Source organism: Cryptomeria japonica, chromosome 9 (genome assembly GCF_030272615.1).
Source record: "Cryptomeria japonica chromosome 9, Sugi_1.0, whole genome shotgun sequence".
Taxonomy (NCBI): Eukaryota; Viridiplantae; Streptophyta; class Pinopsida; order Cupressales; family Cupressaceae; genus Cryptomeria; species Cryptomeria japonica.
The window spans coordinates 504,181,515-504,253,603 of NC_081413.1; the positions used below are offsets into that span (position 1 = coordinate 504,181,515).

Below are 72,089 nucleotides of genomic sequence, written 5' to 3' on the forward strand. Positions count from 1 at the left end.
TGGTAGTTGCACTTAGGTGGTTTGGATGAAGCAAATATTGAAGGATATCAGAGTTATCTATGATGAGCCTACTGTCATATACTGTGATGATTCCCATGCTATTAATATGTCAAAGAATCTGGTGCAACATTCAAAGACTAAACACGTGTCAATCAAATATCATTACTTGAGAGAAAAAGTCAGTGAAGAGGAAGTAAAGTTAGAATATGTATCTACAAAGGAACAGATTGCTAACATTTTCACTGAGCCTTTGCCTGCAGATAAATTTGTCTACTTGAGAGACAAGTTAGGGGTATCCACCCCTCCTGATGAGAACTAGATGCATTGAGTTGCATCAATCCGGTGGACTTCACAGTCTTATTCCTTTTATCTGGATTGATGAGTTGGTGCTGCTCCTCTGGTGGAGTAGTTTGGTTGTGTATTTCATAGCAGGAGAGATTCATGTTTTATATTATAAGGGGGAGAGTGAGTTTGGTTTTCTATCTTTGGCATTGTTGTCAAAGGGGGAGAGAAGCATGTGAAATATGTTCTATCTTCTTGATCTTAGGGGGAGTTTGTTGGAGTTATTTTTTTTCTTTGCATTGATTGTTTTTCACATTCATATGTTGCCATCAATGCCAAAGGGGGAGATTGTTGGACAATGTTGCTGCTAGGATATGTTGTTGTCATTGATGTCAACATATTGTTGTGATTTATTGCTCTGGTGATTGTAGATTGGTTTATTGGGTATATGGTTTGGTGTATGGAGTATTTATAGTATCACTATATTCTTTTGTATTGGTTTTGGTGATCCAAGAAGCTTAATTGATCATAGCATATGATTCGGTTTTGCAGTTTTTTTTTTTTTTTTTTTTTTCTGATCAGTGTTTTGTAGAGTTCAGTATTTCTTCCGGTATATTTTGATGCGATCAGATCTTGAGCTGATTCTTTGGGAGATTGTTTGGGATGATCTTGTGTATCTTCATTTCAGATGGTTCGTGATTTGGTGCTCCATGATTTATCTTTCTTCGTGATAGTTGATGTTGTTTGAGTGTTCTTGAGGTTCAGATGTTGATCGATGAAGATTTGATAAGTGATGTTGGTGCAGCTGTTGCTGATGATTCTAACGTTCTTGTTGGTGTTTCCTAATTGTGTCCTATTTGTTTTGATGATCCACATTGATCGTTGTGCGAGTTTTTGGTGATTTTTTCTGAACCGATGATGTTCTTCATGTTATGCGGTTTTCTTGGTGGTGTAGCATGTTGCGGTTGATCTTGGTGTGATCTCTGGTGGTGTTGCGTGTTTGGAGATTTTAATTAGGTCCATGTTATTTCATGTATATCATTAAATTAGTCTGGTGGTTCATCTTTGTATCATGTGATGTAATTGTGAGTTGAGGGTTTAGCCGACCTTGTTGTCAAGGTTGATGAATTGTATAAAGAGGTGATATTATCATGTAATTTAGGTATTGAAGTTGTGTCTGCATTATCAAAGAGTAGTGTATGTGCGAACAAGGATTCATCTTTCGGTGTGGTGTATTGAGCAGAGATTGGTGTTGTTGAGCAGACAATTATGCTTAACCGAAACTGTCATCAGGCATTTGGAGATGTTATTGTTTCAGTTAATTCCTTCCAGATTGTAGTTTGAATCTTGTTGTAAGTTAGTGAGACTTCCCTGAGGGTTGCAGCCTTCTGGGTCATTATCTTTTGAGCAGTGAGCTCTAGGCAGTGTGCCTAAATGCATGTGCATTCCCCATTGTAATATTTTTACATACTACTATAGAGTATCATCTTATTGTGGGTAGGTTCCCACCATGGTTTTTCCCTCAACCGAGTTTCCACGTCAAAATCTTGGTTTTGTGTGTTGTGTTGTCAATTTGCTTATCTTTGTTATTGTTGTTGTTTATCAGATCTTTATTTGTGATTAAGTTTGAAGATCCTGTGAAAACTGATTCACCCCCCCCCTCTCAGTTTTCCTTCATTATTGTTGCCAACATCAAATACGTAAGTAAATAGTAGGAGATATACCTCAGATCTACAATTATTGATGGAAGGATTGATGATGCAATTCTCTTTGGATTTGTAATCACAAATATTGAATATAATGGCATGACAAACACATGAACATGAAAAACCTAATCAAACACACATGCTTGCATGAATCTTGGTGTAACTTTGCTCCATAATGCTTAAAGGATAAAATACAACTTTGAATCTCTGAAAATGCTTAAGGGTAAGTGCACCAAGATGGTGAACAAAAAAGTGGCCACATGAAAAAAAAAATTTGAAATTTTTCATAACCCGTGCATGTTCTATGAAATTAAAAAACATGCTAGGCTTGGTAGCCAAAAATAATAATAAATATGAATATTTTCCCATAACCCGTACGGGTTATGAAAACATAATGGGAACGTTCACAATTTCTCATAACCCTTATGGGTTATGCAAAACTAGAAGTTTTGGCCTTAGTTCTGCATAACCCGTACGAGTTATGTAGAACTAGGAACCAAAGAGGAAGTGGGGAGAGAGAGAGAGAGAGAGAGAGAGAGAGAGAGAGAGAGAGAGAGAGAGAGAGAGAGAGAGAGAGTAGGGGGTAGGAAGAGAGGGATATAATAGGGCAAGGAGTTGGGGAGGGAGAGAGAGTCAGAGACAGAGAGAGAAGGGGATAGGAAGAGATGGAGAGAGAGAGGGAGAGAGAGAGAGAGAGAGAGAGAGAGAGAGAGAGAGAGAGAGAGAGAGAGAGAGAGAGAGAATAGGGCATAGGAATAGAGGGAGAGAATAGGAGAGAGAGGGGGAGGGGGAGAGAGAGAATATGATAAGATAACGAGAGGGGGAGGGAGAGGGGAGAGAGAGAGGGAGGGGAGAGAAAGAGAGAGAAGGGGGAGAGGGTGAGAATATGATAGGATAATGAGAGAGAGAGAGAGAGAGAATGGGATAGGGAGAGAGAGTAGGAGGAGGAGAGGGTGAGAGACATGAGGTAGAGAGAGAATGAGAAGGAGAAGAGGGTGAGAGAATCGACAGAGAGAGAAGTGTGAGGGGGAGACAGACGAACACATATTATATATGTATATCTATACATATGTGTAGTAAATGCTAAGTTTATAAGCATACATTTTTATGTCTTCATAACCCGTATGGGTTTTGTGAAACTCAAAATGATGGTTTTAGTTCTACATAACCTGTACGGGTTATGTAGTACTATAAATGGTACTTTTTGTTTTTCAAAACTCGAGCGGGTTTTGGCTTGGTAAGAGGGTTGGAAAATGACCCTAAGGCCTGCAAGCCCATTTTCCCTCCATTTTTGTCCCTTTACACGTTTTTTCATCTTCCAACATGATTTCTCGACTTCGTCGTCATCAGGTTTACAAATGATCAAGTGGGTATCTCTAAAATTACCACCATAGTCTCACACATCTTTTCAACTTTTTGACCATATAAATTTTTCTATTTTTGGACAACATTAACATAGTAAACTCTAATTTTCTTTACTAGTGCCTTGACAGTCCTCACAGACATATGTCTACCATTTTTTTAATAAATTTTGATATAATTGACCAAATTCAAAATAAATTACATATTATTTTTCTACACTAGATTATATACACTTTTAAGAAAAGAAGTTTGCATTTTCAATTTTTTTGATGCAAGTTAAGCCCGGGGCACGAACAGGTACCAAATTTTCAGGATGCGGTCACTTCAAAAAATCATAAAAAAAAATTCTCAATGGAAAATTACAAAAAAATAAACAACTTCTAGATCTCAGTCTTACCTGTCATCCTACCAAAGGGTTTTGCAAAATATTAAATCTAACTATATATTTTGTGCAGCGCATGAAAATAGCTATGTTATGTTTTTTCTGGAAAAAATCAGGAATAGTTTTTTGTGCGCGAGAGGTTGACCCTCTTAATTTTATCCAATTTTAAAAAACTTTAGTAATTTAGAAACTAGATTCAGAGTACTACAATTCTTATTCTTAGCTCAACCCCTAGTGTTGAGTGCATGACCTTCAAATATCTCTTTGAAGTTCAGGTTTACTTGTTTTCAGGAAAAAAAAGTGGCCACTTATACCCCCTTTTTGTTCACCATCTTGGTGCACTTACCCTTAACGATGAATGCTTAAATGGATGAATGAAGATTATGTATAGGTAGTGGATGTCAAAATGAATTGATAGGATGTATTTATATAGGGTTCCCTAGGTAAATTACCGATTAGGTTGACCTCCAATGGTCAAGTGTAGCCATAAGGACCAAATTCTATTGAGGGAGAGAGCATGCTCGCTCATAAATTGGGACCTGTTTAAGGGGGACCAGGGCATTGGGGGGTGCCCTAGTATAGGAATAGGTTGTGGAGAACCCTAGTCCTCCAAAATTAGGACCAAAAACTCAAAGACCAAGGGAGGGAAGCTATAGAGCAATATAATAATAGGGAATGAAGATGCAGAGCAATTATACCCTAGTAAACAACAACTCGATAAAAAATTTGAAAATGCAAAAAGAATTATTACTCAATAATAAAATGAAGAAAGAAGTTATTTTTCATAATAAGAGGTTATTGCACTCAAATATCTTGATCTCATGGAACAAAAAAATAACCTTATGGAAAAATTGGACACTAGGATTGGAAGAATAAGCCACTACTGATAATACCACACATCAATCATTGGAATATTAAACACACAATGATTAAATTGGGGGCACATATCAACATGGTAATACATAAACTTGGGAGAATTTAGGATGACCAAAATTGACCAATACTCCATGCAACATAAGCTTGGCTAATGGTTCATCCATGCAAAACATGAGTACTTGGAAGAATGTAGAAGTGAACATTCAAGGTATCAAATTAACAATCAATTTTGAAGTAGTAGCATTGAAAGAACCTCTTGATACATTTCAATCCCTACTAGACTACAATGGTTTGTCAGTGCTAATGACATGGATGACTCAAGCAAAGAAGAAATATATTTTTCCAATGACAATAAATTGGTCCACGTTATTCTAGGAGAAAATGAAGATAAATATTATGTAGAAGAGATTTGCCTAGAAGAAGATGAGGAAGATAATACAAAGATGATTTATTTAATTTTCAAGCAACTTACAATAGATATAATTAAGGAACCTAATAGTGAAGGAGCAATTGATTTGAAAAGTGAAGATGACAACACAATTAGTGAAGATGTAACTATCTATTGTAGGAAAAACTATAGTAACACTTCCTAGAAGTTTGATAGGTTTAGAAAAGTGTTTATGATGCATAAATATTCTAAAAATCTGTCACAAAATACTACATATGCGATTAAGATACCTCAGAAGACAAAAGAAGAAAATAAATAAAGCCTAGCTATTACCCTCAAAAGGATGAAACAAGTGCACCATATCAAGAAGGAGATTTCATACATTAAGATACCTCAATTCTATTGGGACATAAAAATACCTGTAGTATTATGGGTGTATCAGACAACCTACAAATGATCCACTAAGTTTACTCCATTTGAAGTAGTTTTGGAATTGATGCTAGTATACCCTTAAAACTTATTGAACCCAATTTTTGTACCTCCCTCAATCTCAAGTTGATAGATAGTGTATCTTTGAAATAGAGAGTTGAAGAATTGGAGAAATTATATGAGAACATATTTTTGTAGTATATTATTGAAACTTCGAGGGCAAACGGCAAAAAGCTTGGCATGAGAGAAAAAGGATGACCTAGTGTTACATGATTGTCCATTAAATCCAAGAAACCATGAAAAATAAAGGTTTGGTGGCTCAACCCATACTAAATCAATGATATTTTATAGTTTGACGTAATACAACTCTGCATACTTGATGACACAAAAATCACAATGCTTTGTTAATGAAGGTAGATAAAACATTACCACCAACTTTCAACAAGATAAAAAATGTTTCTAATAAAGAGCTCTCAAGGACAAGACATATTTTTGCAAGGGGGGATGATGCTAGTAAGAAAAATGACCAAGCATAAAATGGATTAGGGAAGCGTACCACAAACCACCACAACAAAGTTGTAGAGAATCAGGTTGATAAGCTACCCCAAAGAAGAGTCATAAATTGTAAGGGACATGTCCCATTAGGAAAATATATGTATAGAATACATAAGAATGTAATTGAGAGCAGTACCATATAATATTGTATGAGATAGAAATAGGAGAAGAAATATAGGAAGAATAGGAATGAAGAGATGTATAACCACATAGATGTATGAAAAACAAGATGTATAATGAAATGATGGAAATATAATATATATGTATAACTTGACCAATGCTTGTATGGTATATCATGATTTTTATTTAATTCTTGTTTATAAGTTATTATATTACCTTGTTTGATTCTACACTATATATAAACTTTTGATCCCTCTTTTACTATTAAGCCTAGGTTATAAATACAACTTGTAGATAATACTTGGGGTACAAAAATCCATTCTATAATATATCCCACTTTTCTTGCTAAAATATGCCATCTAGAATTTAAAAATTGGCTCCTTAAGTCTATTATATCTTAATCCTAACATGTTAGACTGAAATTGGTAAGATATATAAGAAAACAAATAACATAATAAGGATCACACTAAATAGATTATCTTCCTACAATCTACTAGCATCTTATAAATCGAAGTATAATATAAAATAAAAGTTCAATGAGCACCATAGAAAGTTGCATTAAAAAAAATAATCTAAAAGAAATAAGATATTTTTTAAAGTAACAACCTATATATTAATAATTTAGATAGTATTCAATACTTACATACATTCAAATGTGAATCACTCTTGAAAGTTACAAAGAGGTTTGTTTATATTAACTATAAATGCAATAATAAAAAAATCATACCTAAGGCTCAGAATCACATTTATATAAGAAAATATATAAAGTTAAGAGATGCATACATGCCTCTATTTATAGAAAAAAATCTAGTCAATAATCAATATTTTCCTAAAATATTCGTATTTTAAAATCTAGAATCAGTTAGAGGAAGGACCTAGTTATAATCTACACAATAATATGATAGAGTTTAGTAAGGAGACATTGTTTAATCATCCTACTATTTGTTGAAGTACCTTTAAAATCAATTAAATGAACGTTCATATTGAATTCTATCTCACCATGTCATATTAGTCATCATTAGTTAGGAGTTCATCAAATTAAGAATGGTACAAGGAGAGTAATTTTTTGGCATGAATGTTGAATACTAACTACACAATGAATTTTAAATCTATGAGCTCAATTCCAACTAAATATATGCTTCTAAATGGAGATACCTTGAACTACTCTAAGGAAACCACAAAAAATAAATAATTGTTCATTAGGATCTATCATTACTAAGAATGACTAGGGTATATAATGTTCCTCATATACCTTTAGATGATATATATCAAGTAAAGATAAAATGGTTCACTCTACTTTGAGGAAAAACTATTTTACCTTTTCTTTTTAATTCTTCAAATAAAATCATGTGATACCTATCAAGGAATGCTATTGATAAAATAAAATAAGTAGAATTAGAGGTAGTTCTCATTACTAATAAAACATTTTCTTAATGGATAGAAAGATATTGGGGCCCAAAATATTCAAGGATGAATACTCAACTATCTGATCAATGTTGGAACACCCTCGAATAGTGCATATGATCTTCAATCAAAACCACACACAATGATTGAGATGCTACTCACAGTATCACCCACATACTCACACATCAATCACACCTTCTAGATGTATCCATTAAGAATCACACTAGGAACGAACCTAGATCAACTATATATATGAATTACAATCATAATTACATTCACATGTTGGCCTATAACATATTTGAAATATCCACAAGTCATCCACAAACAAATTTCTTAAGACAAAAATGTAATAGGATAAGTCCAAAATTACATATGTTACACCAGAAGAAGGGACATGTTGTGTGTTACTCAACACAAGTTCCATTGGCCTTAATGTACAAGAAAACACTACTTCTGACTAGCACACATTACAATCTTCTAGTGCATCAATTCAAAACATCAACCAAAAATTATAATGAATACTCTATCACTTCTAACATTCTATATATTGAATTTTAGCATTGAAACTATGAAATCTAACACATAATGAGTAACTTTATATTAGTTCCAAATTGCAGGCCATAACTTTCAACTATGATAAAATGTGAAGCCAAACACCATGAAAATGCAATTGACTACAAATCTTATTTCTATGCAACCAACCTCAAAAACATATGGTAGATACTTATAGACACTAGCGTGTGCAATAAAAAATTGGGAACAACTAACAGTAGACCAACAAGAGCACAATGATATACATATTTGATTCTATCTTTTTGAATACATGAATCTGTCTTTCCGAAACCCAAATGCTCTAATATGACAATCTTTTGGATACCTTGATATGACATCAATGAAAAAATTGACCAACACCTTTGACATCAATGACAACCTATGCTCAATAATCTATCCCTTTGTCATTAATAAAAAACCAACAAAATGCTCCCCCTAAGAATAACACTCTTCTTGAACAAGTTTTGTCATGCAATCATTTTGGTTTTCTCTCTCCCCCTTTGACATCAATGGAAAATGGAATCCTAAATGTTTCTCTTGAAACTCTCTCTCCCCCCGTTTGTAATAATACATGCAATAAATATTTTGCACTTCATCACGAGACCACCAAGCCTTCTTGCGGAAGGGAATCAACACTCCCCTGAACCTGTGCTCTCCTTAGAACATCAAATAGCAGAGATCTCTCTCTCTCATCTTCTATGTGAAGAACTCAAATGTATTATCATATTCTTCCCTTTTATACTAAGGCCAATTTTCATCTCTATTTCCCAAAAAAAAAAATTGTTTCCTTGGTCTCAATAAGTTTATCACCTTCTGTGATACAATAGTCCACAATAAACTAACCAAAACTTTCTTATGTGGTTTCACATTCTTTCATACCAAATGCAACAATGTAGCCTTTATCTTCAAATCCATAACTTCTCACAAATTGGTCATGAAATAGAGTATGAGGGATTATTGACCTTTTAGGATTCTATTCTTCTCTCTTCCTTTTCCACACCTTCTCAAATTTATTCCTTTGACCGACAAAGGTATTTCCCTTTTTATCCACTTTAGAATTCTTCACAAAATTGCTTCTATGATGTCTTGCAAAATGTCCAAAATTGTTGCAATTGTAACACATGATATTCAAATCAACCAAAGGAGTAAATGTATTTTTGCTCACAAAATTATTTTTCATTGTAGGAAACATTCTACAATCCATTTCCTTATATCCATGATGATGGTTGTAGACACCTAAAAATGTCTCATCAGTCTTACATTAATTATTCGTCTATTTAATTAAGCAATTCTTTAATTATTTAATTAAACTAACCTATTCTTATAATCAATTCAAATCATTATTAATTGTGCAAAATTCTGCATCATTCTAATTAATTAACCCTATCTCAATTATTAATTAAATATCAATTATTTAATTAATTGCGACCTTTTCCTTAGTTAAATAATCTTTATTATTTAATTTATTCAATTTCCTAAGTTTAAATAATTTCATTTAAATTATTTAAATTAACTAATTAAATTCATCCAATTCCCCAAATTATAATTCCATCTAATTTCATTTCATTTCTCCCAAATTCTAATTCTGATTAATTTCATTTCCTCCAAATTCACATTTCACCAAATCTGAATTTCAATTAATTTCATGTGCATTTCAACATTCGAAATTCCAAATTCAAATCCAAATTGAAAATGAGAATCAAATTCAATTTCAAAATCCTACAACACATGCTAAAATCTGAACTAATTGATCAAATCAGTTATCTAACCAATTAACTCATCAATCTTCCTTTTTAACTCTCAATCACCTTTTTCTGACTAATCCATGTAATCAGTCATCTCCCTAATCAATCAAGTCAACTAGCTAGTCAATTCAGTCTACTGATCAATCAATTGAGTTTACTAGCCAATCTATTTAGCTCACTCTCCAATCTATTGAGTTAATAAATCAATCAACTATGTTAACTGATCAATCTAAATCAGTTATATATCAATCAACACTCGAGTTCTATTTCTCACCCCCTTTGTATTGAAAATCTATAAATTCAACCTATTTTCTCAATTCAAGCTAGACTCACAGTCTTCAAAGCTATTGTCCATCTTATGTGGGAAATCAGTGCAATATTTGAGAGCCACCTACATCAACAATAATGGAGAAGAGCAATGGAAGCCTTGCTATGTCAATTGAGGGAGTTTTAGATAGATCTTTCTTTCATTTCAATTGATTTTGCATCATTTCATTGTAATTTAGGAGTAATATTAATTAGATTAGAGTTGTGATTCGTGCTTTGATATCTGATTATGCAATTTACACTTATTTCACCCCTAGATACATTTGGTGAACCCAACGTGAAAACATGCTAACTTCAATTGTCTGTTTAAATTGATTTTGTCGGTCCGTACTCAAAAGGAGATCCTGATACTGCAATTGCTTAAGGAGAAATTCACATTTGACAATATTACACCGCAATTGATAGCATATTACACCACAATTGATCAGTTCTTGCACCACAATTGCGAAATAGTTCACAATTGCCTTGAGAAATTACAAAATTAATTTGTCTTATGTCGTTTTGTCATTGTCTAGTCTTTCGCACCTAACCCAAAAATTTCATTAAATTCTAGAAATTTCAATTGCTGCATATAAAATGTATCTAATTCAATGACAAGAAAGGTGAGATTCTGAATTTCAGGTGCAAGGAAGGAAAAATAACATAGGAGACAACAAAGGACGTATCAAAGGCTCTTAAAGGCAGAAAGGGAGCTTCGTGAAATCAAAGAAAAAGAGGAGATTGCTCAATATCACAGAAATATCCATCATTTCTTAGCCAAGTACAAATTTTACGATGACATTGATGTGATGGCTTGAGTGGTGTGGGATAATATCATTGGAGAATAATCCTTCTATCTTCTCTCTTTTTCTGTTGTTTCTTAAAATTCATTTTTTCTTTTTTTTTACTGATGAGCAATTGATCAGTCATCACATTGCAATTGCTTAAACAGTAATTCGCAATTGATGGTATATCAATTTGTAATTTATTTGACATCAATTCGCATTTGCTCAATAGGTAAGTTGCAATTCTTAGATTAGATTTTTTCATTTCGTTTTAGTTCATTTTTTGTTTTTATCATAATTTCTTTCTATCTGTAAAATGACAGAGCTCTGTAATTGGAAAATTAGGCTGGATAGCCCACCATGTGCTTACTAACATCATTTTCTACAGGGGTAGCTTAGAAACACTTCAGTTTGGTGCTAATAAAATAAACCACAAACAAACTTTGTCTTCTTTTTCACAATTGCGATGAAAGTTAAAACTGAACTCAATTCTTTTTTGGAGCAACATCTCCAAATAGATTAGAAAATCATTGTGATAAAAGGTTAAAAAGGACCCTTGTTTTACGTGTTTTCGAAGGGATAGGTATTATGCTATCCCCTTCAATGGGTGATCCAAAATCCAAACTCTCTTCTTTTATGCTTTCATTTATTTCTTGCAATTACATCCTTTAGAAGGTTTTCCCTCTCGAGTTGCCCTTAGGGCACCATTAAGGCCGGTGAGAGGGTAACGACCTAAGTGGCAACGACTAAAGCCAAGTAATCCAAGCCACTATAAATAAATGCGTATGTGATGAAAATCATATGCGATGAGTGTTACATGCTATCACAACGACGTTATGCCTCCCTCAGTGCCTATACGGTACGTTAAAATATGTAGAGTGTAACTTCTACAGACTAGGAGACCTCCCTCAATGGAGTGTAAAATGCCATTGATTGTGACCACTCAAACGAAACCCTGTCTAAACACCATAGAAATTAGAAGCCCAGCTGAGTCAGTAACCAAACACTTGTTTTATCACAATGCAAGGGTGGGGAAGAATCCGCCCCCAAGACACTCACCATATATCTCCCAGGATAACAGGTCAATTGAGGAGCAATCTTATTTGGTCTAATTTCCAGAAAAAAGGCAAAAAAACGGGCGCACCCTAGGGTGTGACAAGGTTGTTTGAGCTTATGGAGTATCAAGATGTGGGTTGTGGTAATACTTTTGACCTTTTGACCTTAGGAGAGTGTGTTTGATGTGATATCGAATTGCCCCAAATATATCGAAAACAAAATGAGATCTTGAGAAAGATCTTAACATTCATGGGAATTTGAAAAAATTCCTTAATCTTTTGGTGTGACTAATGTGTCCTTTGCTACACTTCGTCAAATTCAAACATTGTAGGAAACAAATCAAAACCTCAACAGAGTCAAGTTTCAGTGTTCAAGAAGATCAATCAAAACCTTAACAAAGTTTCAATGTTTACCAAGATCAAACAAACCTCAATAAAGTTAAGTGTCAACATCAACATCAACGTCAAATTCAAACCTTTGCACAAATTCAAAGATGATATACATGTTACTTTCAAGTGATCTTAGGTCCTAGGCATTCAATTCATGCAGAAGTCCCATTAGAATCATCACACAAAGTCCTTGCAAAAGTCATTTCATCAAGTTTCCATTCACTCATTTAAAATTTAGAGTTGCATTAGAGTATAGGAACCATACCTAAGTCCATGGGTATTAGAGGAGATGACGAATTTCCATTCGAACAACCCAATCTTGGGCCAAACAATGACCAATTAGCAATAATTGATGGTTTGGATAAGCTCACTTGGGAAGTAAGAGTCAATTGTGCCCAGTATGACATAGTTGAGGCCATCATAGATGATGAAATCTGGAAGTTTGTTCGTCTTGATGAGAAACTAAGGAAAAAGATACAAAGAGCAGCTCATAAAGAATCCATTAGATAATTGGTAGAAAAGACCATAGCAACATTTTTGAATCCTTGTTAAAAATCAAAGTGTCAATCATTCCTAGGGTCTGCATAGTCTGCATTGTAGTCTTCAACGTATGGGTCTAAAAGGAAATGATAAATTCCCATTTGAGCAACCCGATCTTGGGCCAAACAATGTTCAATTAGAAATAATTGATGGTTTGCATATTGCCTTTCATTGATGAAATACAACATAGTTTGACAAAAGAAGAATTGGAAGTAGCCCAATAAGATCCAGCAATATTTGTGATTCTCAATGCTCTCATCAATAATGATAGAGACAAATATCTCACACTATTAGTCCAAAATGGGGCCAAATTACCTCCAGGGGTGGATATTTCAGCTATATTACCACAAGGTGTGACATTGAATCAAAATGTTCCTCAAGTACCTACTATTACACAGATTGAAGCAACACTTTCAACCCAGGGTGTATCTCTAAATACTCAAGCGATTACAACTCCAGCACCGTCAACAGTTTCATCAGCAAGTACCAATGTTACATCTCTGACAATGCCCAACGTGACAATGCAAGCTACAATGGAAAATATAACTCAACCCTCAGTTTCAGTTGGTTCCACCTACAATAGCCAGAATGTGAATCGGGGGACAACTAGCTCAACTCAGCCAAATGTCAGTCCACAATTTGCATACTTTACACTACCCAATGGGAGTCATGGTACACAATTACATGGGAAATCCACATTTCAACAAGCTCCAAGATACTCCAACACTATCCTTTTTGTGGGAAATACTTATCAAGTCAGTGCACCATTGACCCAAACAAAGATCTTGACTCAACAAATGGAGAATCTTCAAAAGAAAATGTCCAGTATGCAAGCAGTTAACGATAAAAAGAGCTACACAATAGAGGACCTTTGTTCATATCCTTTTGACAAAAAGTTATACATGCCACCATTTCCCCCGCATTTTAAAACTCCAAGGTTCGACAAGTATAGAGGGAAAGGTGATCCTCGAGATCATGTCAGAGAATTCTTCACGACATGTATTGAAGTAGCCCACGATGATACATACTTAATGAGGCTATTTTCCAGAAGTATTGGAGGGACAACATTGGAATGGTTTTCACACCTTACACCCAAAATTACTTCATGGGGAGAATTGGCCGAGTTATTCATATCCAAGTTTGCATTCAACATAGATAATCCGGTTACCTTAATGGATTTATGTGCAAGAAAGCAAAAAGAAGGTGAAACTTTTGCCACGTTCTTGCAAAGATGGAGGGGCCTATACCGCAGATGTGTTAGTCACATCCCTGAAGCTAAGCAAGTAGACATTTTCAATGAAAATCTTGTGCCTCCAATTAAGTATCCATTGCAAATGCAATGCCTAAACAATTTTAAATACATAACAAAAAAGGCATCAAGTGTGAGAGAGGCCTGTTAGAAGAAGGGATACTGAAATACCACAAGGATAGTGGACCGACCACCAGTACAAACAATGAAAGGCCAAAATTTTGGCCTAGGAACAAAAATGTCACAAATGATGGATTTGTTGATGCACGTATTGTAAACAGAGTTCAACCAAAAGTATCTCTACAAGGACTAGCTAATTTTGGCAGTAAGAACTAGTCTCAAACAAACAACACCAATGCACTACAGTCAAACAATCCAAGACCACCAAGGGCAAGCATACCCAGAAGAAGCTTTACACCCCTTAGTGAACCTATTGAATCAACACTCAAAAAAATGATATAGAGAAATGCCATAACTTTACCAGAAGCTAGACCATTTGAATCAGGTCCATTCAAGCCCGCTTGGTGGAATGACAATGATTTCTATGAGTATCACCACAATAATGGTCACAAGACAACAAGTTGCTACAAATTGAAAAACCTCATCCAAGATCTCATTGATCAAGGTGACATTACTGTGGATACCAATAAGTCACCAAAAACAGATCATACCATTTTTAAGGATCCTTTCGTCAAACATGACAAGGAAAGGATTCTAGTTCCAATGCACAAAACAATACTGCCAACTATACCAATGGCGCATTCGACTATGCCATAAACACACTAAGTGCAAGAGATGAAATGGTGGCTACAATCACAATAAATCCCACAAACAGAGACTATGATGTCATCACTAGAAGATCAAAGGTCACATTACAAGGGGTACCTTCAAATCCCTCTTCAACAACTAGCAACTACAATATGGTGGATCAATTGAAGCGAACTCCAGCCCAAATTTCATTATTTGAACTACTGCGCATCTCGCCGGCTCATAAGGCAGCCCTGGACAAAGCCTTACAAGATTCAGTTGTTGCTAGAGATATTGATGAGAACACATTCTAATCTATGGTTGGAAACTTGGCAGCTTCAAAGGTCGCATTCATTGAATAGGATGTACCTACAGACCGACCCATGCATAATGATCCCTTGCACTTAGAAGATTTGGTTCACCGAAAGAAGGTTCAAAGAGTGCTTATAGATGGTGGAGCTGGCCTTAACATATGCACACTACATTTTATCAAAGTTTTGGGATATTTTGAACATTATATTGATTCTCCCAAGAGAATCAATATCAAAGCCTATGATGACGAGGAACACCCTTCTAAGGGTGTGGTGACTTTACCAGTACCAGTGGGACCAGTTACAACAAACATCACCTTTCAAGTCCTAGACAGAGAATTGGGGTACAATATGCTATTAGGTTGCCCATGGATACATACCATGCAAGAAGTACCATCAAATTTTCACCGATGTGTGAAGTTCCCATACCCTCAAGGGACTCGTTATTATGTTCTATCTTGTCTGGATTATTTCCTGCACGTAGATCAGAGGGAGGAGGGGGGGTTGCATGATTATATACCTCTTGAGGGTCAGCATTGATGACGAAACCGCCAATATCATTGTTAAATTGAATATCCACTCTGTTAAACGTCTCTTTATGCTTATCTAGTTTTGGGACCTGAGGCTTTTGTATGCTAGGGTTAATCCTTTTGCAGAAGGATAAATTCTCAAAGATCGGACCATGATACCATACCGGAGATAAGATATAATTGTCATCTACTGTATCTAGGGTTATATTCTTTAAATTCTTCATGCCATTATCTACTTCTATTAAAATTTTGATATCGGATTTTTCCGACCAATTTGCTTCTACGGCTATGAATTTGCCTAATTTATCCCCAATTTCTATGAGGATTTTGGCATGCATTAATTCAATAGGAACATTGCAAATTTCAATCCATTTAGAGGCTGATTTGAATTCAAATTTGTTAGCATCGAATTTCGATTGCCAGTCGATGAAATTAAAATTTGCTCTATTGTAAAAAACATGCTCCTCATACAATAGCTTAGTTTTCAGCGTTTTCTTATGGCATTCGATATACAAAAAATTATTAGCTAGGGCAGTGATACTTACCTGTCCTTGGAATGTTTCTTTCCACCATTTAGCAATTTCTGCAAGGGGTTGGTCATTTCCTCCCCATTTTGCAAAAAGCCTATGCTCTTCGCAGTAATTCCTCAACTCCAGGGTGGCACTGGGAGTAGAGATTTTAATGCAATCCAGGTTGGGTGTTACCGGCTTTAGGGCACACTTACTCCTTCTTGCCTTGAGGGTGGCATTACTTACATGGTTAAGAGAATTCCTAATCACCGAAGCAGGCTCGATGTCTTTTAAATTGTGGCGTCGATGTGGCAGGGTTATTCCTCCAACACCGGTAGGTTTTTTGAAACCCTCTGCTTGATTGAAGCGTGGTTGTGAATTCTGCAGGGGCCTTTGAAGGGATTGACATGGGTCAGATGCAGCTGCCCTAGTTCCTAAGGGGATGTGATTTGCCTTTGTGGCACAGCCTGGGATTCGTGATGTAATGGGAACCGCCCAAACATTCGACAGGTCTATCGAAACCCTAGCTTCCCTTCTTCTTTCAGCTTTAGCAGCTCGCCTGCTTTTCACCATTTGCCATGGTTGATTCTGCAAAGGGGGAGCCCTACCGGTTGTTGAAGGAATCCCTACATTGTGATTATTGAAACCCCTGTTCTGGTGACTACTTTGTCCGAAGAATTGCAGAGCCATTTCTATTCGCTTTTAATTTCAATTCTTAGAGCCACTATTACTTGTAAATCAACTTTCTATTTTATTTTATATGCAAATCATTTTATATTAAAATTTTAAATGATTAGTAAATTAAATAAAAATAAAAATATCAAATACTAAATAAATATATATTAAATAAAGAATATTTTATTTTATTTAAAAAATCACTTTTAACAAGAAAACACCTTCACCGCTCAAATCCAAACTCTAGATTGTCCTAATCCTCATCATGATTTGTAAACTTTGTCTTAGGTACATAACCTGCTAACTTCATCTGTTTACCCAAAATGTCTAGCATGGCATAGATTTCCTTCATTTGTGGATGTGATGTGTCTCCTGCTGTGAATGTGTGAGTTCGGTTTTTAACCTCAACCCAGCTAGATCCTGGTTTCTTTTGGAGTCCCCTATCCCGCATTAGTATTCTAGTCTTTGCTACGTCATCCCATCGGCCTGCTGCAGCATAGATGTTTGATAATAGGACATAACTACCAATATTGTCAGGATCTACTTGAAAAAGATGTCCTGCAGCCCATTCTCCTAGCTCCGGATTGCAATGGGTTCTGCAAGCACTAAGCAAAGCACCCCATATACGAGAATCAGGCTGTATTGACATATTAATGATAATTCTATGAGCTTCATCCAAGCACCCAGCACGACCAAGAAGGTCAACCATGCAAGCATAGTGTTCCACTTGGGGTTGAATATTATAAACTTGATTCATGGAAAAAAAATGTTCCCAACCTTTCTGAACAAGTCCCGCATGGCTGCATGCAGAGAGAACACCAATGAAAGTGACGTGATCTGGCTTCATATTTTCCTTTTGCATTTGGTTAAAGAGTGTAAGAGCACATTCACTCTGCCCATGCATCGCATAGCCAGCAATCATTGTGTTCCATAATACCAAATCAGCTCGAGAGAATTTGTCAAATACGTTATGAGCTATCTCTACATTCCCACATTTGGCATACATATCCACAAGAGCACTCCCTGCAATGATGTCTGACATGAAACCACACCTGACCATATATGCATGAATCTCTTTTCCGTGATGCAAAGATGCAATGTCGGCACAGACAGGAAGAACACTTGCAACGGTAACCGAATTAGGTATTGCACCTGACAGTAGCATTTGATGTAATGATTTCAAGGCCTTATCCTTGTGTTCATTTTGGGCATACCCTGCAATTATAGAATTCCACGTAACCACATTTGGTTTTATGCCCAATGTCTGCATCTGATCAAACACTTTTAAGGCCTCATCACCACACCCACTCTGAGCATAACCTGCAATCATTGCATTCCATGTGATAACATCTGGCTTAATTCCTTCCAATTGCATTTGACAGAATAGTCGCTGGGCATCTTCAGGTTTCCCATTCTGAGCAAATCCTGCAATCATCACATTCCATGAGACAAGATTTCTTTCAGGAATTTGCTCAAACAAGTAGCATGCATCTTCTATATTTCTGCATTTAACGTACATGTTAACAAGAACAGTACCCACAGCAACGTCCAAATCATATCCAGCTTTAATAGCATAGCTATGTACCTCTTTGCCCTGTTGCAGGCTCCTTAAACTGGCGCACACCCTAAGAACAATAATCATGGTAATTAAATTAGGCTTGATTTCTTCTAATTGCATTTGATGAAAAAGATTGAAGGCTTCCTCTGGATACCCATTCTGTGCATAACCTGTAATTGCCACATTCCATGTTACCACATTTCTTTGGGGCATTTTGTTAAACATTTGGCATGCAAACTCGATTCTTTTGCATTTGGCATACATATCCACAAGTGCACCAGATAGAAACACGTTTGATTCATATCCGTTTGAAATAGTATAACAATGAATCTCCTTTCCCTTCTGTAAAGTTTTTAGGCCTGCACATGCCTTGATAACACTTGCCAAAATGAAAGGGCTTGCCTTGATTTCTGCAGCATGGATTTCATTAAACAATATAAGGGCCTCTGCATAGTAGCCCTGCTTGGTATAGGCCCTTATCATAGCGGTCCACAAGAACAAATTTGGATTAGGAATTTTGTTTAATACTTGAAATGCACCTCCCAAATTCCCAGACTCCAAATATGTGAGAACAAGCTTTGTTTGATTAAATGTGACATTTTCAATCCCAGTTTTTACCATATAAGCATGAGATTCTTTTCTTTGTGAATCCCAGTTGAGCTTCTCAGTGAATTCATTGCTGAATAAGTTTGATATGCAATCAGTATGATAATTCATGAGACTACCAGATATAAGTTTAATCTCATTATTTCGATGTTGAATCCTAGCTAAGAAATGCAGTTTGTAACTTTGTGTTTGCAGGATTGCCTCTTTGAGTTCTAGTATCAATGTCATTGCTGAGTTTAATGCTCTCATTGTTGACATCATCCTTGCCATCACGGATATTTACGGAAAAAAGTTTTAGTGATGTCATCAGGACACCAATATTTTAGTTTATACAGGAGATCCTTGAAATAAGTCTGCAATCAAACAATTATCTACAGTTAGTGATTCAATCGATTGCCATAGTAAGCCACACAGTTAAGTTACCAAAACTTGAAAAAAGATTTTAATAAATTACAAAAATTAGCATATTTAGATCATTTAAGTGACATGCTTATATAGAGACACAAAAAGAAATAAGTCTGCAATCAAACGTGATTCAATTGATTGCCATAGTAAGCCACACAGTTAAGTTACCAAAACTTGAAAAAAGATTTTAATAAATTACAAAATTAGCACATTTAGATCATTTAAGTGACATGCTTATATAGAGACACAAAAAGTAATTGTACACTTGACTGCAGCTTGTTTTAAGGAATATTTTGTTTTAAATGCATAACTTCATTCACCTAGCAGACCATAGACATTGTTGAAAAAAACCAAAAAAAAACTCAGAAACAATTTAAAACTAGCATTCACTAAGGTTGACAAGAGGTCCACCTAAAATGATAAACGAATAAAAAAATATAGAGAAGTGAGCAGGCTGCAGGCATCCAGAATCTGAATTCTTTTGAGATGGTTTATCCACCAACATAGAGCAATGTATGTGCCAAGGAGATGAGTGTGCAAGGTGATATTTCAGTAAAGCTTCAACTGCATAATTATCAGGTTATTGTGTACCAATGTTATGATGCATTAGGCAGAGGAAAACATTCACTCTTGGAGGTTGGACTCTTGTATGTCATAAATTCATGTTAAACAGGATGATTGATAATAGTGGAAACACAAACTGCCTTATTTTTTCATGTTCATCCTAGATAGGTTTTCCACCCAGATAAAATTCAGTGTCTTGGTCAACAATACCATTAAATACTAGATGCTGTTGTCAGGAAATCCATTTTAAGTACTAGATTGCCAATTTCACTTCTATTTGAAGTTTTGAAACTTGAGCATTTTATTTTATGAACACATGATAGTTTTCTTCATTTTATCTATCCACATAAATGCAAATTATTTATTAGATACATCTGCATACTCCTGCAAAAAAATGGCTCCTCACACTTTTGCATGCCTCCCTTTATGCACTCTAAAATTATGACTTGGGTTAAGCAAATTATAGAAACTGATTTTTTTGGATAAACATCCAGCATGATCAACTTCCACAATTAAAACAAGCAGCGCTGAAATGTTTCTGATAATTTTCAAGGCAACATTTACTTTCCTATAGACAACTTCTTGAGCATATCATACTATATTTTTTAAAACCAAAACAAAGGTCAATCTCTCTCACTATATACAAAAAATACATTTTTTAATTCATCATCATTCGGTATAAAAAGTTGCATAAGGTACATAATTAGTTACCTTCATCTGTAAATACAAGCTCTCCAGCATGCATAAGTCTTTGTATGTTTGTGGAAAATGTGTCTCCGACAGAGAACCCATTCACTCTGTTTTTTATCCAAATCCAGCTGATTCCAAGGGTCTTTCTTAAGCTCCTGCATTTCATCAACTTTCTGACGTCTGCTACATCATCCCACTTGCAAAATGCAGTATAGATGTTTGAAAGTAGTACATAAGATCCAGAATTTTCAGGTCCAACTCAACAAGATGTTTCTACTTCACTTTTTCCTAATTCTGAATTACAATTGATTTTACAGGCTTCAACTAAAGGCCCCTGCTCCCAAATATCACCTTCCAACAGCATTTCGAGTTTAGGCAGCAAGTCTTGTCCAGGAACTGCACTCAACTGAAAAAGGTCATGCATACAGGTGTAGTGCTCTTTTGTGGTTTTTTGAAAGAGTATGCATACAAGCTCCCCATCACCATGCATCGCATAGGCAGCAATCATTGTATTATAGAAAACAATATGTTTCCTAGAAATAGTAAATATTTTTAAAATCAATTCCAACATATTAAGGCATTAACATCAAATCCAACACTGCTTGTATAGTTGTAGATCCCTTTCTTTTATATAGAGCTGCTAAGTTGACACAAGCTCATTGCAGTAGTGACAGAATTTGCTTTTAAATCGATTATATTGAATTCGATAAAAGATGCTCATTTCCTCAACCCAGTGGCTAAGCTACAAGCAATTGATTGCATGAGATCACACCCAGGTTTGGGCTTGTGAGCTTCATTTGATGAAGTGTTTGAAGGCTGCATCACAATGGTCACTCTAAGCATAACATGTAATAATTGCAGTCCATGAGACAACATCTGGCATTATGCCTAACAGCTGCATGAGGTAAAGGAGTGTCAAGGCCTTGTGCAATTTTGTTGCAAGACAAAAAAATGGTTGAAGGGAGTCGAAGGTTGAATATTTTTGTATATTCAAATTCCTTTCAAAATTCTATGCAATTTAAAAAAATGAAGTGTCCTTGGATGTTTTCTGTCATTTGAAAAAGGGGGTATTTCGAGGACAAAATGTCCCCACCCCATACCCTTATTTTTCCAAAATTGGGGGATGGCCCAAGGACAACCCTCTCACTATGGGAGACATCTTGAAAAAGAACTATTTATTTGGGCTTCTAAGGACAGAAATAATAGTGTATTAAATATTTAAATGATTTCATTATTTTAAGTTTTTAACTATTCAAATAATTATTTTGAAATTTATGATTTAACAATGGGCACTGTTTGATTAATTATTAATTTATCATTGATCAATTATTGTATCGTGTTCTCAATTCTGCATTTACTTTTAAAATATGTCTATTTTAGCTTGTCACTGTCCCTCCGCCATCCCCTGCCATTCCTGAAATATTGAAAAAAAATTGCCACCCCAGAAACCCATCCCCAAACCCTAGAAACCCAGAAAAACAATTAATAAATGGCACTTCTCAAGACCATATGAGTAAGTTATGGCTCCAAGAGGATGTTGATGAGGTTTCTACTTAAGTGTTGTTGAAGCACATAGTTGCTGCTAAAGTCACATAGTTTATTGCCAAAGTCACACAGTCTGCTACTAAAAATTGCAGAAATTTCGTTCATTTTAGTGACTTTTACATGTAGCATAAACATTGTCTGTGGCAAAATCAGCATCATACATGCTGCCAAAACATAACTGTTGCCTATTTTTAACCTCGGGGCCAAAAATAGCTTTATGCCTAAATGAGGAGCTATTAAGGAAGGTATTTAGAGAGAAAGAGGACCAAGGTATTAATTAAAGCATCTTGAAGGTTATAAGGATGGCTTCCTAAAACATCTTTCTTTTTGTTTTTGAGCTAAATTTTCCAAAATTTTCCCTCTTACGTTGAAAGGTCAACAAATGTGGTTATTTAAAATGCAAAACTCAAAGTTCATGAAGAGTTTCACGGAGCTTTTTAGGGTTTCTCTGAAGTCTTGAGTGGAGTTCTCTGTTCTTTTGCTGTTTCACCGTGAATATGGAGATACCGATGAAAGAAACTACATGCAGACCCTCCTATATCTCTGTTTTTCCACTAAAAGTTCGACAAAGAACAGTGATCTGTAGCATGCCAAAAGATATGCGCGAGAGGATCAGTTTTAACGGCATTCATGGTGGTTTCTGAGCAGTCAACAGTACATTTCAAGTGTTTTGAGCGCAAAGCTGCATTATAACAGCAAGATATACATGAGTAGATCTTCCTTGCACCTGTAGAATTTGTCATGCAAAACCCATGCTCGCTCTCTAAAAAATATAGGTATTTTCTACCTCCTTGAAACCCTCCTGTTATAGTTTGGGAAAAGAGTTCATATCATATATATGAGGAAGGGGTTTATGTTTTTATTTTCTGCAAACAAATGAAAGAAAACTACCAAAACTGCAAGAGAAAGGTTTTTATTATAATCTTTGTGATATTTTCTCTTAAAAACCAAAATGGGGGTTAGTTTTTCTAAGTTCGACAGCATAAGAAAGGAAGACAAACTTGAAGGTTTTGGTGAATAGATCAACAACACAATGAGGTGCTTCTAAACACAAAACAGAGAAAAGAGCCATGACAGTCATTCAAAGCTCACTGTCCATACAACAAAAGCAAAGGTATCACAAAAAAGCAAAAAGGAAAGAGCAGAGAACGCTACCCTTTAAGATCATTCACACAATGATCATACACAAGTCTAATAAAAGAAGAACACATCATTATCACAGCTATCAAGATCTGAGACAACAAAAAAAACTCATACTAGCAACACTATGCAAAGTGGCTAGGTTTCTTTCATAGAGCATCAGGCATCACAAGCACAAAAGACAATGATCAAACTCAGCCAATAGAGTAGTATACCCAAAAGAATGTTTTGGTTGTCATCAAAGGATAGAGACATCAAATCAAAGCACAAAGATAGTGCCAACATCATACACAGATTGCAGCCCAAATAGTTCTCCAAGGAAACATTATAGAACAGATTTATGACAGCCCTTTGTCATTTGACTATGGATAGAAACAGTATTTGCTTGAGATATTTGCATCACAAAATGATTGAGCTAGAACAGTGCCAAAGATCAAAAAGGCAATGAAGAACGGTCATTGAAGACAGCGGCAGGTGAATAGCATTATGAGCATCCATCAGTAAGAACACATGCAGCCCTAGAGATCAGGCACATATGCAGCCCATTAACAAATCTGCAATCAGAATAGCTACAAAAAGAGCATTCATAAAGAAGTCTTTTGAAGGACATTTGGACAGTCACAAGGCAGTATGAGATAATGAATCAAAGACATCAAAAACAGTGAAGGCATCTTCAAAAGCATATGACAGAAAGAGCAGTCCTAGGTCACATCAGTACAGTCATAATGGTATATAAAAAGACATTTGTCACAGTTCAAGATCAGTGAGCGGGAGTATCATGGCAAGATGACAGTAAAGGTGAAGAAAAGCCACTAAACATGGTTTTATCTTATCGTAATAGCTTTCAAAGACAGTGTGATCATGAAGAGTCCTTGTGGACAGAGAATAAAGTCAAAGAAAAACAGTAGCATGAATATATCACAGTCCTAAGGGTAGATAAGAGAGCCTTTCACAGTCTAGAAGAGCATGAAAGCCCCAAAGAATCATGAGCAGCCATTAGAAGGCAGGTTCGAGAACAAATCCCAGAGCACAGTAGAAGAGGTGATCAGTCCTAACAATAAATAAGCTAGTCTTACAAGATACATACACATGGTGATGAACAGAGGACAAAGGAAAAACAGTCAAGAAGGTGAGGGGTTCAAAACAGTGGGTTCCTAATGCATCAACCAAAGGCTTTGACAAGACAGAGGTATACACATTCCATGACACCATAACAGAGGTATCATAGCCTCAGAAACACAGTCAATGATAAGCTTTGAAAGTATATTGTAGTATTGTCTTCATCATAGGCTCATAGGCTCATAGGCATGAAGGTCACAACCCCTTCAAAAAAGAAAAAAAAAAGAGAACAGAGATCATATAATGTCAGAGGGCCAAAGCAGTATTTGACAGTTCTATGAAGAGATACAGCACAGGATAAGCATCGTGAACAGTCCTTAAGAACAATGAAAACAGTGATCAAGAAGGCACCACATTTATGAAGAACGGTCTCAATTAAAGTGCATTCAAGATGTAAGTCAGTCATACATAATACTCTCAGCAATAAAGGAAAAGTACATGGTGTTTGTTCACTTTTAAAAAAGTAGACTCAAGAGCAGAAAAGCTAAATAAGATCTCAGTTTGGTAATAGTGACGAAGCATTAAGCAAAGAGTTCAAGGCTAGAAGTCATGGAGTCTATGACAGAGCCATAAAGATCACAGCCCTATCACAGGGGAACAAGCCATAAGACTGTCCTTAGCAGCATAAAGTAGCAATTACAAGCCCAACGTTGAAAGCATGGATGACATGAATGAAAAGCTTACAAAGAAAGCATGCCATAGCCTCACTTTTTGCAGGATATACAGTCAAACTCTAAAGTTTACAGTCATATAAAGGAGACAGTCATTGTTTGCTCGATTGAGAGTAAAGAATGGACGGTAACAATAGAAAGACTGTCAAAGATCAAATTGATTAAATGGTGTTCCAGTTCTGAGATTTGATCACAGCTTCAAAGAATCTTTTTAAGCCATTGAGTAGAAAGAACAATCTTTACCAGTATTGGAGCTGTATCAATAAAGATGCAAGATAATGCACTGAGGAAGAGGGGTATTGCAGCTTCATGGGACTGTCAAACAAAGCCACAGATGATAAAGCGTAGTCAACATAGAGCACTCACAACAGTGAGCTATTTGGCAAAATACCATGATGTAAGCAGTAAGGTTGTTAAGTACAGTGATGTCATAGACCAATACATAGTAGAGCAACCTTAGATCACAAGAAAGATGCGTCATTCTTGAACAAACCCTAGTACAGTCACAGAAAAGTAAAGCTACAGTAGCCACCAAAGCAATAGTTGCAGCTTAAAAGAATAACAGTGATCGTATATGCTACTGTGTAATCAAGGACAAGGACTAGTTAAAGAGGTAAAAACTGAAGTGAAATTTAAACATCAAGTTTTAGGCCTGAAAAGGGGGAATTTTGAAGGTGATTGCAGCAGTTTAAGTGCAGTTAGAAGCCCCTCTTGGGTTAGTCACCACTTAGGCCACCTTATCAAGCAGTTAGCCTTCAGTTCTGAGCAGTTTGAAGCACCTTCTTGCATGCTTTTCTCTCAAATTCCACCCCAAAGGCTTCATCATGCAAACTTGAAGAAGAAACCAAGGTAGAAGACCACCAGTTGAAGCAGATTCCAAGGAGATCTTTCAGTTCAGTGATAGAGTTCATCTCCAGCTCAAGCTATCAGTTAAAAAAGCTCCTCTTTTCCTATCAGTCTTCTTCTTTTCTGTCTTTCCTGGAGTTCTTTTCTTTCTCTGGCATGTATTGTAGCTTTTTCAAAGCTCTTTCAGGCTTAGAAATGCAATTGTAACTCAGCTTTTCCAGATTTGTAACAGCAGAGAACTCCTTTATTATCAATAAAAGCAGCATTTTCCTTAGTAATTTCTTGTTTTCAAATGGTGATTGATTGATTTGATCAAATTTCGGTGATTTATATGCAAACCCTTTGGTTTTGTCTCATCCAAAACTCCATTTTGGTGCAAAGAGATTTCATTTTGGTACAGGTCATAGGTTATGTATTTGGTATTTCAATAAATTGAAATTGTGAAAATCTCTTATTTTCCTTTAAACAAGCATTGAAACTAGAACTTTCATGTGAAATACTGATGTATTGAATGATTCAATTGAGTTGTGAATAAAATAAAGCTTTCATTTAAGAATCATTGTGAGTTAGGGCTGCAAGCAAGTCTTATCATTTGGTGCATCACCTCCTAGGATAGGTTTTCAATTCAAGTTCCCTTCTATCACTTTTCCCATCAGAGGTTAGTTTGCAGGAGGTTCATCAAGAAAACCAAATCACTCTGGAGATTGATCTTCAAGATAGGCAACTCACAGGCTTGAGGATCATTTCATGTTTCATGGGATTGCTGAACTCGCAGCTTAGCAACATGGCACAATCCTTCGTGACAACAATAACAGCAGTTGCATGATGGACAAATGAGTCATGTTATAATTAAAAACACCCATAACCTTTTTCACAGAGATCCATCTCTGGATTGGAGGACGACAGGATCAAGTGGAGCACGGTCATGGATCTGGGACGGGAAGCTCCCCATGGATGGGAGATCTAGGGACTGGAATATTACTCCAATAAGCTGCCTCTGGTGGGAGGAGTTTATTGCATTCATTATTTCTCTCCATCCTCCCCATGGTTGAACAATCACTCCAGGTGGGTGGAAGGCAATAGATGGGTGGGTCGGTGGTCTAACTATAATCCCTGGAACTAAGATCCCCACTAAGGCATCTACTGACTACCTATAGAATGGTAGGGGCCTGAGTCTCACAAATAATTGCAAGGGTAGCAATGGGAAATACAGGACTAGAACCATTCATTGACTTTTAAGGGTTCCAAAAGTATGTAACGCTTTGATCTCTATTCCTTTTGATCTTCCCTTTGTTTGGAGGAAGGTTTTAATTTTTTACACATTCCACACCTAGAAGTGGCTGGCAGGGGATTTTCATTCTATTGCTGGTTTTAGTTCAACATGGGACTGTTACATGTGTAAGGGTTTTCTTTCATGTAGAGTAGTTGCAGGTATCACGGAAGCTCCAAATGTGAAAAAGGTCTCCCTGGATGCCAAGAAGGCATGTTGTCTACCCATTTTTAACTTTGTGTTGACTTTCTCTCATTTGTAATGGAGGATGTGAGTCTTGAGAAATCTTTATTCAGAGTTGGGGTTTTAGTCCTCTTCCCTATCTTTATGGAGGTTATATTCCTTATTTTTGTTGCTGTAGCAAGAGTTGTAGCAGTGAGATGCCATCTTCAAGATAGTTGTGGGAGCTCACAACATGAGGTAGTGCTTTGTAAAGCCATGAGAGCTATGTAAATCATTTGAAATAATTGTGGATTAGTGCCATGGGGAGCAAGTGTTCACTCTTACCAGAGTTTTCTGCCTATTTGAGGGTTTCTCCTGCAATATTGTGTTGTGTTGCAATATTTTATTTATTTTATTCTGCATGTTTGTTGAGGTTCTCTATTTTTATTCCTTGACTGACCATGCCATGGAGATTGGCATCCATCATAGGTGGTTTGGTGTATGATTGAGGTAATCTGAGATCTTCACATTAAAATCCATCTATTGATGATTGGGGTGTGACATAGCTGCCCCAGTTTACGGATCAGAAGGCCTCTGCAGCATGCCCACTTTGGGCATAGCCTACAATCATAGCATTATATGACACCCATTTTTGGAGACATTTTAATATTTTATCAAACACATAGTATGAAGACTCAGTTTTTTCAAATTATACATCAATGTAAATAAGGGAACTTGCCAAGAGACATCTGACTGAGGGCTACTTTTTATTATGTGACTGTAAATCCCCCAACCCCATTACAGAGCCCACGCCCAAGCGCACACACACTTGAAGAAAAATAACAGGACCAACCAAACTAGGAATAATCCTTCCTATTGCATTTAACAAAACAGACTCAGCTCTTCACTTTGCTCTCCATTTTCAGCTTAGGCTACAATAATCAAATTCACGACAGTATACTTCTTTGGCACATGGCAAAGAAACTTGCCTTGTGCAAATCATTTATTTAGCATACATATGAATAAGAGTACTTCCAGTTTAGCAATAAAAATAGTCCAGGAGACCTCACTGGTTCAAGAATTCTGTCAAGCATTTCGCGTGGATTTCCTAGACTACTACACTTGACGTACACGATAACAAATTTGGTCGTAGTACACATTTTTCCCTATTCCAGTTTTAATCATGTGGACATGGACTTCCTGATCTTAGAATCAAAGGGTTGCTTTAGTTCAGACCGTACAGGTGCCAAAATTTCTGCTACTAATAATATTGTTAAAAATCAATCATGACACTTAAAAACAAAATACGTTTTCCTCTTATAAAACCTTATGAATCATGTTTACTATCATGATCAATCATTTTGAATGTTCACTAAACGCCATTAAACAGATAGGAAGTGTAATCATTACGAACAATGTTTCAACTGCAAAACGCATAAAATATATTTGTGTAATGATGAACTAACCTTGCAAAACGCATGTAATATATTTGTGTAAAGAAATTCTAACCTTGTAGTAAAGCCTGGAGATGATCTCCTGGTTCACAAGTTTCTCCTATGCTGTGTCATCGTCTGCAAATGGCATGTTTAAATGCGATGGCCTATAAATAAGAGAAGCGTTGGAAAAAAAAATTCAAATATTGAATGCGATTTTTAACAAGGACGTAAAGCGTCAAGTTCCTGTCATTAGTGTGATGAGTTTAGATTAGATAAAAAAGAAATAGATAATGACCATTACAATATAAATTATCAAAATTTGAATTGTTTTTAAGATAATATTTAATTATTTTATTTTTAAAATTTGATTTAAATTTAACATTTATCTTTTTAAAAAACAAGTATATGTATTGTATAATTAAAAGTGTTGTAATTACCTTCTATTGTGAATAGAGGAGGAAAAGAATATGTTAAGAAAGGCTTTTATTTTTTACCTTCAATTTGACAATCATTTAGATATCAAAATGTTAATATTTAATATAAATATAATAATTTCAAGATAAATAAAGAATTAAAAAAATTAAATTTATAACTTAAACTATAATTTTTAGATAAATGTATAAATATAATTTTTTAATTAAATAATTAATCAAAAATTTAAAATAAATAAAGATTAAATTTTAAAAATGAATATGTTATTTCATAATTAAAATTTGTCAACAAACCTCTAAAAAACATATTAATTGATCTTAAAAAAATCCTTTTTTACATAAAATATTTCTTTATATTTTATAAAATAATAATAAATTAAATTATTTGAAATAAAATAAAATAAATTTTAGTAAATAGAATAGCTCCAAATTGATATCTCTTTACATTTTGATATACATGTTTAAGATATTTATATCAATTTATGTAAAATATATTAACAATAATATAATTAGCAATATATTTTTCTATATGATATATAATCTTTTATAAATTAAATGAAGAAAATAAAATAATTTTAAATTAAACTAAAATAATATTATATTTTAGTCATATATTTAAACATTGTTAAAAAAAAAAATGATTAATTTTAATAACCTACCTTCTCTAGATTTTTAATGAAATTGTTTTAATCTAGCATTAAAAAAATAAATAGTATTAAATATATAATTATCTACATTAATACTTAAACTTAAAATAAATCTCACATTAAACAAAATATATAAAAATATAAATTAAAATCAATTCAAAAAATATTGACCATCCATGTGAACCCATGTATTAATTATTAATTTTTTTCACATTAATTATTAAATTAAATATAATACACGTTTAGTAATTATTAAAACATCCAATCATATAGTTTGAAAGTTAAAAGAATATAAATTGATGTGCATGTACCCTGTAGTATTTACCATATCGGATTGATCTAAATGCATTGCATGGTCTAGTGTTTTAATATATATGTGGAATTAAATCCGTATGAATGCCAACTAAATAGCAATAAGGAGAGATTGCATTAAATCTCCAACATTAACAACGGTTAGGTTTGAGTTTTCTTTTGGTATGAATGACTAGTTATTTAAATCGAATCAAATATATAGAGATGTAAAAAAATATATTATAATCAATTTCGTACAGTGGTCAGATTAGTATTATTAATGAAAGGATAAATATGTTATTTTTTGCAAAGAAAAATTATTTGTTTACCTACTATTTTTAAGATGAGCCAATAAGAATCAAGATAAATGATATTTAAATAATTCTGTAAAAATTTTGGTTAAGTTTTTTAATTCTAGATATTGATTGGTTCAATTAATTGAAAAAGTACATTTAGATGAATGCAATAGTATTCCTGTTGTGGCAGGAACTAACAATATTATGGGTATTATTATTTCTTACTGGTTATTATTCAATTGTTTTTTAATTAAATAGAATTATGAATTTTTATTTTTATTTTTTCAAATTTTAAAAAGTTAAAAATATATACTTACTGGTTATCATTCAATTGTTTTTTTAATTAAATAGAATTATGAATTTTTATTTTTATTTTTCAAATTTTAAAAAGTTAAAAATATATGATTTTTAACTTTTTAAATTATAAAAATTATTTTTCTTCAATCTAATTGGCTAAAAAATTTATATCTTATAACCAAATTTTTAGGCAAAGTTTAAGTACATTAACATAATCTTTAGTATTTTTTATTTTTTTTCAAATTTATTTTACACAAATAAACAAATAGTTAACAAATTATTTAGAATCTATATCTAGATTTTTTAAAGTTTAATATTATATAAATAAATAAACATATATATAATAAAAAAAAACAATTAATAATGTTATTTCAAGCTATCTCATGCAATTTAATAATATAAAAGTGTAATTTAATAATATAAAAGTTTGATAATAAAATAATGTTTTTGATATTAAAAGCAGCCAAAACTAGGGGGCTGACCCAGGTACAGTCAAGATAACAGCAGATAAACAACTGTTAGCAGAGAAACAACAAATCCACAGCCTCCTAAAATTTCCTCTATCAAAAATTTTAAACATACTACGCATCTTAACAGAGTATATAAAAGTCTTAGTTAAAATATGTCACGCAAGGCAAAAGATAGTTAAGTCCAGGATTAACTAGTAACCATAACTATACGCCGTAAGACCATTAGGGCCATTCAAAAAACCAAAAAAATAATCCATAGCAAACAAAGCTACTTCTTTTTGCCATGGCTCCTCTTGGGGAGGAGCTTCCTTGCCCATTCTTTGGTGAGAAATTGGAAGAGGTCTTTGTAGTCCTCATCCTCCTTTCCTTTTCCTTTGAGGGTGCTTCTCTGCAAGAGACAGAGAGTGGTCGCAGAGTTGTGCATGACATTCAACGCAAACCCGGAGACATCATGCAACTTATTCTCAATGGCATCCGTTTTGTTGGTAATTTCCTGCAAGTTCTTAATCATGTCGTCCACTTTCTTCTCCAAATCCGTCAGTTTGCCTTTCGCTTCCTCCTCGATACTGCTCACTTCCTCCACCGCCACCATCTTTTCAAACTTGAGAGTAGGGGACAGAGAGTTTGCCCGGGATTTGGGACCAGCATCCTGGCTCATGGAATTTTTAGGGCTCTCAGACACATGGGTGGAGCTCACAGAATGAGGGGCCGAGGTGGAATGAAACGGGGCAGCATTACCAGAGGGGATGAAATTCCCATTATCATGGGATGAGGAGGAGTCCTTTAAGGGTTTCTCTTGGGGTTTGGACGCCAATCTCATAGAGTGATGGGGAGTGTTAGCTTCATCAGTAATCTCCACATTGGAGTCAATTTCCTGGATTCTCACTTTCTTGGGGGGTTTTAAATCCTCTAAGTGGCAAGCACGCTTTTTATTTCTCTTACTGGAGGAGCCAAGTTCAGGCAACCGAGGAGGGCTTATGTCAAGGTTGGTAGTGGCCATGGCCGAAGAGTGGCTTTCAAGCACATTTTGGACCGAAATCATGCGGGGAGGACAGAGGGCCAAGTGGAAATTGTAAAGGCAGAGGATAAGGCCTTGGTGGAGAATAGTAAAGTTCTTGCCTTCCTTCTTGGCTTCAGCAATATCTCTCACATTAGAATCCATGGAATGCAATAGAAAAAAAAGGGATGGAAATAAGATCCTTATTCCTAAGATGGTTAAGGAAAGGGAGGTGTTGGTAGTAGAAAACCCCATACCGTCCTTCCAAAGTGAAATACTTCATGATGATGTAGCAGACCTCATCCCAAGGCGGCGAAAGCTCTTCGTAGTTGAAACCGTCGGCCTGCTTCACAGGATTCTCCCCATCGCAAAAAAAAATGGTTTAGGCTGGTGGTATCCGATATGTGGCTCTGTTTCTTCCATTTTCTACCCTCCATGGACAAGCCCATCAACTGAGCAATCACATATTCGTTAACTTTGAACGAGATACCACCCATAGTGACCCTTATGTCCTCCTAAGAAGCCACAAACTGCTTCGACAGTCTCTTGTCATTTCCTTTCATGCTCTCCATGAATTTATCGATGCCTCCTTCTGTGCATACAAACCAAACCATCATCCTAGTTTTGAATTCATCTGTTTTATCAAGTTCAAGTCTCAGTTTGTCACCCCCCATGATCATTTCCTCTAGCTTAGGAGTGAAAATGAAAACAGGGCAACAAGAATACAAATTCGTTCAAGAGCAGAAGCAGAGTTGAGAAGCAAGCTCATCAAATTTTGAAATAAAATCATGCAATAATCGTCGCGATTATTGCAAGTCATTTTTAAACAGATTTCCCCATCACGAAATCTATTATGCTCGTGTGAACCATCAATCCGCCCAATGTGATTTAGCCGAGACCAGTTATTGCCTTCATCACCGCCAATGACATTTGTCTGGATGAATAATAAAAATTTGCCTTTCCCGATATCGGTACTTCACCAATAAGTATCATCATTATTTAAACCCCCTTCAGACTGATGACAAGGCCATATGCAGCTACGTGGCATACCCAACCCATAATGGGCAGGTTCCCGCTCCAAATCTAAAATTTGAAAATTAATGCTCTTCATCAGATTACAAATAGAAAGACTCATCATTAAGACTTAGTTTTTTCTTTCTCCAAGATCTCCTTGGTGATCACTGGCAGCGGATTAGTTTTCCTCCAACACCGTAAGCCATCTTGCAGCCTACCAACAATAGCCATAGAGTCAACAACCGCATTCCCTTCTCTGAAAATGTGGCTGATAGTGAAACTATCAAGGTTAGCCAGAAACATTCTTGCATCCCTCAAAATAGATTCCACTTTCCAACCCGCTACAGATCTACCACTGACAGCTTCCATAATTACTTTAGAATCACCTTCAATTTCCAGTTGTCTAATACCTATAGCAGTGGCGAACTTCAGACCCCATAGGAGAGTCATTCCCTCAACTTGAGTGATAGTATGATTCTTCAGGCTACCCACATAGGTAACAATTATAGTCCTCTAATGATCACGAATAACTCCACCTCCCACTTGCCAAATATTTTGTGTTGACCCATCAAAATTTAGTTTATGCCAAGAGGGACTTGGAGCTAACCATTTGGTCCTTTCTCTGTTGATCTTTGAAGTGTTGTTGAAGAGCTTGAACTCTGAGGGGAGCTTCCAGTGTTCCGCAATTCTTCAATCGATCAGGTTAGGAGGATTGGAGGGGATTTTCCATCTAGTCACAGAGATATTGTCCATAGCATTTTGAAACAGCTAGTAAAAATATTATCAGGGGAGGTTTCAGCTTCTCTAAAGATTCCGTTATTTCTTTCTTTCCAAACACTCCAGCAAATATGAGGAGGGATCTATCTCCATATCTGAATAACCAGGGGGTGGTGGGTAGGAGGTGACCATCCGTTAACAATCTGATGAATGTTATCATGAAAAACTCATTGTATACCATATTTTTCAAGGGTAATGGCCCACAGTTGCCAAGAAAAAGGGTATTGGATAAAATGATGACTGATAGATTCCTCCTCAGATTTACATAAGACACATCTGTTGGGAAGTTGGAATCCCCTCCTTATCAAATTGTCCTGAGTCGAAAAAATTTCATACATAAGGGACCACTAGAAGAAATTAATTTTTGGAATAAGTTGCACATTCCATATCTTTTTCCAGCATTCAACATCATCAATGGGTCTCAAGAGTTGTCTGTAAGAAGACTTGACCGAGAACTCCCCTGACTGGGTCCCTTTCCAGATAAATTTTTCCTCATGGGGAGATAGAGGTACGTTGCATGCAAGCATGAGATCCTAGAGATCAAGGGTAGTAGGCAACAGGTTAGGTCAATCAGTAAAGACCAGGGAGATGTTCTTCCACCTTCCTCTTCCTGACTCAATGTAGTCAGCAATATAATCACCAAAGTGAACCTTTAGGGAGTTCATTAGTTGGCAGAATTGAGTTTCAGCTAGAGGTTTATCATCCAGCCAAGAGTCCTCCCAGAACCTAATCTTTCTACCATTTCCAATCTGTCACTTCAATCCCTCTTTGATAACAGGTCTAAGCTTCAAGATGTTCTTCCAAAATTTTGACCCAGGAGGTAAGCCATGAGAACTCAAATTAAAGCAAAATTGTTCCCTTTCCAAATACTTAGCCTTGATAATGTTACACCAGTCTGCCTCACCTTTAGCTAGGATCCAGCCACTTTAGTAATTAGTTCAAGGCATTTATCTTTCTAATACCAAGAGCCCCCATGGTCTTGGGTAAGCAAACGGTGTCCTAGTTAACCTGAGAGAGGTGTTTCTTTTCCTCCATACCCATCCAGAGGAAATTTCTTTGGATCTTCTCAAGCTTGTGTTGAAATGTGGCGACTGATCAGCAAAGTACTGTACACTCAGCACGTATTTTTTTTGCCATTTTTTGTTGATGAAAACCGACATTGTAATAAAACCCTAAAAAGGCCGACTTTGTTTGTTGCCCTAAAACTGCATGTTATAAGCGGCTGGGATGCTTAAGGCATTGTAAGGTTGATGTACTATTTTTGCTGGATAATAAGAAAGATTGGACAGTTGTGTATGGTGGACGTAACCCATTCTAGGTGAACCATGTTAAATCTCTGTGTTATCTGTGTCCTGTTTATTTCTTTATCTTTTGTATTTAAATCTGCATATAATTGTTAGTTCATATTTGCTTCGGATCTACTTGAAACCCTAACAATTGGTATCAGAGCGAGGTTTTCTGTAAATTGGCAGGACTTTCAGATTTGAGTGGGAGCAATGGAGGATTCCAAATTCAAGGTCGAAAATTTTAACGGCCAGAATTATCAATTATGGAAAATGCAGATGGAGGATTACCTGTATCAAAAGGATTTGTGGCGGCCATTGGAAGGAAAGGCAAAGAAATCGACCACAATATCAGATGAAGAGTGGGACATTTTAGATAGAAAGGCACTGGGATCCATTCGATTGTGCCTTGCGTCGTCTGTAGCATTCAATATAACAGAAGCAAAAACAACTGTAGATTTGATGGCAACATTGGCCAAGTTGTATGAGAAACCCTCGGCTTCGAATAAGGTATTTCTTATGAAGCATTTGTTTAATTTGAAAATGAGTGAGGGAGGATCTGTAGCGGAGCACTTAAATGAATTTCATACAATTACCAGTCAATTGTCTTTGGTAAAAATTATCTTTGCAGAAGAGGTTAGGGCTCTCTTGATTTTATGTTCTTTGCCAGAAAGCTGGAATAGCTTGGTTATGGCTGTAAGTAACTCTGTCTCTCGTAAAAATACTTTGATATTTGATGATATTGTTGGTGTTATCCTAAGCGAGGAAATGCGAAGGAAAAGTACAGGTGAGACTTAACATCATCGGGTAATGTTTTGAATGTGGAGAACAAAGGAAGATCAAAGGAAAGAGGAAAAGGCCCTGGGAATGAGAAGTCACGAGGGAAGTCAAAGAAAGGACGCTCTCAATCTAGAGGAAAGAAAGATTGTTGGTACTACAGAAAGCCTGGTCATCTAAAGAAAGACTGTTGGTCTTGGAAAAACAAAGAAGGAGACAAAAATGAAAATGATAGTAAGGAAGCTAATATTGCAAGTAATACTTTACAAGATGCTTTAATCTTATGTTTGGATAATGTTAATAATTCCTGGGTAATAGATTCTGGGGCTTCATTTCATGCTACACCCCATAGAAAATATTTTCTAGATTATGTTCAAGGTGATTTTGGACAGGTATATTTGGGTGATGATGAGCCCTGACAAATTGTTGGAAAAGGAAAGATAAAGATCAAGTTGCAGAATGGTAATGACTAGTTTCTGCAGGAGGTAAGACATGTTCTTAATTTAAGAAGAAATTTAATTTCTGCAGGGCAACTAGGTAGTGAAGGTTGCATAGTTACCTTCTCAGACAGTATGTGGAAGGTCACTAAAGGATCATTAGTAGTAGCTAAAGGTGCAAAGGTAGGCACATTATATCTATGTATTGGTAACACTTACTCTACTTTAGCTGCTACTAATAAAGTTACTGCAGGGACAACAACAATAAATATTGCAAGAATAGATTCGATAATGTGGCACCATAGGCTTGGGCACATGAGTGAGAAAGGGATGAAAATCCTTCACTCCAAAAATCTATTGCCAGGACTAAAGAAGATTGATTTAGAGTTATGTGAAAATTGTGTTTATGGTAAACAGAAAAGAGTCAGAATTCTCAGGGTTGGGAAAGAGAAGAAGAGTGAGAAGTTAGAGCTTGTACATTCAGATGTATGGGGACTGGCTTAGGTATCATCTCTTGGTGGCTCTTGTTATTATGTTATTTTTATTGATGACTCAACCAGAAAAACATGGGTATATTTCCTAAAACAAAAATCAAATGTTTTTGAAACTTTTAAGAAATGGAAAGCTTTGGTTGAGAATGAGACAGGAAAAAAGTTGAAGTGTCTCAGATCGGATAATGGAGGTGAGTATTGCAGCAAAGCATTTGAAGATTATCGTTCCTTAAATGGGATTCGAAAGAAGAAGATAGTTCCAGGAACTTCACAGGAAAATGGTGTGTCAGAGAGAATGAATAGGACTATCATGGAACGTGCGAGGAGCATGAGATTGCATGTTGGATTGCCCTTACATTTTTGGGCAGATGTTGTACATACTGCTGTCTTTTTGATAAATAGAAGACCTTCAACCCCTTTGGATAGTGGTGTTCCAGAGGAGGCATGGACTGGTAAAAAGGTAAATTATTCTTTTCTAAAAACTTTTGGTTGCGAAGCTTTTGTCCATGTTGATAAAGAAAATAGAACCAAGCTTGATGCTAAATCTCAGAAATGTACCTTCATTGGATATGGGATAGATGAATATGGCTATCGGTTATGGGATTTTGAAAATAAGAAAATAATTAGAAGTAGAGATATTATATTCAATGAGAAGGTTATGTATAAAGAATAGATGCAGGAAAAGAAGCATGAACAAAACAAACAAGAATATGTGGTGTTGGATGAGATTCCTGAAAATGAAATGCCACAGGTACCTGATGCTCAGCAACAACAAATTGTCCCACAAACTCCTGCAAGTGTTAGACGTTCTACGAGGACAAGTAGACTCCCTGAAAGATTTTCTCCTTCTTTGTATTCTATTTTATTAACGGATTTTGGTGAACTAGAACAATATGAAGAAGCAATGCAGGTAGATGCCAAACAACAGTGGGAGCTAGGCATGAAAGAGGAAATGGACTCCTTGATGAAAAATAAGACTTGGGACTTAGTCCTTTTACCTACAGAAAAAAGAGCCTTGCCTAACAAATGGGTTTATCGGCTGAAGGAGGAGGAAGGAGGTCAGAAAAGATATAAGGCCAGACTTGTGGTAAAAGGTTTTGCATAGAAAAAGGGTATAGATTATGATGAAATATTTTCTCCAGTTGTAAAAATGACTTCAATTAGAACTGTACTTAGTCTTGTGGCTGCAGATGATTTACATCTTGAACAATTAGATGTCAAAACAGCTTTTCTCCATGGAGATTTGGATGAGGAAATTTACATGTTGCAACCACAGGGATATGAGGTCAAAGGTAAGGAGAACTTGGTGTGCAGGTTGAAGAAAAGTTTGTATGGCCTAAAGCAAGCACCCCGACAATGGTATTTAAAATTTGATAGTTTCATGGCTGAACATGGTTATCATAGATGTCATTCTGATCATTGTGTATATTTTAAGAGATTTGATAATGGCAGTTATATTATCTTGTTGCTTTATGTTGATGACATGCTTGTTGTTGGGTCTAACATGCAACATATAAATGATCTTAAACAGAAATTAGCCAGGTCATTTGCTATGAAGGATTTGGGTGTAGCTAAGCAAATTCTCGATATGAGGATTACACGGGATAGGAAAAATAGAACCTTGAATTTGTCCCAAAGTGAGTATATAAAGAAGGTGTTGAAAAGATATAACATGCAGGATGTAAAAGCAGTTAGTACACCTTTGGCTAGTCATTTCAAATTGACTAAGGAGATGTGCCCAAAGGCACAGGAAGAGGTTAATAAAATTTCTAACATCCTGTATTCATCAGTTGTTGGCAGTCTGATGTATGCAATGGTATGCATAAGGCCAGATATTGCACATGCAGTGGGAGTTGTGAGCAAGTTTATGAGTAATCCGAGTATGGAACATTGGAATGTTGTGAAATGGATTCTTCGGTATTTGAAAGGAACTACTATGAAGGCATTATGTTTCAAAGGATCTAGTGCTACTCTAAGTGGATTTGTTGACTCTGATATGGCGGGTGATATTGATTCACGGAGGAGTACTACAGGGTATGTTTTTACTATAGGGGGAACTGCAGTCAGTTGGATTTCTAGGCTGCAAAAGGTTGTTGCACTTTCAACCATTGAAGTTGAGTATGTTGCTGCTACAGAAGCCAGCAAGGAGATGATTTGGTTGCAATGTTTTCTGAAGGAATTGGGTCAGACACAAGAGGATAGCCCATTGTATACTGATAGCCAGAGTGCCATTCATCTTGCAAAGAACTATGCTTTTCATTCAAGGACAAAGCACATTCAGCTCAGGTACCACTTCATCCGGACTGTTTTGGAGGAAGGTCAATTACGGCTTGAGAAGATTCACACAAGTGAGAATCCTGTCGATATGTTCACAAAGGCAGTTCCACAGGAGAAGCTGATTTCTTCATCAGTTTATGTTGGTCTACTTGATTGATAATTGTGGAATTTATACCAGTCAAGTCCTAGTGTTTTATCCAGCGGATGTTGCATGTACAGTGGTGTCGTGTAGTATCAGTCTCCAAGTGGGAGATTGTTCGGTGTGGAGCCTGATCAGTCTCCAAGTGGGAGATTGTTGAAATGTGGCGATTGATCAGCAAAGTATTGTACACTTAGCACATATCCTTGCCGGGGTTTGGGGCTGTGCTGGGCCCCGGGTAGGGGTTCGGGGGCGGCAACCCCCGAGAAATTTTTTTTTGCCGTTTTTCGTTAATGAAAACCGACATTGTAATAAAACCCTAAAAAGGTTGACTTTGTTTGTTGCCCTAAAAATGCATGTTATAAGCGGCTGGGATGCTTAAGGCATTGTAAGGTTGATGTACTATTTTTTGCTAGATAATAAGAAAGATTGGATGGCTGTGTATGGTGGATGTAACCCATTCTGGGTGAACCACGTTAAATCTCTGTGTTATCTTTGTCCTATTTTATTTCTTTATCTTTTGTATTTAAATCTGCATATAATTGTTAGTTCATATTTGCTTTGGATCTGCTTGAAACCCTAACAGCTTGTCCCCCATAGCACTAGAGATTTTGAACAGGGAAAGGAAGTACATAGGGATGCCCTGGAGGGAACCAGCAAGGAGTTGGAGCTTCCCCACACTACTAAGGAACTTGCCCTTGGATCCAACAAGTTTATTTTGTATTCTTTCAAGGATAGTATTCCAGAATGCAGTGGTAACCTCTTTGACAGTGAGGGGGAGACCCAGGTAAGTCCCAGGAAGAATAACAAACTTACACCCAAGGATATTAAGGATTTTAGTTTGAAGGTCCAAAGGGGTGTTGAAGAAGAAGAGATTATTTTTATTATAGTTGATACATTGCCCTAAAGCAAAGGCATAGTCAGCAAGCAAATTCTTACAGTGTTTAGCCTCAATCACAGAGGATTTACCAAAAAGAAAGGTATCATCCACAAATTGTTGAATCGCGGGGGGAATAGTAGAAGCCGCTTTGAACCCCTATAGTCTTCCATTGACCATCAAATCCACCACATTCTTGCCCAAAACTTCAGCAATCATAATAATAAGATAAGGGGACAGGGGATCTCCCTGTCGAATACCTTTTCCAACTTTAAAGTGGCCAGTAGGAATCCCATTGATCAAGACAAAAAACTGAATCGTAGAAACATATTCCCATATCATATCAACAACTTTTTTATTAAAGCCCAGTTTTGAGAGAGTTTTGAATAGGAAGCACTAGTTGACTTTATCATAAGCTTTTGAGATGTCGAGTTTAAAGGCCATACCCAGTGTTATGCTTCTGTCCATGAAATGAATAATTTCATGAGTGGCAATGGCCACATCCAAAATTTGATGATCTGGGACAAAGCCTTTTTGGGAGGGATTGATAAACTTAGATAGCAGCGACTTAATTCTATTCACCAAGACCTTCAAGATGATCTTGTAAATAGAATTGCAAAGGCTTATAGGCCAAAAATTCATCATGCAATTAGGGTCCGGAGACTTGGGGACGAGAACAATGTGGGTTCTATTCAACTTTTTCAATAATTTACCAATCCTGAAGAAATCCTTCACCACTTTAGTGACATCATATTTTACAATATCTCATAATTCTTGGAAGAAAGTCGGGGGGAAGCCATCCAGACCCAGGGTCTTGTAAGCACCCATCACAAAGACAGCCAAACGGATCTCCTCCGAGGAAATGGGAGAAAGAAGCTGGCAATTATCCTCCTCCCCAATGGCATTAGGAAGTTTGCTCATAAGCCTATCCTATAGGGCCTCATTACCTCTTCTGGACTCAATATACATACGGGTGAAGAAGTTAGTAGCAGTTTGACCAATTTGGGCTTCGTCAGTGATCTTCTAACCAGTGTCATCTTTTAGGCATTTGATCAAGTTTCTATTTTTGTGAATGCTAGCTGAGCGGTGAAAGAAAGCTGAGTTTCTGTCACCCTCCTTCAGCCACTGAATTTTGGATCTTTTCTTCCAATAGATTTCCTCCTTAGAAAGGATTTCCTTCTAATTCTTTATGCATTCTTCCTCCTCAATAAGGAGAGAGTGAGGGGGGTCACCAAAGGCCATGATGGGAACTATTCAAGTCTGGAGCATAGATCCTTCTTCTTTTTTAAGATGTCACCAAAGGTCACTTTATTCCATCCTTTCACTTCCCTTCGGATGAAGTTCAGTTTCTCAGCAATTCTGAACATTGCAATCTCTCGGAGTGGGGTGGCCCACCAACCCCTGACCAGATCTCTGAAATCCAGGTGGGAGGCCCACATGATCTCATATCAGAATGGGGGAGGACCCAAGGGGTGTCTATCAGTCTAGTGAAGGAGGAGAGGGCGATGATCAGAAGCGGTCCTTATGAGGGTCCTTAGATAGGAGTTGTGACCAATATCCCATTTGGCAGAGACTAGAAATCTATCCATTCTGACTTGAACTAGGTGGTTCCCTTTCTTCCATAGCCCTTAACCAATTTTCATCTTTGCAAGCTTCAATAACATCTTTAGGCTCAATTTTTTAAATCAAGCATGCCTCTTCAGTAGCTAGTCTTCTTCTAGTCATCACACCTTTATTTTTATCACCAATAATATAGTTTTCAGAATGATTCAATCTTACATACCTCAAAGTCTTCTAATTATTCTTTCTTTCAGGTTCATGTACCTCTCCACCAATAGCAGCAGTATCTGGATTAATTGTTTCTACCAGATCATTATGATTAAATTATTCAGTTTGAATAGGAGTTAGAAAAATATGCTGACCATCATCATATTTGCATGCTTTGATTTCTTTTCCATAGTTCTCATCAACCTTCACATTTGCACTTTCTACTATCTTTCTCAATCTCTGTTGTAGCATCTGTAGGATTTGGTCTTTGTTGAATATCCCAAGAAAATTCCTTCATCACTTCTTGCATCAAACTATCATATGTCCTCATCTCTTTTGATATAACACTTGCTACCAAAAATTATAAAATATCTCATGGTAGGAACATGACCAAACCATAGTTCATAAGGAATCTTACCGATATCACCTTTTATATGCACTCGGTTGAATGTGTAAACAAAAATGCTAACAACTTCTCTCCAATAGATCTTCGGAACATTCATTTCAATCAGCATAGTCCTTGCAACATCCAAGACAGTTATTTTCTTCCTTTCAACAACTCCATTCTGATGTGGGGTTCTAGGAGCAAATAATTGTCTTCTAATCCCATGCTTTTCGTAGAATGAATCAAACTCACCGGAACAAAATTATCCTCCTTTATCAGATCTCAGACATTTCACCTCCAGTCCTATCTCATTCACAACCTTTCCTTTGAATATCTTGAATTTATCTAATGCTTCTTATTTCTCCTTCAAAAAGATAACCCACATCATTCTAGAATAATCATCAATTAGTAACACGAAATATCTATTACCCTGCACACTTCTAACATTTTAAGGTCCACATAGGTCAATATGTATAATATATAGCAATCCATCAGACGTATACTACTTGCTCTTGAAAGAAATTCTTGTTTTTTTTCCCATTTGACATTCCTTACATACCAGATTAGCAGGCTTAACAATTTTAGGCAAATCTCTAATAGCTTGTGTAGATCTAATCTTAATCATTGAATGAAAATTAACATGACACATTCTCATATGCCACAACCAACTTTCATCAATTTGATAAATCAAGCAACTTTTCTCACCAGCATTCAAATGAAAGATTTTACCTTCGGTCTTAGTTCCAGATGCAATCTCTATACCAGAGGCATTTAGGATCTTGCATTTTCCATTCTTGAATTGTAAATCATAACCTTTGTCTACCATTTTTCCAACACTTAAAATATTATGCTTAAAAACTTCAACATACAAGACATCATCAGTATTATGCTTACCATCAAAGCAAATAGAACCTTTACCATGGATCACACAGGCTTTGTCATCTCCAAATATTACTATTCCACCATCATATCTTTCCATACTCACAAATTTTCTTTTATCATTGATCATATGATGCAAACCATTGTTGTCAATTACCCATTCATCTTTCTCTTCAACTTTAGCAGCTAAAGCTTTCTCCTCAATAGTGCAACTTATGGAATCAACAGGTATCGATCCATATTCTTTGATAGCAATAAACACAACTTCATCTCCTTCTGATTCTTCATCTGTTACACCTTCATCGACAGTATAATAACAGTTATTCTCATGCTTATACTTATGGTTAGGCTTCTAAGTCTTATCATATTTTGCATGCTTCTCATATCTATCATTCCTATCATGCTTATCAAATTTATCATGCCTATCATATTTAGACATTCTCTCCAGGAATCTAGAGGCAAAATGTCCTATCTTATTGCAAGAGAAACATTTCAAAGGCAATTTTCCGTCATACTTACCAACTCCCTTAGGCAATCTCTGGGCAATCAATGCTTCAAGCTCCTCCAATTCTCTTTCTTGCTCTTCCATCTCTCTTCTCTCTCTTTCATATTTGGATATTCTACATTCTTCAAGATCAAACTTCTTCTTTCCAGATACAAATTCTTTAAATGTTATCTCAGACTTTCCATGTGATTCACCAAATTCGCTCAATTCAAATGCAACAATCTTTCCAACCAGCATATCTCTTGTCATAGTAGTCACACTCTGGATCTCCTCAATAGAAGCTACCTTATGATTGTAAGAAAGAGGCAGTGATCTTAGCATCTTAGAAACAATTTCATCTTATTCAAGGGTTCCACCGGCACATGCTACATAGGACAAGTCCATTCACCTTAGCCATGAATGAATTTATGTTCTCATATTCTCCCATTCTCAACATCTCATACTTCCCTTTCAAACTCTTCAATTTAGCAACTTTGACTTTTTTATCTCCTTCATACAAGTCTTCAAGCTTCTCCCAGATCTCATGTGCAGTCTGAAGTCCCATTACATTTGTCATCTTAGAATCAATCAGGGCACTCAGCAATGCTTCCTTCACTCTAATGTTATTTTTTGCTTCCTTGATCTCATCAACAGTAACTGGTCCATTTGGAGGAATGGAATAGGCATTCTTTGTAGTCTTCCAGTAATCCTCTCCAAGATATCTCAAGTGCACCTCCATCTGGTTCTTCTATATAGCATAGTTACTTCCATCAAATCTCAAGCTCTCCTTCTTAAAGATAACACTTCCACTTCCAGTTCTCATCCTAGATCTCCTCAAGCAGTCAAGCTTCTTCCAGAGGATCTAGCTCTTATACCAATTGTTGGCAACAACAATGAGATAAAACTAAGAGAGGAGGGGGGGATGAATCAGTTTTCACCGAATCTACAAACTCAACCACAAATACAACTCTGATGAACTACAACAACAACAAAGATAAGAAAATAGATAACACAACACACAACACCAATATTTTGACATGGAAACCCTCGTTAAGGGAAAAACCATGGTGGGAACCTACCCACAATAAGATGATACTCTGCAGTAGTTGTTAAACAGTTCAAATAACTAGAAGACAATTGAGAGGGGGGGGGGGTGAATCAGTTGTCACCAAATTACCAAAACCTTAAGCAATTAAAACTTTAATATTGAAACCCAAAAGATCAATAGCGGAATGCATAAACCAAATACCGAAATAGCAGATAAACCAATTAAGCATAAACAATAATCAGAGAATAAATACCATCCACATGACACCGAGATTTGTACGAGGAAAACCTGGTAAAGGGAAAAACCATGGTGGGAAGCCTACCCATAGTCAGATAATACTTCTACAATAAATATGTGAATTACAATTGAGGGGCCTGCACTTGCAGGAAGGCCAATAGCCTAGAGCACACTGCACATCACAAAAGGAGTCTCACTGACTACATAGAAATCCATACTACAATCCAAAGAAATGAATGAACTACAAAGATAGCATCTCCTATTCCTGTATACAGTTCCGGTTAAGCTCAATACCGGAGGACAAAATCCTCTTACATAAACCCAACTCAATCACCAATGATCAACCAAATCCTCTGCCTGAATGATTATTACATTATTTGCTCATTACATATCTATATCCCATCCTATATCCTCACATATGATCTACAATGAGATCTTACATCATATATATACAAACCCTCGACCATAAAAAAATAAGGTCGGCCACCAGACAATAATTACATAATCACAAAACATGTTGGCCTTAGACCAAAAAAATAATATCCAACCCATAAAACATCCCAGAAACACATCGAGAGGTCCAATCCACATGTTACATTAAGTCGATCCATAACCTAGATAATATTGGAACCCAATATAGGTCCACACATGCCAAAGCAATGATCCCAATCAACTAAGTCTCGAACATGATCACCATCAACATCCTAAATCTCCACTAGAAGCCGCACCAACACTACGTATGCATAACATCAAAGATCTTCATCAAAGCTCTATCGGTGAAACCATCGTCAAAACAACAAACCAAGCTTTCTATCATACATGATAGCATTAGATCACCAAATCCAAAACCATCTGACTAAACATGAATCTGAGTAGCATGAATAAGCCAATTATATAACCCAAACATACTAGAGCATATTGGAACATAATAATCTAATCCAACCTGAAACCAAACATCCTACCGAGACCAAAAGGATACCGGTAAAGCAGCCAAAACATCTAGTGTTGACATCAATGACAAAACATCAATGCAACACATAATCAGTTCCTCCAAATGGCCAACAATCTCCCCCTTTGGCATTGATGGCAACACTAGATGTGAAAAAAATCCAAGTGCCAAGAAATGCCAAACAAGTCTCCCACAAAGGAAGACAACCAACAATCTCCCACACAAAGATATAGCGACGAAGTTCTAAAACAAAGACCAAACTCCCCCTGAGAATGATATCTTTGTAAAGCTCTATTTTTCACATATATCTCTCCCCCTTTGACATCAATGCCATAAATCTGACAAAAATATCAAAGCAAAAACAAAAACCACTGAAACACAAGGTTAACTACTCCCCCTGAGCAGTAGCATCCCCACATCAATGCCAGAATGAATAATATCTTTGATAATGCATACCGAACTAATGCAAAATAACATCAATCAGTTCTCTACCAGAGGGGTAGAAACCCCTAATCTGTCTCTCAAGTACTCAAATAATTCCTTAGGCAAAGGTTTAGTAAAAATATTTGCAATCTGCTCTTTGGTATTCACATAAACCAGTCTAACTTCATTTTCTTCCACCTTCTCCTTCAAAAAGTTATACTTGATAGTTATGTGCTTTGTCTTAGAGTGAAATATCGAGTTCTTTGATATGTCTATAGTAGAGTTATCACAGTGAATAACTATCGGTCCAATGCAATGCACTTTGGTATTCTTCAACATTTGCTTCATCCATAGAACTTATGTACAGTTAGCAGCAACAACAACATACTCAACTTCAACAGTAGATAAAGAAGTACATGATTGTTTCTTGTCGATCTATGAAACCAACTTCTTTCCAAGAAAGAAAGCTCCATCGGAAGTACTTTTTCGGTCATCAACATCACCAACCCAATCCGCATCTGTATATGCACATAAAGTAAAGTCATCATCCTTAGGGTACCACAAACCATATTCAGATGTACCTTGCAAGTATCTAAAAATTCTTTTTACCGAACTCTCATGATTTTCTCTAGGATCACTCTGAAATCTAGATGCAGTACAAACAACATTCATTATGTCAGGCCTCGTATGAGTCAAATATAGCAGACCTCCAATCATAGACTTGTATCTTGTAGGATTTAGTGGTGCAGATTCATCTTTCCTCGATAATTTATCACTCGTAACCATAGGAGTACTTACGGGTTTAGAATCTACCATATCAAATTTCTTCAACAATTCCCTGGCATACTTAGTTTGACAGATGAAAATACCTTTCAGTCTGAGTAATCTGCATTGAACCTAAGAAAATTTTTATTTCCCCAATCATAGACATTTCAAATTCTTTATCCACATTTTTAGAAAATTCCATGCATAACTTATCTTCACCTCCAAAAATGATGTCATCAACAAAACCTTCAATAATCAATATATCATTATCAGTGACTTTATAATATAGATTACTATCAGCATTACCTTTAGTGAAACCAAGCTTCAAAAGATATTTATCTAACCTTGCATACCAAGCTCTAGGTGCCTGTTTCAATCCATATAAAGCTTTCCTTGACCTGCAAACCATATTTTTATCATTTGAAAGTGAAAAACCATCAGGTTGCTCAATATAAACTTCCTCATCAAGATCCCCATTAAAAAATGCACACTTGACATCCATCTAATAAACCTTGTAGTTCTTATGTGCAACATAGGCAAGAAATAATCTTACAGCTTCAATCCTAGCTATAGGTGCAAAAGTTTCACCATAATCAATTCCTTCCTTCTGAGAATATCTTTTACAAACCAATCTAGCTTTATTCCTTAAAACTTGTCCATCTTCATTCAATTTATTCCTAAGAACCCATTTAGTTCCAATAACATTTTTATTTTTAGGTCGGGGAACTAAAGTCCATGTGTTATTCTTCTCAATCTAATCTAATTCTTCTTCCATAACTTTCAACCAACATTCATCTTTGCATGCTTCAATTATTGATATCAGTTCAACTTGAGAAATTAAACATACCTCATTAGATGTCAATCTCCTTCTTGTCATCACTCCATTGTTCTTATCCCCCAATGATTTGATCTTTTGAATGATTCAATCTCACATACCTAGGAGTCTTCTGACTCTCTATTCCTCTTCCTGGTTCTTTAGTTACTGTTGAATTTTTTGATATTGTCAGAGTAACTGGTTCAACATTTTATTCTGGTAAAGGTGTTACCAATTCAGTTATGATCATTTCCATTATCGGTTCTTGCTCATAAACTCTGATTTGACTTCTATTCAGCTCATCCACTTTGACATTAGCACTCTCTATAATTCTCTGTAATCTCTTGTTATAATGTCTATATGCTTTGCTTTCATTAGAATAACCAAGCAAAAATCCTTCATCACATCTAGGATCAAATTTGCCAATGATATCATCTCTCCTGATATAACATTTACTACCAAAGATTCTGAAATACTCAACTGTAGGTGTATTGCCAAACCATAATTCATAAGGTGTTTTACCGGTTTCTCCTTTGATATGTACTATGTTGAATGTATAAACCATTGTGCTCACTGCTTCTCTCCAGTAGATATGAGGTAGATTAGCTTCCATCATCATTGTTCTAGAAGCATTCAAGATATTTATGTTCTTCCTTTCCACAACTCCATTCTATTGAGGTGTTCGGGGAGCAGAAAATTGTCTCCCAATACCATGCTTCTCACAAAACTTATTAAACTCACCGGATGTGAATTCTCCACCATGATCTAATCTTAAACATTTAATCTTCAATCTTGTCTCTGTCTCAACTTTAGCCTTAAAGATTTTAAATTTTTCAAAAGCCTCAGATTTCTCCCTTAGAAAAGTAACCCACATCATTCTAGAATAATCATCAATGATTAGCATAAAATATCTATCACCTTGAAAAATTTGAACTCTATCAAGGCCACACAAATCAATATGAATAAGATCAAGAACATGATTAGATTTTTCTTGTATACTCTTAAAATATGTTCTGACCTGTTTTCCCATTTGACATTCTTTACATACCAGATTATAGGGCTTCACAATCTTAGGTATATCTCTAACTACCTTAGTTGAACTGATATTTACAATGCAATCAAAATTCACATGACATAGCCTTTTATGCCATAGCCAACTCTCATCAATTTGTGCAATTAAACATGTCTTCTCACTGGAATTCAAATGAAATATATTACCTTTTTTCTGTGTACCGGTTGCAATCTCCAAACTATATCTATTAATGAATTTGCATTTTCTATCCTTAAACTATAATTTAAATCCCTTATCCACCAATTGACCTACACTCAAAAGATTATGCCTTAAACCTTCAACATAATAAACAATATCAGTATTGTGCTTACCATCTAATGATATAGTTCATTTTCCCTTGATCATACATGCTTTGTCATCTCCAAATCTAACTAGTTCACCATCAAATTCTTGCAAAGATAGAAACTTCTTTTTGTCTCCAGTCATATGATGTGAACAACCAGTATCAATTACCCATTCATCCTTATCTTCAATTTTAGTAGCAAGTGCCTTCTCTTCAGGTACATTCTCTTCCAGTGCCAGAACATCTTCCTTGATAGCCAAGAACACCAATTCCTTTCCATTGTCAGAACCACTAGCAGAGTCTTGTGTCGATTCATCATCAGAATCAGTCACACCTTCCTCATCTGCTATGTAGCATGATTTATCTTTGTTTTTCCTATACTTATAATTGTTCTAATATCCAGGGTTAGGCTTAAAATATCTTCTAGCTCTCTCTTCAAATCTTGAATTCCTTTCAAGACATCTATATGCAAAATGACCAATCTTATTACATGCAAAACATTTAAAAGGAACTTTTCCTTCATACTTATTTTCTACCAGTCCTTTAGGTACTCTTCTAGCATATAGGGATTCAAGTTGCTCAAATTATTCATCTTCTCTCTTCATATCATCCAATTCCTTTGCATATAAAGCTTTCCAATCATGCTTGTTGGTTGATGATGTAATTGCATGAAAAGCAGGTTCAGACTTCACAACTCCAGAAGGTCCAAATTCTTCAAGTTCAAAAGTATATAATTTCCCAACCAAGGTATCTCTATTGATAGAAGTATTAGCCATTATTCTCAATTCATTAATTGCAGTAGCCTTCATCTTGTAAGTCGATGGTAAAGCTCTTAGAACTTTAGAAACTATTTCATCTTCACTCAGAGTTCCACCACAACATTGAATTCCCATAACAATCTCATTTACCCTTTCCATGAATGCAGTAATCCTTTCATCTTCTTCCATCTTCAATTTTTCATATCTCACCCAGTAACCATCAAGTTTAGCAATCTTCACAGTAGGGCCACCTTCATTAAGAGTCTCCAACTTATCCCATATAGCCTTTACAGAAGATTTGTCTGTTAATCCCATTATTTGTTGATCAAACAATTCACACAAGAGGTCTTCTCTTGCTCTACAATCATTCTCAAGATCCTTATCCAATTTTGTCAAAGGAGGATTGTCAGATGTCGGATTATGAGGTGTAACACTATTCTCTATGATCTCCCAGATCTCCTTGCCAACATCTCAAATGAGTCTCCATCTGAATCTTCCATACTCTGTAATTTGTTCCATCAAGCCTAGGAATATCTCTCCGAAAGTTAGCAACAGATGAACTAAATGGACTTGAATTTTTAGTCGCCATAGGATCTTCCTCAAGTGGTTAAGCTTCTGCAGAGACGACCAGAGTTTTGATACCAATTGTTAGACAGTTCAAATAACCAGAAGACAACTAAGAGTGGGGGTGAATCAGTTATCACCAGATTATCGGAACCTTAAGCAATTAAAACTTTAATACCGTAATGCATAAACCAAATACCAAAATAGCAGATAAACCAATTAAGCATAAACAATAATCAAAGAATAAATACCATCCCCATGACACCAAGATTGGTATGTAGAAAACCCGGTAAAGGGAAAAACCACAGTGAGAAGCCTACCCACAGTCCAATAATACTTTTGCAGTAAGTATGTGAATTACAATTGAGGGGCTTGTACTTGCAAGAAGTCCAATAGCCTAGAGCACACTGCTCATCACAAAAGGAGTCTCACTGACTACATAGAAATCCAGACTACAATCCGAAGATATGAATGAACTGCAGAGATAACATCTCCTATGCCTGAATACAATTTTAGTTAAGCTCAATACCAGAGGACTAAATCCTCTTACATAAACCCAAATCGATCACCAATGATTGACCAAATCCTCTGCCTGAATGATTATTACATTATTCACTTATTACATAGCCATATCCCATCATATATCCTCACATATGATCTACAATGAGATCTTGCATCATATATATATATACAAACCCTCAACCATAAACAATAAGGTCAGCCACCAGATAATAAAACAATTGCATAATTACAAAACATGTCGGCCTTAGACCAAACAAATAATATCCAACCCATAAGACATCCCAGAAACACATCGAGAGGTCCAATCCACATGTTACATTAATCCGATCCATAACCTAGATAATACTGGAACCCAATATAGGTCCACATGTGCCAAAGCAATGATCCCAATCAACTAAGTCTTGAACATGATCACCATCAGCATCCTAAATCTCCACTAGAAGCCTCACCAACACCACTTATGCATAACATCAAAGATCTTCATCAAAGCTATGCCGGAACAACAAACCAAGTTTTCTAGCATACAAGATAGCATTCGATCACCAAATCCAAAACCATCTGACTGAAAATGAATCTGAGTAGCATGAATAAGCCAATTCCACAACCCAAACATATCGGAGCATACCAGATCATAATGATCCAATCCAACCATAAACCAAACATCCTACCGGGACCAGAAGGATACTGGTAAAGCAACCAAAACAACTAGTGTTGACATCAATGACAAAACATCAATGCAACACATAATCAATTCCTCCAAATGGCCAATAGTAGTATGTGTAAATATTACAATGGGAAATGCACCAACATTCAGGCACACTGCCTAGAGCTTACAGATCAGAATACAATAACCCAGAAGGCTACAACCCTCAGGGAAGTCTCACTGACTTACAACAAGATTTAGACTACAATCCGAAAAGACTGAACTAAAAGAATAGCATCTCCAAATGCCCGATGACAGTTTCGATTAAGCACATATGTCTGCTCTGCAACACCAAACTCTACTCAATACAACACACTGAAATATGAATCCCTTGTTTGCACATACAACACTCTTTGATAATGCAAACACAACCTCTATATCCAAATTATATGACTATTCGCACATACAACACTCTTTGATAATGCAAACACAACCTCTATATCCAAATTATATGACTATATCACCTATTTATACAAGTCATCAACCTTGACATCAAGGTCGGCTAAACCCTCAACTCATAATTATAAAATTACATCACGCAATACAAAGATAGGCCATCAGACCAATATAATGATATACATGAAATAATATGGACCTAAATCAAATATCCAAATACGCAACACCACTGAAAATCATGCCAAGATCAACCGTAACACGCTACACCACCAGGAAAACCACATAACATGAAGAACATCACTGATTCAGTAAAATCAGCAAGAACTCGCACAATGATCAATGTGGATCACCAAAACAAAAAGGACACAATTAGGAAAGACCATCAAGCACGTTAGAATCATCAGTAATAGTTGTACCAATACCACTTCAATAAATCTTCATCGATCAACTTCAAGAACACTCAAATAACAACAACTGTCACAAAAAAAGATAACTTGCGGAGCACCAAATCATGAACCATTTGAAATGAAGATACACAAGACCATCCCAAACAATATCCCAAAAACTCAGCTCAAGATCTGATCACACCGGAATATACCAGAGGATATACTACCTACAATGCACTAATTAGAATAACAAAACTGCAAATCAGATCATATGATATGATCAATTAAGCTTCCCTAATCACCAAAACCAATACAAAAGGATGTACTAATACTAGAAATACTCCATACACTAAACCATTATCCCAATAAACCAATCTGCAATCACCAGAGCAATAAATCACATGAATATGTTGACATGAATGACAACAACATATCTTAGCAGCATCAATGACCAACAATTATCATTTGGTATGATATGATTTGAAAAGAATATGTAATGACTATGTAAAATTATTGGAAATTGATATCTTTTAGCATAAATAGAAATATACAAAATAGTAAAGCAAAATAGAAGCTTAGATCTAGAAATGAGATGTCAATAGGAACCTATAGCTAAAATTTGGAACTTGAAACATTGGACTGGTGACTTAGGCGCCCCTAGTCTTGAGGGTGTCTCCATAAGTAGAGGTCTTTGGATCTCTAATTAGGAGGCTCTATAGATATTCCTTGCCAAAAATAAACCTAAAAGTATCAGACAGGTGAGCTAAGTAGCATAGTCTAGTAGTTTTTGCTTGTTCAAAGTTTGGGACTATCCATCTCAATCTACTCTATACAAATCTACAACTTTCAATTGTTGGATTGCACCTGCACACACAAAAGAGGGAAAAGGTGGTTGTATTGTATAGGACCTTGCCTAAGTCAAACCCCATTTTGGTGTTCCCTAATGCCCGCAACAACAATGATGACGTAAAAAGAGAGCTTAACCTTGGTAGATGAAAAGCTAAATCACAAATGAAATGCCAAATTGACAATATTATACCTTAGGATTTGTAATGGTGATGTAATTTTCTCTTTAGGCAAGTTCTCCAAGTGTTGATGCAATAACATGACAAATCATAACAAAATCATACTTGAAGGTAGGTTGATGTAGATTGTTTCTCTTTGTATTTAGATCTACTCTTGACTGAAGGATTAAGACTCTATAATTGTGATGAAATAAATTTATAGATGGGATTTATGAATGATAAATGATTGAGTTATATAGGGTTCTCAAGGTATTTATAAATTTAGGCTAAGTTCCAACAGTCAAATAAAAATATCAAGATTAAATCATAAATGGCAAGAACTCATACTTGCACACGTTCGAATTTGGGGCCCTTTTGGAGGGACTAGGGTGTTGGGAATCCTAGTCCATTAGGACTAGGGTATTGGGCACCATAACCCACTCAAAAGGGACTAGAAATGGTATTGGTTGAGGGTTAGGATTTGGGACATAGGATCTAGTCATGAGACTGGCATGCGACAACAATAGGATGTGATAAGACCCAAATAGGCTTCAAATGGCTTAAGAGAGACACATTAAATCAATGGACCAAAATAGAGAGTGAAATTATAAGGGGATACAATTTATGACACTACGTTTGGCCCCCACTCTAGCGGGAGTATGAACTTATGCTCATACTTGTGGTAAAGAAGAGATAAAGAAAAGAGTAGATAAGAGTGAGACAAACTAGGGATAGGATGACAATAAGTTGAGAGAATCAAGCCCCCAAGCTTGGGATCCTATAAATCCACACAAATATTCAATATACTTGTCTACAAAGAAAACAACATAAGTACCAAAAAAAACAAAAGGTACCAAGTTAACAAGGTGAAGAGACCTCGATCTAAAGATTCTCTCAAACATTAGTATCATTCTTGGAATGTTATAGAAAGACCACAAGTGAACTTCTAAAAGAGACAAGAGCATAAACCAATCGTTGAGACAAGGGTCCATGGAATGCCAACTAGCAATATGCTAAGAGTCAATGTAGAAGGCATGAATTCCACTAACCAACAAGTTGTGTTATGTTGGGTGATTCATCTAGTGCAAAATATGATCATGCTAGCAAGCCACTCTATACTAGATAATCAATGATAATCATGCTAACAATTTTTTTTATGTTGGATAACCAATGTGTTGGAAATTTCAATTTTGGCAAATTTGAAGTGCCCATTAATCTTTAGTTTGGCGACAAAGACTAGAGACTAGGTTTGGTCCATACGCATCTATTTGAGTTGCAAACTTTGATGATTAAAATTTTTATGACTCTGAAAACATGATGTAAAACCCCTTGGTGAAATTTTTTGGGGATGTTTGTAAGTACGTCTATTCAATTTATGGTCCTAGGGTGAGTACTGACACACTTTTTAATGCATTTGTAACTGAGAAAGAGTTATATTGGCACCCCAAAAAAAAAAATCACTAATCAAAAGGTAATCCAATTTTTCTTTTGGCCCCAATCATGTCGAGTTTTAGTTTCATTCCAATTTGAGCTCAACTGATATATTAACACAATCTTTTTTCAATTAGCCATCCTCCTCTAGTAGGCCTGATCACAAAGGAGGTCCTGAATTTCAAAGTGTTGGGCAAAAATTTGATCACAAACCCATGTTTTATTTAATTGATTGTATCCCCTCAAAAAAATTAGCTTCAAGATGTCCAGTTTGATTGCAATGGAATTACATCGTTTGCCAAGAAGGAAAATTTAAAATTGTCAAGTATTCTAAAATTTAAATTGTAAAATATTTAAATCACTTTAGATAAGTTTTAAATTGAATTAGGCAGTTTTGATTAAGGTTTTATAAATTATAAATTGTGCACTTTATAAACTTTATAAATTCTATTTTTAAAAGTTTAAGTGAATAGCTTCACAACAATTCTTTCCTCTGTTTGTTCATTGATGAGGCAAATAAATAGTTTTAGGAAACATTATTGCTCCAAATAAATTTTAGGGCTTTTGTTGCTGGAGTAAAATGCCATGTTGAAGAAGCAATGTTTTTCGTTGTTGTTGTAGTTTATCTTATTTTAAGTGTTGAGTGAGAGAGTTCAAATGTTGAGGAAGAGTATGTAGCTTTGGATGTGGCCAACTCTACAATTTTTCTCCAACTTGTATTCATTTTTTCATTTAAATAACTTGTTTCCTTTTGGATGCCTTTATTTATAGATTGTGTTAATGGCAATATGATTTTCACTAGCTACACACAATGTTAAAAAGACAAAAATAAAAGAGGCAACTGCCATGGGCTAGTAGTTAAGGTATATATAGAGAACATCACCTAAACATCTCCTCCGTTGTCTTTAGCCAACATGGAAATGACCATCATTAGCAAAGGTTTCGGCCCCAAGTTTACTAAGTTTTGCAATTTCTTGTATAAGGTAGTCTCTAGAGTATGTATTCTTCATATTTTAGTAGATGATTATTGTAATCTTTTGACTAATAATGGCTAGCAAATTCAGTTTGCAGCTTATGATGATAGATGTTCATTGTTAATCTTTCTTATATGTATTGCAATGAATTTTAAATTAGATTAATTAAGTTTTTTTGTGATTTTTAGTTCACATTTGATGTAATAGGTGTCTAACTGATGGCTTTTGTTCAGGGAGTATATTAAACTAGCTTTTAGTTAACATTGAAGGCATTGTTAATGTATAAGGATATGAAAGTAGGTTAACAGTATATCCATGAGTGTTTTTATTTTTGTATGGTGGTAATGTTTTAATGACAACTAAATGTGTGTTCGTGTTATTTTTAGGAGATTGTTTCATTTTGACTATGGACGAGGCACTAGTCTTGTGCATGTTCCTTTTGTGGAAACCCTAGAAGGATTCATATTTTTGAAATTCAAAATTATCTTTTACATTTTTCTTTTTTCTTTTATTCTTTTCTTTCCTATTTCATACCTAAGTTAAATGAGTTATCTAGGGATTTTAAAAAATTCATACCAAATATTGTTAATCCTCGTAGATTGTGTGAAGGTTTATCTATTTCAAAATCATTTGTATATTGAAATATCAAAAAATTATGCTTAATAAGTAGTACCCTCCTAGGTTTTATAGAGCCTGAACTGTAGGGGATATGGGTGTAAATTCATTCTCCTATTTGTTTGTCAAGTCCTATACTAAATCTGAGCATAAGAGATGGCATAACTTTAGGGTTTGGTGATATGATGATTTGGGAACTAACACAATGCGAGATAAGTGAAAAATGATAACAATGATTAGACTAGCAAGCCTCACTATACTAGATGACTAACATGTTTGCTAAAGGATCAAGCTAGTAAGTTGTATTATAGTAGAAGATAAGGATGAGTCATATGGATGTCACTAGTTAGCAAGTTGTCTTATGCTAGGTGATTCATAGATCATTGATTCTTTTAAGAGATAAAACTTGTAAGCCGCACTAGGCTAGATGATCAAAATAAAGGTTATATGTCATGCTAGTTGCTAGAGATGGATTGATAACCATGCCTTAGGGGGTTATGTAACCAACACCTATTTAGGGGCACATCAACGAATGATTACAAGAAAAAAATGGAGACCTTATATGCTCCCCTTAAGATTGCAACATAATTTTATATGGATATATCAAGGAGAATGAATATATGTATCAAGGATAAACACCTTCAACACCAACAAGATATCCTATTAAAAAATGCATGTGGTCTAAGCTAGGTAGAAGATCTTTAGAAATGATGCAAATTTTTAAGCAAGGAAGAGATCATTGTAAAAGAAAGATCTTGCTATGAGTGTAAAGGGATCCTTATCAAGGTTACATAACTATCCAAGAGTTGAAGAGAGGGGAGGATCCTCGTACAAGGATACCCATTTGCACAAAGGGAAGGAGGTATTCAAATAAGAGTGTACACAAAATAAGGAGATGATCCTTGTCCAAGGACACCTAATTCTAAAAAAAGAAAGAGATCTTCAAACAAATATACACACAAAGTAAGGAGAGGAGATCCTTAAGCAAGGACGCGTGCCTTAAAAAAAGCTATCCATGTTCCCTAGTGTATGGGCAAGGACAAACACACTAAAGAATAGTATTTTCTTACCCTAGAAAAGGAATGGTTGCACTTAAGGTTGTACTACCATGAATGACAATGAACCTCCATGTAGAGGTACAAATGTTACATAGTGAGGAGAAACATAATAGAAAATAAGTGTTATTTAGAAGGGACGAGACAAAAGTGCAACTCATTGCCAATTATCTTTTGAATGATACAAAATATGATGTGTTAAATTTTACACTCCGGGGTTTGAAATTCATTAGTGGAATGGACCTGCATTTAACGATAAACACAAAAGCAAATATTTTTTTGGTTGTGTTTATGGATTTTCTTTCATTTTGGAAGAGAAGTAAGAAAGTTGTCTTTGAGAAGAGTTAACAAAGTACTCTCTTGTTTAGATGGAAATTCAAGAGTAGGATTTGGTCATTTCTCTTCATAAGAGGAAGACATAGATGTTTAGACAATGGAGGAGGGGATGTACACAAAAGAGGAGATTCAAACCTAAACCCTCTTTAGAAAAGTGTGATGTAGATTTCACAAGAGTCTCATCACTTTGTCCTATACATCCTATACCATATCCATTGTATCCATGTTTAGAAAGGATTTAAAGCCAACTCCATACTATTTTTCCTAATCAAATGTAAATCATTATTGGTTGTTGAAATGTTAGGAGGAGTGAGTTCACTCTTAGATTCATTTGGGTTGAAGTCTAAAGATCCCTAATCATCATAAAGACTTGTTTTAGTAGAAGTTATATTAAATTTAGAATTATAGCTTGGATAAATGAAGCACAGTGCTCCTTTGAGGCTACGATTTTAAATTTAGGGACATAATATTCTCCCACAAAGGAAGGTGTAAATTCTAATGGACCCCAATTCTTCTCTAATAAAAGCATCATCGATGGGATATTGTGTTGTAGAAGGAACTATGATGCTAAAGGAAAATACAAACCCTAATTTTTCAACATCACTACATAGTTTTTTATTAGCTTTTTGTGTGTATATCATGTTATTATAAATGCATTTGAGTGTGCAATGAATGGTAGAAAGGATTTCTTACGTAGTATGAATCCATAGTCTACCTAAAAGTGGATTGTATGTGAGAGTGCCAGGCATGCCATATATTGGCATAGGTAGAATCACGAGACCTACTTTAAGATGCAATATAATCATACCTAATGATTGTTTACCGACATTATCGAAGCCACAAATAGAGAGAGAATTTGGTTGAATAAGGGAGGTATCCATTTTGAGTTGATGTAGAAAGTCAAAGCTACAAAAATTAAGACTCGATACATTATTAACTAAGGTACATCTTATCCCAAACTGATTAATGAATGCAATAATCATGAGGAGATCATTTTTATTTTGAACTTCCAAAGGTGGTAATTCTATTGAACATTATTGGATGCTGAGAGTGAATCAACTACACTAAAACTTAATTAGATTTAACCTTCTATTTATCATTCATTCCATATATCTTATGCATGAAAGAAAATAGCTAAAACCAAAAAAGCAACCACACAAGAACACCAAGATTTTTATCTGGAAAATCCAAATTGGGAAAACCATGGTGAGAATTATCTCACTATATGAAAATCAGATTACAATGTTTAGGCCAGAGGCCAAGGAGCTCACTACCCCTAAGATGACTTTCAAAGCTAAGGCACACAACCTTAGGATAAGATACAAAAAGGACTTGCAAACACTGAAGATCATTTCTTCAAGGCAAGATACAATACTTTTGACTGAAAACCATCAACAGGGTTGACTATAAAGAACTAAATCTATTAAAATGTTGATCACTATTCATAACTCAAAATACACCAAAAATTGTCTTCATCACTGCTTTGATACACTTCTAGACTACTATACTACTTTACATTTGATTCACACAACATACACAACTATTTTTTTTCCCATAATGATTCCATCCTTTATATACAAATCGCAACTTCAAAGACATCAATTAGGTCGACCTTTTTAAATGTAATGTGTAAATGCAAAATTGTCAGCCAAAAAACAAACTTCAATGTAATGCAGAAGGAAAAATGAGATGTGAGGTATCACACCATGTCAACACACCTTCCTATCCATCCTAAATCATCACCCATGTAGATCCACATGCAACTTCATAGACCAAAACAATATAGGTCAAATGCAAAAGATAAAGCGGTTAAGGTACATCAATATAATTAACACCAATTATGATGTGAACCACCAAAGATGCAATCGGATGACCAAGATGGTATCACCAAATATTCATACCATTGAATAATCAAAATGCATCACCAAAATACTAGTAGACATAGGAATACAATACATTCCTATACACTAACACTAAAATAGTCACACATGACTAAACACCAATTGTGGATCCTATAGATTAACACCAAAGCTTCAAAAACATCATGATGCACCTTTACAAGCCTTCTGAAGCATCCAAAAATAGATTACACACATCTGCATGATCACATTGTTATCCCATTGTGACTACATTATACCATACCACATTCAGATAAAGCAATGTAACCAAGTTTCACATCCAAATTAACAAGTTTGACATCAATAACAACAAAAACTCATATGTGCAACAAACTCATGTTGTAGGAACACAATATCCATCTTTTTTTTCATTTATATGATCAAACAAGGCTTCTACATCATTTCATATAGCAAAAAATGATACAACTACTATTTGTAAGGCTTCTTGGAGCATCCCATGGTATGTAGGTAAAGTTTGAATCAAATCTCAAAGGGAGATCTTAGCTAGAGTAGCAAAAAGCTACTCGATAAGATCATACTACTTACCAATATGTTGTGAAAGATGATGGGGTAGAGGAAGAAAAGGTTGAGAAGTAGGGAAAAAATATATGAATCTTGTTTAATGATTCAAGTGTTATATATGTGAAAAACTTTGTGATAGTGAGGTTGTTGATTAAGCCTATTACTTTGAGTGTGTTTTTTTGTAAAGTTTTAAAAATAATTGGGAGGTCTAGTTGGATTCTTAGCACCTTTAGCAATATCAAAAGTTTTTTTTTGAGGTTGGGGGAATCTTGATGGGGATGAATAATAATTTTGGGATTCATGTATTCATACATATGACTAAAAACATGAATTGCATTGACTTATCTTTGATTGGACTCTTTATTCACCATAGCTTTGTGTTTAAAAGAGAGCATTGGAAACATTGTTGAAGTAATTTTATGGCAATTATTTAATTATTTATCAATTAGGTCCTTTAATTGCTTTTTCACTTAAGCTAAACTTCTAAAGGTGTTTTTAATTATGTAGAGTTTGTTTTTATAACTTTAGTTTTAGATGTAGTCAAGCTTAATTTATCTCCTACTTTGCATTAATTTAGTTCCCCTAATTTTAGCATTAGGTTTTGCACCTAGGGTTTCATTCATCCTTTATAAGGATTCATTCATTCATTGTAATTGTACCTCTAATATTGTGTACCTCCAATATTGTATCTTTAATTATTTTGTGCAATAATACAAAATTATCTAGTTGTTATAAAGCTTACAATCTTCGCTCAATCTCTTTGTGTGATAGGTGTTTTGCTTGCAGATGATTCTTGGCTCTTGTGGTTGATCATCAAGTTCTACATGGTATCAGAGCTTCAAATCTGTCAATTTCCTATCTGCATGCTTGAAGAATCCAACTTGAGGTAAATTATTTGTGTACTTTGGGTTGAAACGGAGGTTGCCATCACATCTGTAGCATCGAAAAACCCAAAGATCAACTATCATTTCATCAAAATTCAAGAAGTTAAAATTTTAGGTCAAATTGGCTGAGGGAACAAAAAGCAACACAAAATATAAGGGTAGCTAAAAAATCTAAGCACTTTGGAGAGAAATAGAGGTCACCATTGCGCTTAAGAGGCGCAAGAACCCAAAAATTGCCTGTCAATTTGTCGAAATTGGATATAGAGGAATTCTTTGCAAAAAAATTTAGAAAGTTTCCATTTTTGAAAAGTTTCTATTTTTGAAAAGTTTATGTTTTCAACAAGTTTTTGTTTTTGAAAAGTTTCTATTTTTGTAAACTTACTATTTTTGGAAAGTTGCTACTTTAAGACATTTTCCATTTTTGGGAACCCTTCAAGCCTTCCAAACCATAAAAAGTAGTAGTTTGTTTTTTGCTCATAACTTGTTAATACAAAGTTAAAATTGGGCAAACAAGATATCATTGAAAATCTAGTTTGGAGGGATATCTAATTTTGTAGGTGGTTTGATCAAATTCTACACTAATTTTCCATACTAGGCCTCAAAAGTCATCCTTCAATTTTGCGCTTCCAGGACCATATCTTGCATATTATGACTCTATTTTTTGACTTGCATACATCGTTGAAAAGATCTTAGAGTCACGTATCTGTATCTTGGGTCTATTTTTTTATATTTTAATATAGGTATATATTATTAATATATTTTTTTTCACCGTATGCTCAATTACTTGGATATTTTGGCACTTGCGATGGATCTATTTGTTGGAGAGGGTTGTATTTGATGTATTTTATATGTGTTAAGATTATTGGGGTTTGATAGTTTCATTTGAGGAGTTATCATGGGAATTTTTTAGTTCATCCTTCAGTTGTTTGCCTAGCTAAGAGAAATTATGAGTCTCGGTGGCATGGCATCCTAACACAGCTAAGGTGGCTAGATATGTTGCATATTTCTATGGACGCATACTTGAACCAACAACTTTAGAAGGTAAATCAACTCGGGACAATCTCACAAACCATGTTGTAGGTGTGATTTATTTTAATGTTGATTATTTCATTATGTGTGCTATATTGGACCTTGAGTGTCCTCATGCACTTTGGAAGTTTGCCTTTGTGAGATTTTTGGAAACCCTCATATCTCTCCATTTCCAAAGGATCTTGCAATGAATTATCTTCTTCAACCTGTACATGTAGGTTTTATACCCTATGATGATGATAGTATAGAGGAGCTTGAGTTTATCATAGGTCTTGCATGTTCTAATGGATCAAAAGCCTATCTAAATGTTCCCACTCTTTACATTGAGATCCCATATTAGTTAACATCATCTTTTTTTCTTCCTAATGAGAATGACATTTGCTCATGCATAGCCCATATTGATTCAATGCAAGATGAAATTGTTCTTATAGACACAACTACTTGGGATTTGTACCTTATAGACATTTCATCCTTGTTTGTGGAGTCTCATATTGCAAATCTGGAAGAATATTTTGAGTATATTCATCTCCTCTTTATTGATAGCCACATTAGTTTTGTCAACTTATCTTTATCACCTATGGATCTTGTTCTTCATTAGATTTTGCAGAGCCTTGATTTGTCACCTCCTCCATTGATTGGGCATGTACCTAATTGGTTTGTGGCATCAACTATTGGATATTGTTGAGAATTTTGTTGGAATGATGTGTTGTCATTGATGTCAACATATTCCTCTGTGTATTCTAATTTTGCAGTCAAATTGGATAAGTTGGTTTGGCTAGTGTGTTGTGGATTAATGGGTTTTGAGATAAGTATCTCTAGTTGATTCAATAGAAGTTTCAAAGGTCAACATGATTATTTGATTGAGTTATGTGATCTGGTATTGAGGTTGGTTTTCAGTTGTTTGTGTTATTCAATGTTTTGGATTATGCTTTGCATTGCTCCAGAATTGCAATATCTTCATTTGAGGATTTGGCAGAGTGTTTGGGACATTCATATGTGTCTTCAATTCAGATGGTTTGTGATTTGGAGGTTTGCAAGTGAATCTTTTAGTTTGACAGTCAGTATAGTTGGTGTTCTTGAGGCTCAATATAATGACGATGAAGATTTTAGTAAGAGGTGGTGTTGCGGTTGTTGCTATGGTAATTCATGTTTCATCTAGATGTTTCTAGATCGTGTTTTATCCATGTTTATGGTTCACATTGATTGTTGTATGTTATTGATCATTTTCTTGATCTTGTGGTGTTCTTCATGTTATGCGATATTCATGATGATTGTAGCGTGTTGCGGATGTTTGAGGCATAATTCTTGGAGGTGTTTCATGTTTGAGGTGTTGATTTAGGTTCATACTATGTCTTTGCTAACATTGTTTTGGTTTGCATGTATTATGGTAGCATGTATATTGGAGATCTGCAACTCTAGAGATTTCATTCTCTGTCATGAATATGATCTCATATCAGCTACTTGAATTAAATACATCATGTCTGTCTTCATATCATTCTTTATACTTAGATTACTGAGTTTAGTAATCTTTATGTGCCCAAAATTATTTGCAAACCTTCCTCGAGCCACACAACCTGCCTCCAACTCAGTCGCCATTAATGCATTTTTCATCCTCTATCGATCTACTCTGAAAAGATTGACAACTACCACACTATAATCCTTCATCACCGACTTCTACATTTTTAATTCATTCTATGTTCATCAAGGAGCCTCATGTCTTTATATTTTTCATCCATATCAAATGATCAAGGTCGGTCAACCTCCACGTAAAGCCCTTGTGCCAATAGGCATGTGTAGGTGTCGTCAAAAGTCTTCATAAATGACATCCAAGTCACTTGGTCAACCACAATCAACCACCATGTGGACTATCATCCTTATCGGGTTGTCATCATGTCAACTGAAACACCTCAAATGGTCATGATGACCTTAAACTTTGCCATTGCAAGATGGCGGGATGCACGCTATTTTGCCTTTTAACTTGCCCCGCATCATTGTTCATATACCCATTTTTCTCATGCGGGCTGGTGGGATGCATCATATTTTCGCCTTAACTTATCCCACGAGATCCTTTTTCCATCCTTCTACAGTTTGTGGGATCCTTCACTCACTTCATTGTCTTATCTCGTGCGACCATCACCCATCCATCTTGAATGGTGCGGGATAGTGGGTGTCATCCCTTACATCATCTCTTGTTTCTCTGTGAGCTCATTTTAATTCGACTTCTCTTCGTGTGGGATAACGAGATACATCTCTCCCTTTATATTTTTATCCCCCATGACCAATTTTTTCTAGTCATCCATGTTGCAGGATAGCGGGGGACGCAACCGCATTCTTTTTATAACCTCACGCGACCCTTCTTCTTTGGTATTCACCGATACGAGATAGCAAGAGACATCTTTTGTTTAGCCTTTTGTGTTATCTCGCAAGGTAACCACTTTTGCATCCTTCACGGTGTGGGATGGTGAGATAGACCATTTTCCTCTGATTTATATCCCGCAGGGTCATTTGGCTACCTTTGAACTCGTTGCGGGGTAGCGGGATGCCTGCACATACATGATGGGTCCCACATGAACACAATGCAACATAAGCAAACCACTGAGCCACTAACACATGGTTATATGGGGACCACTCAAATTTGAGATGCCCTAATAAGCGATAGAGGCCTTTTAGTAAAATTGGTTGAACTGTCATGAATGAACAAAACTAAGTCTGCAATCCTCTTGGATCAAACCGGATGGGTCCAACGCACTATGTGGCATATATAGATCAACACCAACATTGATTTTCACTCTGTAAACCACCTACATTTTGTTTGCAACCTACAACATTTGTGTATTTGTATAGCATAACCTGTGTGTTATGCACATCACTTGTTTTCGTGCTATGCACACTTGATACCTGCTTCTTTGCAACCTCTTGACATCCCTGTAACACTGATTGACATCAATGACAATAATTCCAACAATCTCCCCCTTTGGAATTGATGTCAACACACTTGCAGGCTTGCACACCGATCAATTTCTCCCCCTTTGACAACAATGGCAAAGGGTGAAACATCCAACTCCTCCAACACCAACCGTCAATTGTGCAAGTTCTCCCCCTATGATTTTCTATGACACATATGCAATACATTAGAAATTTCCTTTACAACTTCTTGAACTTTATTTCCTATGGCTAGATTAACCATTATTACAATATAAAGAGCAATGCTACTACTGCTTACAAAAACTCAAAAACTCCCCCTGAGACTGTACATGAGATTCAAGGTGGAATGTGCTCCCCCCTGAACCACAATCTATACTAAAAACCCTTAAGTGCTACAGGTAGGTGGAAGAACACCCAATTTCTGTCTTAGATATTCAAAGTTGTCCTTAGGTAGTGGCTTAGTAAAAATATCAGCTATTTGCTCACCGGTGGACACATATTCAACTTTCACTACTTTCTTTGCAACTTTTTCCCTAAGAAAATGATATTTGATTACAATGTGATTTGTCCTAGAATGCATGACAAGATTCTTTGATATATTGATTGCACTTGAGTTGTCACACATTATGGGAATAGGATCTAAAAACTCTACCTAAATGTCCTTAAGGGTTTGATTCATCCATAGGCTTGAGAACAACATGTAGCAGCTACAATATACTCTGCTTCAACAATTGATAGTGAAGTGGACTCTTGTTTCTTGCTATGCCATGACACCAATCTGTCTTTGAGGAAGAAAGCTACACCATTGATGCTCTTCCTATCATGTACACATCCTACCCAATCTGCATCAGCATAGGCTTGCAAGGTGAAATCTCATTTCTTGGGATACCATAAGCCATAAGTAAGCATTCCCTGCAAATACTTGAATATCCTCCTAACAGGATTGACATGTGATTGTTTAGGAGTTGCTTGGAATCTTGCAACCATTCACACAACTTGAACTATATCAGGCCTTTGATGTTGTAAGATACAACAGGCTTCCAATAATGGATCTATACAAGGTCTGATCTACACTAGGTGACTCATCATCTTTACTTAACTTGCATCCTGTCACCATGGGGTACCAACCGCTTTGTTGTCTTCCATTTGAATTTTTTTCAACATGTCTTTAGCATACTTGGTTTGAGAGATGAACATGCCTTTATTCTGCTATGATATTTGCAAACCAAAAAAATATAATAACTCTCCAAGCATGGATATCTCAAATTCTAACTGCATCTAATCAGTAAATTCTTTGCATAAAACATCTGTGCTGCCTCCAAAGATGATGTCATTTACATATACCACTACTATGATCACGTGATCTCCATCTACTTTGATATATAAATTGTTGTCAGCATTTCCTTTTTTGAAACCTTGTTGATGGAGGTACTTATCCAACCTAGAATACCATGCTCTAGGTGCCTGCTTTAGACCATATAATGCTTTCTTCAATCTACAAACAAAGTTCTCATCTTCATGCAGCTAAAAACCTTCAGGTTGCTCTATGTACACCTCTTCTTTTAGATTGCCATTCAAGAATGTCGATTTGACATCCATCTGATATACTTTGTATTCTTTATGGGCTGAGAATACCAAGAACATCCTTATAGCTTCAAGCCTTGCAACTGGTGCAAATGTTTCTTCAAAGTCTATTCCCTCTACCTGAGCATATCCCTTGCACACAAACCTTGCCTTGTTCCTTATTACCTTGCCTTCTTCATTCATCTTGTTCCTGTAGACCCATTTAGTACCAATAGTATTCTTGTCTGGTGGCCTAGGAACCAAATCCCAAGTCTTGTTCTTCTATATTTGTTGCAACTCTTCTTCCATGGCCTTCATCCACTTCTCACTCTTGTTGGCCTCATCATATGTCTTGGGTTCCATTTCTATTATAAGGCAGAAATTTACTTGTTCATTGTTCCTTGATCTCCTTCTTGTTTGCACACCATCATTCATGTTGCCTATAATCCGATCCTCTGGGTGATTCTTTTGCATATATCTATTAGGGGCTTTGCTAGGTGCTTCTTCTTCATGTTCACTCTCAGATTGATCTTCATCTTCACTGTGTGATTCTTCAATCTGATTTATTGTGGTCTTTTTACCTTTATGTAGATCTTCATCAATTTTCACATGTGCACTCTCAATTACCTTCTTTAGTCTTTTGTTGAAACACTTATAGGCCTTTCTATGAGTGGAGTAGCCTAAAAAGATACCTTCATCACATTTTGATTCAAAGCTACCTAGTCCATCTTCATCTCTTTTGATGAAGCATTTGCTTCCAAACACTACGAAATACTTGACTGTGGGTCTCTTATCATACCATATAAGGTGTCATATTGTTGTTTGCCCTTAGTTGTACTCTATTTAAGGTGTATATAGTAGTGTGAACTACCTCTTTCCAATAGACATCAGGCATATTGGCTTCATTTAACAGTGTCCTTGCCATTTCCTTGACTATTCTATTTTTTCTTTCCACGACACCATTTAGTTGTGGTGTCCTAGGAGCTGAATATTGTCTTCTGATTCCATGCCTCTCATAGTAGTCCTCAAACTCATTTGATGTGAACTCACCTCTTTAGTTTGACCTTAAGCATTTCAACTTGTATCCACTTTCCTTCTCAACCATTTTCTTGAAGACCTTGAATCTCTCAAATGCTTGTGATTTATCTTGCAGGAAGGTGACCCATGTCATCCTTGAAAAATCATCTATGAGCAACATAAAGTATCTTTCTCCATTTAGGGCTCTTGTTCTAGTAGGCCCACACAAATTAGTATGCACAAGCTCTAGTGGCCTTTTAGTTGAGTATTCTTTAGTTTTGAAGCTTACCTTGGTTTACTTCCCTCTTTGACATTCATCACAAAAGGTGATGGTTGGCTTAATAATTTGTGGTATGTGTCTTATATACCCTTTCTTGCTTACCTTAATAGGGTTACCAAAATTGATGTGACCTAATCTTCTATACCATAGCCAACTTTTATCAACTTGTCCCATCATACATTTAGACTCAAATCATTCCTTCAAGTTGTATACATTGCCATCTATCCTTTTACCTTATGCAGTCAGTTTGCCATTGTAGACACCTAAAATTGTCATGTCTAATTAAATAAATATTTTATTTATTTAATTATCTAAGCTTAATTCTTCTATTAATTAAATAAATCTTTATTTATTTAATTAATTCATTTATCCTCTTCTAGCCTTATTTCTCATTTAAATAAATACATTTATTTATTTAAATTATCCTTTTCCTAAATTAAATAAATATCTTATTTATTTAATTATCCCACTTCTTCTATTAATTAAATAAATCTTTATGTATTTAATTAATTCATTAACCTTTTCTACCCATGACACATGTCATTCATCTCTTAATTCATACACTACCTATCCCTTTCATTATTTTATTATTCCTTTTACCTACCCTCTAATCATAGCCGACCTCCTTTTACACCTCTCAATCTTATCCCTCCATTTCATATAGTGTCTTCTATATAAGGAGATGCTTACTTCATTATCAAACCCTAAGGAGACATTCGAATGAATCTTATACACTTGACTACACTACGATCCTACTTGCAACCACATTCCATTCTTTGTTGAGCTCTTGTGCACATAAAATCTGAGACCAAATATATCAAGCAAGATCAATGGAGATAGGAAGAATGGAGATCCAAACCCTATTGGACATGTGATGGTATAATCTTTGTGATTTCGTTTGATTTGCATTGTCTTAGGTAATCTTCATATGTTATGGTGGATCTTTGTTGTTGTTAGGCTAGGGTTTTATGGTTGAATTCATTTAGCCTTTCAATATTGTTATTATTGTTATCCATTTTCACCATATACATTTTGGCATGCCCGGTGGGACTCTTGTCCCTTTTTCATTTAACTTCCTTGTTGCAGATTTTGTATTTTGAATTGATGATCCAACGTTTTCGGTAGCATTTTGATATTTCCACGTCTGCGTACTTTCGGATCGCGTTTTTGATTTTCTGGCACGTCTGCGACCTCTAGAATCGCATCTGTGTTATTGGCAATATTTTATTTTGCAGGTTCCAGAAAAGTGCGTTTGTGTTTTAAAGTCGCGTCTGCGATGTTTTTAGTCGCGCTTGTGTCCAGAAGAAGCGTCTGTGTTTGGTAGTCGCGTTTGTGTCTCACAGAACTGCGTCTGTGTCACCCAATCACGTCTGTGTTGAGGGTAACCACGTCTGTGTTCACCAGTTTCAAATTTTGGGTTTTCATTGATTCAATTTTTTGGATTTTGCATTTAGGATTTCAGATCTGGTTTATTTTGAGCTAACATTTTCAGATCTAGCTAACGAATTTGGTGCAGCTTGTCTTGAAGGCTAAATCATTTGGTTGAAGGCCCCTATTTTCACAAAGTCTTTTGGGTTTAAAATTTACCTAACTTGTGTGCTTGCAGGAAGGGGTAATCATTTGAAACAATCCAAACTACTAACAACTCTTTGTTGTAGGTCCTTGGCAAGGATTTTTGGATTTTTTTTTCTATTGTGTGTCTTGTTTTCATAGACTAGCAAACACTTCAATTGGTGCACTAAAATTGAATCATTGTCTTTTGTGTCTTGAGCAATAGGCTTTTTTTGTTTAATCTTTAGAGGGCCTGTCTTCCCGTGTGGTCATTAGGACTACTAGTGAGAAGAGAACGACCCAAGTGGTAGCGAGGAAAACCCACCTCTTTCGAACCACTATAAACAAATGTATTCATGGTGAAAACTATGAATAATGTGTGCTGATTAGTTCATACCGACATTATGTCTCCCCATAAACCCGTTTGATCAAATTTATTTGATCAGTTGTAGGGCGTAACCCCTACCGACTGGGAGCCTTCTGTATTTACAGAGATGAAAGTGCCGCATGTATGGCCACACGAGCGGATGCCCTTACTAGCACCTTTTTGTTTTAGAAGCCCAAATCCTTCTAGTTGTTGGGGCAGGAGGTCGGACCTCTAGTAGCGGTCCACACACATACGGTTCTTAGTAGAGATACAAAGTTCACCACGGGGAGTTTTCGTGGGGACAGATGCTTGGCTGACCTGAGAAGTGAGTGCCGAGGGTGGAGCCAGTGAGGTCAAGCATCTAAGTATCTACTCTGAATAGCGTAGCCTCGGGGGTAAAACCCCATGTGGGATCAACAACTATTGTCTTGGCTAGCCATAAGAATTGTTCTTGACTTATTTTAAACATTCAAAACATTCAAGACCAAACAACAAAACATTGTGTCTTTTGTGTCTTCAAGTGTATGCAAAACATTTTTACATCAAACAACACACTTTTTTTTGGAGTCATTTTTGAGTCTAGACACTTGCAAACATTGAGTCCTCATCAACACTGTGTCCTCTTGTCACGAAAAACAGTCAAACAGTCAGATTTGGTCACAACAAAATGACTTCACAGATTGGAAAAAATTGCACAAATTTTACAGAAACGCGTCTGTGTCGGACATAATAGCGTCTATGTTGTATAACCGCGTCTGTGAAAGGCAGAATCGCGTTTGTGTTCCAACAGTCAACATTACACTTTGCAAAAAAATTTGAGAAACGCGTCTGTGTTAAACAGAGCCGCGTCTGCAGCAGGAAACCGCGTCTATGAAGTATACAAGCGCGTCTGTGTTCAGAATTGAAAAACTGTTACAGTCCAGCAAACAAACACAGTCAGTTTCAGAATTTTTGAGCTTCCTAGGTCATTTCTCCAGGGTTTCATTTAGCATTCAACCTATCCTTGGGTCTCACAAAATCCATCATTGCTTCACATCTCACTTTACAGTCACACTTGTCTAAAATTGAGTCAAAAGGTCACTTGCTTGTCCTCACTATACTTTGTCAACACACTACATACAACAACACTTTGCTAAGTGGTCCCTCATCAAGGTTTCTTACCTTTGGGTCTCATTTGGTCTTACTTAGAGTCAAGGTCAACTTACCTCATCAAGAGAAACTATCCTCTCTTTGGAAGTCACACCTACTCTACTACATACATACTTGGTCTTACACTTTGGACATTGCAAGTACACTTCAGATTCATTTACATTTCATCCAACTCTTGGTCTTCCATACTCTTTCCATTTTTCATCTAGTCTCACACATCTTGGTCAATACCTAGTTCATGGTTGAAACCCATCTTCAAAAATCTAGGAGAGAAACTAAAGAGGCTCAAGAGTCCGCAAACATGAGTTCTTATGAGTATGATAATGATATCTTTTTCAATTCTGATCATACTACATTACCTGACATGGATGCCTATAGAAACATTCCAAATGTTGAGAACATGGACACTACAAATAACAATGCTACACATAATGACAATATGGACAACTTTTCAGTACATTCAGCGGATGCGGAAGAATCCATTATGAATCCCCATTTCAATCGATTGGTTGAGGAAATAATGAGGAGGGATAGACAATACTTTTTACAAATGATGGCACAAAGTGGAGCCAAGATACCTCATGATTTTGACATGTCTCAAATAATGGAAAATCAACCTTTGCAACAACCTTACTCCAACATG

At 35.8% G+C, this 72,089-nt stretch overlaps 1 protein-coding gene across 4 annotated transcripts; it reads right to left on the minus strand.

The window, feature by feature from the left end:
- Positions 1–17,048: 17,048 nt before the first annotated feature.
- LOC131048308 (pentatricopeptide repeat-containing protein At5g59600) lies at positions 17,049–29,131 on the minus strand. 4 transcript variants are annotated; one of them, XM_057982210.2, is made up of 3 exons: positions 28,984–29,131; positions 20,743–21,117; positions 17,049–19,415 (listed from the first exon to the last, which is right to left on the minus strand). In XM_057982210.2, the coding sequence occupies exon 3, from the start codon at positions 19,330–19,332 to the stop codon at positions 17,152–17,154; it is 2,181 nt and encodes a 726-aa protein (XP_057838193.2). In that variant the 5' UTR covers positions 19,333–19,415; positions 20,743–21,117; positions 28,984–29,131; the 3' UTR covers positions 17,049–17,151. The 4 variants fall into 4 exon arrangements, with proteins under 4 accessions (XP_057838193.2, XP_057838194.2, XP_057838195.2 ...); XM_057982211.2 differs by having other exon boundaries at positions 20,743–21,127; XM_057982212.2 differs by lacking the exon at positions 20,743–21,117.
- Positions 29,132–72,089: the final 42,958 nt, after the last annotated feature.

Coding starts and splice junctions, on each gene's coding strand:
- LOC131048308 (XM_057982212.2), bottom strand. CDS start 19,332: ATGGCAAGGATGATGTCAACAATGAGAGCATTAAACTCAGCAATGACA.